The sequence below is a fragment of the Hibiscus syriacus genome, unplaced genomic scaffold (genome assembly GCF_006381635.1).
Source record: "Hibiscus syriacus cultivar Baekdansim isolate YM2019G1 unplaced genomic scaffold, ASM638163v2 tig00006992_pilon, whole genome shotgun sequence".
NCBI lineage: Eukaryota > Viridiplantae > Streptophyta > Magnoliopsida > Malvales > Malvaceae > Hibiscus > Hibiscus syriacus.
In genome coordinates, this window is record NW_024062121.1 from 125,421 (window position 1) to 197,509 (window position 72,089).

The 72,089-nt window shown below is 33.6% G+C and overlaps 2 protein-coding genes, 1 long non-coding RNA gene and 1 pseudogene across 3 annotated transcripts; 3 read left to right on the forward strand and 1 right to left on the reverse strand.

The window, feature by feature from the left end:
* Positions 1–211: 211 nt before the first annotated feature.
* LOC120201136 (probable disease resistance protein At4g27220) lies at positions 212–3,389 on the forward strand. The gene is made up of 2 exons (XM_039201800.1): positions 212–345; positions 502–3,389. The coding sequence occupies exon 2, from the start codon at positions 504–506 to the stop codon at positions 3,345–3,347; it is 2,844 nt and encodes a 947-aa protein (XP_039057731.1). The 5' UTR covers positions 212–345; positions 502–503; the 3' UTR covers positions 3,348–3,389.
* Positions 3,390–5,027: 1,638 nt separating this feature from the next.
* Positions 5,028–7,268, forward strand: LOC120201111 (ras-related protein RABA1f-like). The gene is made up of 2 exons (XM_039201785.1): positions 5,028–5,347; positions 6,672–7,268. The coding sequence occupies exons 1-2, from the start codon at positions 5,127–5,129 to the stop codon at positions 7,102–7,104; spliced, it is 654 nt and encodes a 217-aa protein (XP_039057716.1). The 5' UTR covers positions 5,028–5,126; the 3' UTR covers positions 7,105–7,268.
* Positions 7,269–7,708: 440 nt separating this feature from the next.
* On the forward strand, positions 7,709–29,895 carry LOC120201112. The gene is made up of 4 exons (XR_005523625.1): positions 7,709–7,742; positions 7,805–8,000; positions 22,617–22,624; positions 29,886–29,895. It is a non-coding gene; the product is annotated as an uncharacterized LOC120201112 (long non-coding RNA).
* Positions 29,896–68,654: 38,759 nt separating this feature from the next.
* Positions 68,655–69,663, reverse strand: LOC120201113 (annotated as a pseudogene).
* Between the last annotated feature and the right edge of the window lie 2,426 nt (positions 69,664–72,089).

The following is a 72,089-nucleotide window of genomic DNA, read 5'->3' on the forward strand; positions in this document are numbered from 1 at the left end:
CCCTTTGTTTGAACATCCATGAAGGCACACAATTCCATTTCTGTCCTTCGTTTGCAGGTTCTGTAGCTAGCAAGCAAGCAATCGACATTGGTATATCGATTGAGTTTAGTGTCCGATCGACTCATGATCAAAGTAATCAGCACATAGGTATATCGTTTTTCTCTGATTTTTATTGCTTTACTTATTGTATGATCAGCTATCGACCTTGTTTCCTTTTGTGTTATAGGTGAAACTTGCAGTGTGCCATCACTCGTATTATCAGCAAGCAAGGAACTCCTTTTGGTGGTTTTCTTGTCATTCGCTGATTCTCTCTAGTCATCATCTCCGAACAAGCTTGTCAGAAAGGTATTTATTAAACCTAGGTACATAGCTTTCTGGTTTCTTCTCCATGCTCATTAAAAAAAATTTGTGGAGTAAAATGAAGTTATTTTCTCATGTTTAGGTACACTCACCTAATGATGCTTATTACTTAGTTTCTAACATATTGCTTGTGACTTGCAGCCATGGACTTTGTTCTGAGGAAGATAGATGAACACTTGGACAATCACTTGAGCTTTGATCAGCATATGAAGTACCTTAAAAGGAAATTAAAGGAATTGAATGGTCTGAAGAAAGATACAGAGTCTATAATGAGCATTGAGCTGCAGCCAAGAAAGAAACTCAAGGAGGAAGTCCAGATATGGTTGGAAAATGTTGAAAGAATCAATGGCGAGGTGCAAGACCTTGATGGAAGGATGGGTGGAAGCAGTGCCCTTACACGCGGATTTGGAAGACAAGATGTGTCAAAGAGTATAAAGGAAGTGGAAGAACTTATTACTCAACACCGTAAATTTCATGGAGGTTTGGTGGTTGACAATCCTCAATGGATCGGACAAGTTTTGTCGGCAACAAGTTTATCAGGTGAAGCTGTAAAGGCCTGTATTGAAGAGATTTGGCAGTGCTTGATGGATGATGAGGTTCAAAAGATTGGACTTTGGGGGATGGGTGGCGAGGGGAAAACAAGCATTATGAAAGTTATAAATAACCAACTCCTAAAAGAGACGGGGAAATTCGATATTGTGATTTGGATCACTGTATCCAAGCAGATGAGTATTGCAAAACTGCAGAAAGACATTGCAGGTAAAATTGGAGTAGAATTTTCTGGTGATGAAGATGAAACAACAAGAGCGGGAATGCTCTTTGAAACATTGTCTCAGAAGAGTAGGTTTGTGATGATCTTGGATGACCTATGGGAGAAGGTTTCCCTTGAGAGAATAGGAATTCCCGAGCCTTCAAATGGGAGTAAATTAGTGCTGACAACGCGATCATTTGATGTGAGTCGACAAGTGGGTTGTAGAGTAATCAAAGTAAAGCCTCTGATGGAAGAGGAGGCATGGAAGTTGTTCTTGGAGAAGGTGGGATTTGTTATTATCAATATTCGAGGCGTGGAACCAATTGCAAGATCAATGGCCAAGCATTGTGCAGGTTTGCCCTTGGGAGTAATTACTATAGCTTCATGTATGAAGGGAATTGATGACATTTCTGAATGGAGGAATGCACTGAAAGAATTAAGCCTACGCAAAAAAAGTGTTAACGGATTCGAAGACGAAGTGTTCCAACAATTACAATTTAGTTATGATCTGTTAAAGGATCCAAAACTTCAACACTGTTTTCTCAGTTGTGCATTATATCCAGAAGATCAGGAAATCGATGAGGGCCGTCTTATTCGACTTTGGATCGGAGAAGGGCTTGTGGAAGAAATGGATAGCATGCAGGCAGAGTTTGACAGGGGTCGTGCGATAATGAATAGACTCATCAACAATTCTTTGTTAGAAGTTTTTACTGAAAGGGAAAATAGAAGACGTGTGAAGATGCATGATCTTTTAAGGGACATGGCCTTACATATCGCAAAATCTCGATTCTTGGTAAAATCTGGGACGATGTTAACGGAGCCACCACATGTGCAAGAGTGGAGCAAGGGTCTAGAGAAAGTTTCATTGATGAGTAATCCCATGTTGGTTATACCCCCGAAAATGCCACCCCCAAAGTGCCCCAGGCTCACAACATTGTTGTTGTCTTATTGTCATATAACGAGTATTCCAGAAAACTTTTTCAAGCATATGCATGTGCTTAGGATTCTTGATCTCTCTGAAAATCCTATCAAGAATCTTCCACATTCCTTATCAAAGTGTCCCAAGTTCACAACATTGTTGTTGTCTGATTGCGGTATACAAAGTATTCCGGATGGCTTCTTCGACCAGATGAATGGGCTCAAGATTCTTGATCTTTCCGAAAATCCTATCAAGAGTCTTCCACGTTCCTTATCAAATTTGAAGAATCTCACTTCATTATTGCTGGCTGATTGTGATGATTTAGAGAATGTTCCGTCGTTGTCAAATTTTAAAGCTTTAAAGAAGTTGGATCTCCAAAGAACAGGTATCAAGGAAGTTCCTCATGGAATGGAAAACCTGGTGAGTCTCGAATACCTAAACTTAGGATATTTCAACAACCTAAACGAAATACCAAATGGAATACTTCCAAGTCTTTGTTGTCTTCAAGACTTGATCGTCGGTGTAACACCGATGAGTGGAAAGGAGGTTGGTGGATTGAAGAAATTGGAAATACTTAAAGGGAGGTTTAACGACTGTCACAACTTAAATATGTACCTCCAAGCTCTTCGTGGCCGAGAAGAGCCTCTCCAATACATAATATACGTGGGAGATGTAAAATGGCATGCGGTGTTTGTCGATACAAGAAAACTCATCGTTGTAAGTGGTTGTAACATCTATACATACCAGATTGTGCTTCCACGTGACATCGAGGGATTGCATGTTGGGGATTGCGACGTTGAATGTGGTGAAGAATACCCTCTTTTCTCCAGGTTTATCCTCTTCTCGGTTGGCTCCTTTTCATCCCTTAAATTTCTTTACATGTATGATTGTAGAAATATGAAGAAGTTGTTCTCTCCAAACTGTGTGCCGCCCAATTTACAAGAGCTTAGAGTTTTTGGGTGCAAGCAAGTGGGGGAAATAATAGCATCAGAAGTTGAAAGGGAGAAAGGAGGAGGGATTGTTACCATGGAATTTCGTCTTCCCCAATTAAGGGATTTGGATTTGTGGGATCTACCTGAATTGAAGAGCATTTGCAGTGTGGATGCAGCACTGGTCTGTGATTCCCTTGTAGAAATTGAGATACTTAAATGTCCCAAATTAAAAAGGATGGCTCTTACTCTTCCCCAACTTGATAATGTGTCATCATCTGCATCTGCAAATCTCCATCTCTCCATTTGGATAAGTCCAAAGGAGTGGTGGGAATCAGTGGAGTGGGATGCCAAGCCTCTTTTGGAGCCCTTCGTGAGGGAAAGGTAATGGCAAGATCAAACGGAGCAGTCGACAAGTAAAATTGGCAGTTGTTAGTGAGGATTTAATTGATGAATTTGCTTCGAAAATATTTGCAGGATGAGATTTTTTCATATGACAATCTTGTAAATTAACGTGTTGTTTATTGTTTTAGTTGTATTTAAGTTGTCTGTACAAGTAACTTATGCATAAATACAATAGTTTGACAATCTCTTAACCGATTATATTACTTGTGTCATATATATTAAAGTATAGATATTATAAGTTATATTTATAATTTAACGACGAACGGAATTACAAATGCTTAAAAGATTGACTTAATATTCAATATATATAAAGAGGAAATTGTCTCAATAAACAAATTAACGTGTACTACTCTTATTCCATAGAGTTTACGATTTCATATTTATTATATAGTTTTTTATTTGTTATGATTAGGTTAATATAAAATGAAATAAGCGTTTCGTCACGTTGAATCATTAAAATCGATTGATTTTAGGGCTTATAATTTATAAGATTAAAATTTTTACATAAAATTTGGGTATACTTCTTATAAATTATGATTGTATAACATTTAGAGTTTACTCATTATGATTTAGGGTTTTAATATTTTTTAAATAATTTAAGTAATTATAATGTAGTATATATTTAATATTTTTCTTAACCAATAACAATTTACTCTGTATACGTAGCTGCTCAAATTCTAATTTCTTAAAGTGATTAATAATCCATTTTATAACTTGGTAAATATACATTTTGATATTTAATTCAATTCCAAGGTTGAATTTGATATCTATTTTTTTTCCAAGTAGGTGCTTAAACTTACCTTTGAGATTTATATTGGTATCTAAAGTTTTTTTTATCCAATTAGGCGCTTCAAGTTAATTTTTTTTCAAATTAGTATATGGACTTAACTCTATAGTCCAAATTGATATTGGCAGTAAATTACTTATTTAAACCAATTTAAACTATGAAATTAAGCCCAGGTACTAATTTAAACAAAAAAAAATCTAAACTCATGAATCTAATTTGACCACAAAAGGTTTAAATACTAAATTGAATTTTGATGTCAAATTAAGATAACTAATTAGACCAAACAAACTTAGGTATCAAATTGAATATTGAATTTTGATGTCAAATTAAGATAACTAATCATGCCCACTTTCGTTGAATAGGCCCACAACTCATTAAAAATGACGACCCGACCGACCCGACCATATGCTTAATCTAGGGTGGGAATGAGATCCGAATAGGGGTGGGAATGAGATCCGAACCCGACGGGTTTCGACCTGACTCGACCCGATCGAGTCGGGTTCTTTTTAAAAATTTTGGGTTTGAGTCGGGTCGGGTCGAATTTTTTAAATATTATATTTAAGTCGGATCGATTTCGGGTTTAGGGTGAAAAATATTCGACCCGAGAAAAAATATATAGTTTTACCTTATATATTTAAGGATAATTAAAATAATACCCTCTATATATTATTTTTTTAAATTAAGTCATTGTTTTATTGAATAAAAATAATATTTTTATTATTATTTCGAGTGAGGTCGGATCTCGGATAGAAGATTCTTTATTCTCAGATCAAATCGAGTAGACCAAAAATCCGACCCCACTCTTCCCATGCCCATCCCTAATCTAACCCCTATTTCTCCCATTTTTATTTTTCTATTTTTCCAATTCAGAATCTCTCTTTCTAGTTTACAATGCCACTGATTTTTGCCATTTGATACAATTTCCTCAAAATATACATTTTAAGTTCGGTAAAAGAACCCGACCCGGTGGCAAATATGGCGGCTTATAGAGCGGATGACGACTATGATTACTTATTCAAGGTGGTGTTGATCGGAGATTCGGGTGTTGGCAAATCGAATTTGTTGTCGAGGTTTACGAAGAACGAGTTTAGCCTTGAATCAAAGTCCACAATCGGAGTTGAATTCGCCACCCGGAGCATTCGAGTCGATGATAAGGTCGTTAAGGCCCAGATTTGGGACACCGCTGGACAAGAAAGGTGAGTCTTTTTCCTTATTTTTCTGTTGATTTTTATTATTTCTAATGGCTTTAAATTTCGAGAGATTCGAGTTAAATGAGATGTTTTTCATGTTGTTTCATTGAATTAGTAGAATGGGTATTTAGAATTTTGGATATCTGGGCTTCTATTTGGTTGCTGAGAAAATGTAGGAAAATTACTCACACATATTTATCACATTCGCATTTGTTTTGTTTGTTCGATTCTTGTTTTTGGATTTTTGGGTATTTTTAGAATATCTTAGTGATTTTAGGAAAAGAGGGTGATTTTTAGATTAGTGTATTGGTTTGTTGAAAATGTATTGAGCAATTTGTGTTGTTCTTTGGATTGTTTGGTTGGCAAGAAAAATGTGAGAATAAGCTGCATTCCTTCATGTAATTTTTTTCTTGTTAATTTTAATGCATGTGGACTTGGATTTTAGTTGTTTGATACAGAGTAGGTTGTGCTTTTAGATTGGTGCTTGTTTAAGCCTATGTGAAAGGCAACTTTACTGATTAACAGTTTGCAGATTTAATATGGCATAGAAATTTGCATTCATTAGATTATATACAGAATTTCACACTTGGTTCACAAACCAATGAGACAGAGAAAATTCATACATGTTACAACTCGATTCACGAAGGAAAAAATTGGGGAAAATTCTCTTAGAAGCTCTAGTCGAACTGTCCAACTATATTTGTAGCCGTCTTTTGGATATAGATTTGTCAAAGAGGATACCCTTTGTGTATCCGATTACTGGATCATGTCTTTTTTAAAAAAGAATTTTATTGTTGTATTAGTTCTATAAATTGACCTTGTTTTAGTGTTAAAGTTCATGTGATCCATTAATTTAGGATAGTGTTAAAGTGTCTATTTCAGATCCTTTCTATCCGTAAACTTCGATTCTCGGATTTGAGGAAAATGCATTTTTACATTTCTCTAGAACTCATTAATTGATATTTTTAATTGTAAAAGCTATATACATACTTCATTTTCTACATTGACGAACCTATTGCCTTTTAAGTTAAATAAAAACCAAGTCGATAAGCTTTATGGAATGAAACAAAAATTCTTTGCCGGCTCTTCTTGAACTCAAATGTTTAGGATGCTGGAATTTCCAATAGGTTGCAACATCTATGACTATGCTATATATAAAGTTCCCAACTGAGTTTGGTGCCATTGAATGAAGTGTGTGTATGCTATGGAGGTGTTATTGGTGTAAAATGGAAATAGAAATGATTTTATATTTGAATCACACTTTCTCCAAATAATAGATTGTTTTCATAAGCTTTCTGAGAGTTGATTTATTGTTATGGTATTTTCGAAGATACCGGGCAATTACAAGTGCATACTATCGAGGAGCTGTTGGTGCATTGCTTGTCTATGATGTCACACGACGAGTCACATTTGAGAATGTTGAGAGATGGCTGAAGGAACTACGGGGTCACACGGATTCCAACATTGTGATCATGCTTGCTGGTAACAAGGCAGATCTACTGCACTTGCGTGCCGTTTCCTCTGAGGACGCCACGGTATTTGCCGAGAGAGAGAATACCTTCTTTATGGAGACGTCTGCTCTCGAGTCGACGAACGTCGATAATGCATTCACCGAGGTGCTGACTCAAATATACCGGGTAGTCAGCCGGAAAGCTCTTGAAGTAGGTGATGATCCTGCAACATTGCCCAAGGGACGAACCATCAGTGTCGGAGGCAAGGATGACGTTTCGGCTGTCAAGAGCTCTGGCTGCTGTTCTTCTTAGCGTCGGATGGTTTCGATGTCCTAGTTTCCACCATTCTTCATCGCTTCAAGCACAAAACTTTCCTCACTGCTCTACGATCCTCGAGTTTCCCTGAGATTTGAGGTTCAAGACAATGAAAACGTGGCCCGAATTTTCCTCCATTCCGTAGTTTTGATAGTTTTCTTGTAGTTGATTGGTTTAGAATACATAGTCCTTTTATTTATTTATTTATTTATTTATTCTGAGACGGATCTAATTTTATATTTTTTAAATGATCATGATTAGTGATGTAAGATAACATTTGCATGAGCTATTATATTAATTATTTCTTAGATGCCCTAGGATTTAGAGTGACAGTTGAGTCGAGCCTTTAACTCTGCATGAAAAAGTATATTACGTATGAAAAGTACGAAGAAATATATATGTATATTGTCATAGAAAACCGTTTAAATTTAAATCAACTAGTACATAACATTATAAATTTTTATAAATATTTTATGTAATTTATTCATTTTGCCGGGTTTCAGTCAACCTTAATGTTTTGGGCATCCTTGGACTTGGTGGCTAGTGCCTCGGATATGGGGCATACGTTCTTCATGGACAACCACTTAAGCAACCTGCGTGAGTCCGCAATGAGTGTTCCGATTTTCTCTTGGTTCGTCTGCAAATTCCAAGAGAAAATGCGTGCTTCAAACTTGAAGATTGACTGATAAAAAGCAAGTTAAAGGTCTAAGCGCACTGAATTACCTGGCAAATGATGCAAGAATCGGGTCCTTGATCGATGGGCACCGCCTCTTCCAGGTTAATATTAGTTACAAATGTTGAATAAGTTCTAGTTTTCAATTTACTCGTAATGGTTTCCTCTGATAATACAGTGTCCACGTTGCCAATCCGTTCTCCCTGAGCAAGTAGCTCCTGTGATAATAGTGTCATGTAGTCAGGGGACCTTTTATGTCCTTTACCCTAAGGGTGCGTTTGGTTCACGGAATGTAAGATTACCAGTGGGAATAAAAGATTACCAGGGAATAGGATTACTGTGAATGTTGTATTTTGTGTTTGGTTGGTTTAGCAGGAATGTAAGATTACCGTATTTGATTAACGGAATAAAAGATTATTGGAATGTATATTTGACCAAATTGTCCTTATTATATATTTGTATAATATTACAAATTGTAAAATATTTATATATTTTCTTTAAAAAATTAAATTCATAATATTTATATAATTTTTTTACAAAATTAAAAATATAAAAAAAAGTTTAATGAAAGGGTAAATTTTTTTAACCCCTGAACTTCATATAAAATTTTAATTATAGATTTTTTTTGTAAATCTAAAATAATTTGAGGATAAATTTGTAATTTAACCTTCGTAGAATTTTTATTATTCAATGACAGAAGAAGAATATTTTTGAAAAAAAATAATAATTTAAGGGCATTTTAGTCCAAAACGACGATAATGTTACAATACCTAAGGGAAGGGATGTACTGAAATTCTCGGTAATATACCCAAAAAATCTACTATTGGTAATAAAACATTACCGGGAATGAGATTCCCGGCCAACCAAACATGGGAATGTGGGATTCCCATGGGATGGGAATCCCACAATCCTTGAACCAAACACACCCTAAAGAATTATACTTTAGTTTCGTATAAATTGGCTTAAATATATTAAAGGCCCTTGAACTTTCAAAAAAAAAACTAATGTGGCCCTTATCGTGTTTTTAGATCAATGTGGCTCTCCAACTCAACAAAAGAATTCAATGTGACATTTTGACCAACGTTTTCCGTCATTGACTAACATTTCCGTTAATTCCTTTTGGGTAAATTACAGCATTCATTACTCAACTATTTTCTTCTCTTCTATTTTGGTCACTGAACTCTAGAAGTTTTCAATTTCGAAAATCCTAGTGACTTCAGGGACTAAGGATGTAGTTAACCCATTTTACTCCATTTCTCTAACTTCTTCCCTCTCCTTCTCGCCGCCGCCGCATTATTGCTCCTGGGTTTTTATCATAATAAAACCCAGATCAAATAACTCCTGGGTTTTCATCATAAGAAGGTAAAAGCAAAATGTGTAGTTGGCAGATATTCAAGATTCCACTTTTTAAACAAATAATGGAGCTTAGCAGGAGGTTAGGCCTAGAGGGCAACCAAATAAAAGTTTGGTTTCAAAACTGGAGAACTCAGATGAAGGTAAGTGGATGATCTTATTTTGTTTTACTGTACAATATTGATGGTTGAATTGGTCTACACTTGTGTTTGAAAATACATACCCAATGGGAACGCCATGAAAAATGTAATTCTTAGGCAAGAAAACGATAAACTCCGTGCCGAGAATGACTTGTTGAAGCAGGCTATCACAACTCCTGTATGCAACGGTTGTGGTGGTCCTGCAGTGCCCGATGAAATATCTTATGAAGAACACCGGCTTAGGATCGAGTATGCTCGATTAAAAGACAAACTTAGTCGGACATGTGCCCTATCAAGCGAGTTCTTAGGTAGTCTGAAAACAAATGGAAACAGGGGAAGCGCTTTGGGGAAGAAAACATATGAAAAAAAGATGGGGGAAATTGATATTTTATCCCTAAATTATTTTGGGTTTAGAAAATGACCCGTGATTAATAATTTATCCATGAAACAAAAGTGACCATTTGTATAGTTTACCCTTAAAATAAAACGATTAACTACATCCTTAGTCCCCAAAGCCTAAAGTTTCTGAAATTGAATTTTCTTAAAGTTTAATGACCAAAATAGAAGAAAAGAAAATAATTGAGTGATGAATAATGTAATTTACCCAACAGGAATTTAGTTCAATCATCATGCAGCAGTCGCTAATGCTCAAACTCGAGACTTATAAGAATAACAACTGTTCTTTTAACCACTGATGTAATTTAGTTCAATTACTCTAAAATATATACAAATAATGATAATTCAAATACAACATAGAATGTTATATGAGTTACTTGATGTTAACTTTTTAAGTTGTAACCAGAAAAGTTTGTAATTTATATGATTTGTTATGAAGAACATAACATTTTTAGTTTCAACTTAAAATGTTACTTGGCTTATAAGTTTTTCAGTTACTATCGATTGTAACTTTTTTTAACTTTATATTAATTTGTTGTATTTTATATTACACCGAAAATGAAAGACTGAGTTTAGAACAACAATTGCATGACTTTATGTGATAAAATATAAAGAATGTAATAAAAGATTTGATATAGTTTTTTTAAATAAATGATTGACATGATGTTAGAAAAATATCTCTAACGTCTAATTGAATACTATTTTGATTTCTATTATTTTTTTAAAAATATTCTAACCTTTAATATTTCATTTTGAGTCAAAATAACTCTTTCGAAAAATTATTAATCAACTAATAATCAATCTTACATGATATAAACTAATGTAGCAGTTGTGGATAGATATTAAAAGATGTCAATGGAGAATTAGAGATGTTATATGAGAATGTAAATTCTAGAGTTATTTAACTTATATATGTATATTAGAAATATTCTAGAATAATATAAAAAATATAGATGTGTAGAAGTATTCATATACAAATTTAGAGATTTGTAATATTTAATATTATATCTAGAATTATTTATTAGAAGAACCTAGATATTTGTAATGTTAAATGGATAAGATGTTGACATTTGTTAACCATATAATGGCCACCAGTATATATAAATAGGGGTGAGTTTTACCATTGTAGTAAGAGTGAAAAGTGAGAAAATGGTACCAAAAGTGTGATCTAGAGAAAGAGAGCTTAGAGATAGAGAAGAAAAAAGTAGTGGGTATTAGTTTAGTGTGAGTGTTATATCTTAGGTCCTCAATAGTAAATGTGTTAAGCTCGTCGAAATTTCCAACAAGAGGTATGTTCCTTGGCTTCTTTGAATTTTACATTCGTATATTGTTGAGCTTAAAGCCATTTTCAATGAGAACCCATGTTTTTCAAAAGAAAAAATAGAATGGATGTTGTTGGATTTTATTCGAGAATTACAGTCGCATTTATTTCTAAAAAGAACTCTCAGCCATAAATATTAATTGTTATTTTCAATGAGATTGTCCATTTTGTTGTTAGCATTAAATATGTCTTTAGTTAATGTGTTTTATGTGACAATAATATTTAGTTTGATTTTAGATGTTCTATTGTTTGTATTGTATGCTATTTTGTTAGATGTATTGTTTTCAATGTCTGTCGGCAGTGTGATTGAAACACTTTATTTTATTTCCATGTTCTTAGTTGTATTGTTTTAATTATTAGTAAAGTAATTATTATTGAGCAAACAGAAAAAAGAAAATTGATGTGTTATCTTAATTTTCTAATGCAATTTTTGTTTTGCAGGACATTGGGCTTAATGTTTTAGAGAAAAAAAATACTATGGTGTTTATCTATTGCGAGGTAAAATTCGTAATGCATAAACAATCACTATTGATGAGCTGATGAAAAAACTTTAATTGAAGAATATGAAGCATACTCTAGGACTCGAATTGGGGAAAGAGTACGAGAATGTTGATACTCTGATATTTGGACATGTTATGATTATGACTGATCAAGATCTTGACGGGTCTCACATCAAAGGACTTTTAATAATTTTTTTCATTAATGTTTGCCATCATTATTGAAAATTGAGTTATTCTTGTAATTTTTATTACTTTTATTATCAAGGTATGTAATTTTGACAAATAATTTTATATGTTGAATAATGAAATGTTTATTTATAACCTCTTTATAATTGATTTTTTTATTAGGCTACAAACAACGAGGATAATAAAGTGAAATATCTAGATTTTTTACATGATTATGAGGAGAGGAGAAAAAAGCATGGGGTTAAGTTGAAAGAATGGTCAATCAACTATTTAAAGGTTTGTCTTTAAGTAGTATTGATTTACTCAGCTATCTATTGTTTATGATTTTGTAGTCATACTTCCTTTTTTTATTCATTGTAGGGGTTAGGCTCAAGCACAAAAGAGGAAGAAGAACAATACTTTAGAGAAATAGGAAATTGTTTGAAATTGTTTATATGGAAAGGTGTCAAAGACCAGAAGGCATTGGAGCTAGCATTTTGTAAGAAAATAGAGAACAGGGGGAAAGAATACCTATTAGGTTTTAACATAGTTGTATAGTTCATGCTAACAAAAAATTTAATTCTAGATTCTAGATTGTGAAATTCATGGAAATATGTCAAAGACCGGAAGGCATTAGAGCTAGCATTTAGTAAGAAAATAGAAAACATTAGGAAAGAATACATATGAGGTTTTAACATAGTTGTATAGTTCATGCTAATAAAAAATTTGGTTCTAGATTCTAGATTGTGAAATTCATGATTTTTTAGTCTAGAGACCAACTTGATCTCAGTTTGAAGAAAATCAGTTATGCTCAATTCATCAATAAAGATGTCACACCCTAAATTTTATTTTTCAAGTTAACAATAATTTAGCCTAAATTGGTAATTTTAAAATATGGGATCACTTTTTGTGAGTTTTCAATTAGTTCAAATACTTGAATCATAATTTTATTTTTCAAATTAACAAAGATTTAGTATCAGCTCACCATTACCCCGTCGTTCCCTTTGCTTTGGTCAGTGTTGACTTACACCGCTACCTCCAATAGATTCAACATCGTCTCCCGATCGACCCTAACCTCCAACTAACTCGAGTAACCCTTCGTTTGTCCTAAATCACGTGATAATCGTTCAAAACCCATTTTTTAATATCAACCACTATCCGTGTAATACCCCGAATCTCGGGTCAGTAGTTTGAGTCACCCAAGACCCATAATTCAAGCCCATTAGATCTCCTAGATTAGTTTGGACCAATTCAAAAGGGTGTTGGGCTTAAGTTTGGCCCAAGAGTATAAGTGAAGTGATGATTTTAAATAGGAGTTATAGATGAGGGACCAAAAGTTTAGTTTTTCCATTGTTGGTTTTAAAGGATATAAACCTCTTATATTTAGAGGATTTCACGTGAACCCAAGCTTCCTAAATATCTTTCATTTCCTCTTCTTTTCTCTCTTCCTTTTCTTCTCAAGAGCAAGAAAAATGTGAGAGCTTTAGGATTCCAAGCCTAGTTTGAATCAACCAAGGTAAAAATCTTAATCTTCATCCCTCAAGCTTTAATTCAAGCCCCAAATCTTGAGTTTTAAGCATGGTTTCAAAATGGGTTTTTAAGGGAGGTTAAGTAATCAAAGTATTCAAGATTATTCTAGTAAATTTGAGTTGTTTGGAGTATCCTTAACCTTATTTTAAGTCTTAGATAAGTTAGTAAACCCTTTTTCTTGCTTTTTTTAGCTAAGGAGGTGGGAGAAAGTTCAAAGGCAAGGGGTAAAGAAAAAGTGCCCCTAGTTGATTTGGAGATGTTTTAGCACCTAAGGAAATCAAGTAACACACTCACAAATTCCTCCTACCAGTTGTGGATTATTAAAAATGATATATAGCTAGAAAGTTGAGTTGAAGCATGTTAAGTAAGTTTTCATGGTAGATTCTTATTAAAGTTATTTTAGTATGTTTAAAGCCTTATTTATGTTCCCCTATGATTAACATAAGATTAATAACAAGTGGTAAACCTCAAGGTAGTAAAATTAGAGAGTTTAAGGGGTTAATTAGTGCCTAAATAGGGCATGTTTAAGGGTTAGTATCGATACTGTAAGAAACAATATCGATATTATTCATGTTTAAGAGTTTTTAAGGGGTTAATTAGTGCCTAAATTATTATTTCATTAAAATTTGGAGACTGTTATTCAACTCAAGGAGGTTTAGAGATTTGGGCCTTGTTTTGCCCTTCATTCCTTGTTAGTTGAAATAAAATAGGGGAGAAAAAAAATATGATTTCAAAATCTCAAACGACTATCATATCCCAGTCAACATGTCAATGTCCAACTCATATCGATTTTTTAACGGAAAGAAACAAGTTTAAAACATATAAACAATCGGGTGGCCGTTTTATAACTTTTAATATTCGAGGAACTCAATAAATTACAACACCCTATAGTTAGATGATCATTTTGTAACTTTTAATAATTAAATACAACAACAATAAAACCCTATTCCCATATGCGATGGAGTAAGGGGAAGGTAGTATAGTAGGCTACCCCCAACGCCAGGTTGATAGCAGCTTACGTGGAAGACCTCCGACAGTCAGAAAGTTTAAAATAAAGATACAGTACAATGCATGTAACTTTTAATAATTAAATGACTTGATAAAATAGTGTCATGTAGTCGGGGGACCATTTATGTCCTTTACCCTAAAGTTTACCCTAAAGAATTATACATTAGTTTCGTAAAATTTGGCTTAAATATATCAAAGGCTCTTGAACTTTCAAAAAAATAAACTAATGTTGCCCCTATCGATTTTTTAGATCAATGTGGCCCTCCAACTCGATAAAAGAATTTAATGTGGTCATTTGACTAATATTTTTCGTCATTGGCCAACATTTCCATTAATTTCTGTTTGATAAATTACATCATTCATACTCAACTATTTTCTTCTCTTCTATTTTTATCACTAAACTCTAAAAGTTTCAATTTCGAAAATCCTAGTGTATTTGGCTAATATTCAAGATTCCACTTTTTAAAACAAATAATAGGGGGAAAAACAGAATCCATGAACTCCAAAGAGATGACATTAGAGACGGATTACCGGATATGATGATGAAGAAAGGGAAAAGAAAAACAGAAAATCCATGAAGAAATGGAGCTTAGCAGGAGGTTAGGCCTAGAGGGCAATCAAATAAAATTTTGGTTTCAAAACAGGAGAACTCGGATGAAGGTAAGTGGATGATCTTATTTTGTTTTACTGTACAATATTGATGGTTGAATTGGTCTACACTTGTGTTTGAAATTCCAGACCCAATGGGACGCCATGAAAAATGTAATTCTTACTCAAGAAAACGATAAACTCCGTGCCGAGAATGACTTGTTGAAGCAGGCTATGAAAACTCCTGTATGCAAAGGTTGTGGTGGTCCTGCAGTGCCCGATGAAATATCTTATGAAGAACACCGGCTTAGGATCGAGTATGCTCGATTAAAAGGTAAACTTAGTCGGACATGTGCTCTATCAAACAAGTTCTTAGGTAGTCTGAAAACATATGGAAACAGGGGAAGCGCTGTGGGGAAGAAAACATATGGGAAAACAAGGGATGGGGAAATTGATATTTTATCCCTAAACTATTTTGGGTTTACAAAAAGACCATGATTAATTATTTATCCCTGAAACAAAAGTGACCACTTGTATAGTTTACCCTTAAAATAAAACGGTTAACTATATTCTTAGTCTCCGAAGCCTCTAAAGTTTCTGAAATTGAAAACTTTTAGAGTTTAGTGACCAAAATTAAAGAGAGAAAATAGTTGAGTGATGAATAGTATAATTTACCCAACAGGAATTAACGGAACTATGGGTTAATGATGAAAAACATTGGTCAAGGATTAAATTGAATTATTTTTTCGAGTTAAAGGGTCACATTAGTTTGTATTTTTAAAAGTTTAGGGGCCTTTGATACATTTAAGTCTATAAATTTAAGTTTAGAACTCGAGGATACTGTAAGCGAGATGTCTCAGGTACGATAATTTTAATATACCGCTAAGTAAAAATGCTACGGGAAACATTATTAAACATTAAAAATAGATATTATTCTTAGAACACTTTGCTGCTCAACATACCAATACTTCAACTAAACTCAATCATATTGGAAGAAAACAAAGTTTCAATTTTTTTTCTTATTACTATATTATTTATTAATTATTTTATATCATAGTTATTGTTACTTTGCACATGTAAATTGGATTAAACGACGATTACAGCTCTGGTAAGAGAGGATAAAAGAAGAAGAAATCAAAGGAACTCCCATGAAACAACAGGGTTCATGCTAAAGCTCTTACTTATTTAGACAACTCCAATTTAACATTATTAAACTATTCTTCATTTGCCATGGCCTCCTCGGCACCTGAAGATTCTTGAGCAGCCACGAGTCCAGGGATTAACAGGATCCTGGAGTAGACGACTGGGGACTCCTCCTCCATCAAGAGGCGCCGCAGCCTCATCCCCTTGGACCACCGCCTCCACCGCAACCAGGCTGATTATTACCAAGAAAATTAGCAAAGTCTTCATGCTAGATGCTCCCATGATATATATCTTCGGTTTTGATAATTAGGGTTAGTTTGCTGTCACCTTTTTATAGGGTTTTTGAGGGAAACCCTATTTTGAAAATCGACTTAAATTACGTGAAACTGCTTTGCGTTTTCCCTTTGTTTCCAAAACGTTTCCGAAAATATTAATTACGATGTTACTATCATTTAATCACTATATGGTTGCAATTAATCTTTCCTTGGGTTCTTTACTTGAAAGCTTTGGATTAGAGGTGTGAACGATGGATCGGCATCGAAGTCGATCGTCGATCAAGGCTCATTGAGTATTGAAAGTGTCCTAGTCACCTTGGCGGATTCGAAAATATTTTCAAGATAAACACAATTAAAATTTTAGGATGGACACATTAAATAAAATGAAGAATTAACTTAAAAAAATTCGAGTATGAGGGTGGACACTGGTTTGTACATGCACCTGCCACTGCCTAGCCATGAAACGACTATAAATTAAATACAAAGACATGTAAGAAGCTTCGAGGCGGAGGAGAGGAAAGTGCAAAAATTTTGGAGGGAAACAAAATCTAAAGGTATTAAATTTGATAAACCACTGTTTAAAAATTAAAGACGCTGCTAACCTTAATGATTTAATTCGGATTACGAGGATCGCGGTAGCTTCTCAAGAACCAGATGGAGGTGTTTACTCTGTTCATTGAGAATATACCAAAAGCAATGCATTGGAAAGGATTATAGTTTACGTTTGCAAGACATGGAGAGGTGGTAAAAGTGTTTATGGCTAGAAAACCTAGTAAAGGAGGTAAAAGATTTGTTTTGAGAAGAAGTCTGATGCGTTGAGAGCGACTGAAAGACTATATGGACTCTCGCTATATGGTTGTAGACTCACTGTGAAGATGGCGAAATACTCAGGATTACCAGTGAGAAGGAGCTGGCCACTGTGTGCAGTGTTAGAAACATAGAATCAAGGCTTCATGAGTGGAGATTGGGAGAGATTAAAGTAAAAAGGCTGGGAGAAAAGTTTTTCTTGTTGATAATCGAAGATAAAGTCCTGTTTTTGTTGCCAGAAGACCTGGGTTGGTGGTCCTACTTGAAGGAGATTTTTAACAGTATAGATCTTTGGACTGAAAAATTAGGAGCTCTGGATCGTGCAACATGGTTAGAAGTTTCAACTTTCAAGGGTTCTATTACATTGTTGGAACCATACTACCCTAAAGAGAATTGCAAAAATATGGGGGTCGTTTGAAGCCCTTAGCGAAAACGCGGATCATTCGCTTGATTGTGAAAAAGTCTCTGTTTTGATAACGACAAAAATGAAAAATATGATTTCAGGGCCAGTAGAAATAGCAGTCGAGCACATGGTTTACATTGGAGTAAAAATAGTCTGCTTTCAACCTTTTATACTAAGATAGATGAACTTCTAGTTCGGTCCATGTTGGAAGGGTGTAGCTTTGGCTGCAATGTTGCTCTTTGGGAGCGTTTGAGTAGAAATGAGGTCGATTAGGGGGTTGTTTCGCTCCAATCTCTCTGGATGGAAGTGTAGAACCATTTAGTTTGCCGGGAGAGTTGTTCCATTTTTTGCAGTGTTGTCAATGCTTCCCTGCTTTTATATCTCCTTTTTCGAAATCCCAAGAACCGTGGTTCAGAAGATTGCAAAGTTAAGGTGGGCCTTCCTGTGGGGGAGTTTCAGTGGCAAAGAAGAAAACGGCTCTTTGGAGACAGGTAATCAAAGTTAAGGTCCAATGGGTGCACATTAGAGCTTGAATGTTCTCAGCTAAGAATTTTCACAAGTTTAGTGTGATTGGTGTAGTTAAAGAGGTCAAAGCTGGTTGTGGTGGAGTTTCTTCGTTTATCATGTGGTACGATTCGGGCTATATTTTATGTTCCTGTTTGAAGATTTGATGTTAAGCTTGCTAAGGTCACTGCTTTCAAAACTTAGAGGCTAGGTGGGTGGGAAGGGCTTTTGTCTTACACTGGATTGCAAACCCTTTGCATCGCCCGTGGATCTTTTGGCCAGCTTGCCTGGAATTTAGTTCAATCATCCTGCAACAATCGTTGATGCTCAAACTCGAGATTTATAAGAATAACAATTGTTCCTTTAACCACTGATGTAATTTAGTTCAATTACTCTAAAAGATATACAATTAATGATAATTCAAATACAACATAGACTGTTATATGAGTTACTTGATGTTAACTTTTTGTGTTGTAACCAGAAAAGTTTGTAATTTATATGATTTGTTATGAAGAACATAACATTTTTAGTTTCAACTTAAAATGTTACTTGGCTTATAAGTTTTTCAATTACAATCGATTTTAACTTTTTTTTAACTTTATATTGACTTGTTGTATTTTAGATTACACCGAAAATGAAAAACTGAGTTTAGAACAACAATAGCATGACTTTATGTGATAAAATATAAAGAATGTAATAAAAGATTTGATATAGTTTTTTTAAAAAAATAAATGATTGACATAATGTTAGAAAAATATCTCTAACGTCTAATTGAATACTATTTTGATTTTTATTTTTTTAAACATTCTAACCTTTAATATTTCATTTTGAGTCAAAATAACTCTTTCAAAAAATTATTAATCAACTAATAATCAATCTTACATGATATAAACTAATGTAACAGTTGTGGATAGAAATTAATAGATGTCAATGGAGAATTAGAGAAGTTATATGACAATGTAAATTCTAGAGTTATTTAATTTATATATGTATATTAGAAATATTCTAGAATAATATAAAAATTATAGATGTGTAGAAGTATCCATATACAAATCTAGAGATTTGTAATATTTAATATTATATCTAGAATTATTTATTAGAAAAACCTAGATATTTGTAATGTTAAATGGATAAGATGTTGACATTTGTTAACCATATAATGGCCACCAATATATATAAATAAGGGTGAGTTTTACTATTGCAGTAAGAGTAAAAGTGAGAAATTGGTACCAAAAATGCGAGCTAGAGAAAGAGAGCTTAGAGATAGAGAAGAGAAAAGTAGTGGTTGTTAGTGTAGTGTGAGTGTTATATCTTAGGTCTTCTATAGTAAATGTGTTAAGCTCGTCGAAATTTCCAACAAGAGCTATGTTCCTTGGCTTCTTTGAATTTTACATTCCAATATTGTTGAGCTTAAAGTCATTTTCAATGAGAACCCATGTTTTTTAGAAGAAAAAATAGAATGGAGGTTGTTGGATTTTATTCGAAAATAACAATCGTATTTATTTCTAAAAAGAACTCTCAGCTATAAAGATTAACTGTTATTTTCAATGAGATTGTCCAATTTGTTGTTAGCATTAAATATGTCTTTAGTTAATGTGTTTTATGTGACAATAATATTTTTTTGTTTGATTTTAGATGTTCTTTTGTTTGTATTGTATGCTATTTTGTTAGATGTATTGTTTTTAATGTCTGTCGGCAGAGTGATTGCAACACTTTATTTTATTTCCATGTTTTTAGTTGTATTGTTTTAATTATTAGTAAAGTAATTATTATTGAGCAAACAGAAAAAAGAAAATCGATGTGTTATCTTAATTTTCTAATGCAATTTTTGTTTTGCAGGACATTGGGCTTAATGTTGTAGAGAAAAAAAATATTATGATGTTTATCTATTGCGAGGTAAAATTCGTAATGCAGAAACAATCACTATTGATGAGCTGATGAAAAAACTTTAATTGAATAATATGAAGCATACTCTAGGACTCGAATTGGGGAAAGAGTACGAGAATGTTGATACTCTGATATTTGGACATGTTATGATTATGACTGATCAATATATTGACGGGTCTCGCATCAAAGGACTTTTAATAATTTTTTTCATTAATGTTTTCCATCATTATTGAAAATTGAGTTATTCTTGCAATTTTTATTACTTTTATTATCAAGGTATGTAATTTTGACAAATAATTTTATATGTTGAATAATGAAATGTTTATTTATAACCTCTTTATAATTGATTTTTTATTAGGCTACAAACAATGAGGATAATAAGGTGAAATATTTAGATTTTTTTACATGATTATGAGGAGTGGAGAAAAAAGCATGGGGTTAAGGTGAAAGAATGATCAATAAACTATTTAAAGGTTTGTCTTTAAGTAGTATTGATTTTGTAACATCCTAAAAGTCGGGTCAATGACCAAAATAGAATTTTTGGTAATTTAGTGACCAATCTCAGAAGAGATTGAAAGTTAGGGATTTAAATGAAAAGTATTGATGTTGGATTTAAATAACAAAGTTTGAAGTAACAAGGGTATTATGGTCATTTTTCAGAAAAGATTTTTATTTTCCTTTATAAAGGGTAATAAGCACGTGGGAAGGAGATAATTTCTCCAGAGCATTCTTCAGTCTTCTTCTTCTTCCTCCCGTATCTCCAAGCTCAAAGGTGAGTTTCTTTGCTTGTGGATTAATTATTGATTTTAAGGTTGGATTATGATCATTAGAGGATAATTAAGCTTAAGGAAAGCTTAATTTGTTCTAAAACAACAAGATGAAAGATATAGAAGAGATTAAAGAAAATGAGTTTTTACGTGAATTTTTGAAATAGAAGGAGTTAATAGATTTTGAAATTGAATTTGACTTGTCAATGGTTAAATTAAGAGATGTGAAGTGTTAGAATGAGTTTTAAAACATGTTGAAAATCTGGTATGATTCTTGAAGTTAATGAAAATGAGAGGATATTAAGGTTAAAGACGAGCTAAATGAATATAAATGAGTTTAAACATGTATATGTAAGTTAAAAATAAGAAAGGGGATGATATATGAAGTAATTAAGCTGAAAAGAGTGGATTTTCAGGTGTAAATTGGAATTCTGGGCTATGTGCATCGATGCACACTGATGCATCAAGGGTAAATCCCAAAAATTATTCAAGGTGTATCGATGCACCTGAAGTGCATTGATGCACTCTTCTAAAATACGAACATTGAATGCCATCAGTGCATCGATGCACCCCCTTAAATGTAAACATCGAATAGGATTTATGCATCGATGCAGGGTGTGGTGTATCGATGCATACCTTCATTAAAAGATGAAAATGACTCTTCTTTTAGCCTAAGAAATGATAGTTTAGAATATATTAATTAATATACTGATTAGTATCAATGAATTACTATGTAGATTCAGAGCCTAAACAAGTTCCGGAACTTGGCAAATAAGATCGATCAAGGAAAAGATAACAGATCGATATTGACTAGTGAGACCAGGTGAGTACATGATATTAAGTGTACATGATGTTTATGGAATTAAGACTTGCGATGAGTCTAATTCCGATAATAGATGACATGAGTACAATAATATAAGTATAGTATGATATGATGTTTAAGAGTACCTGAGCATGATCCTATAATAATATGGTGCTAGAAGTATATGAGTAAATGCATAGGTTTAATTGTCGAATGTAGGTTATATGATCATAAGAGATAAGATATATGATAAAATATATGTGAAAGTGATATGACTCATATGTGTTTCTATGAGAACGTTACACGATATGCTATGTATGTTATATGAGTGATGTGAATATATGTTATGAGATAAGAATCATAATTATGAGCTATGTGAAAAAAAAGAATACAAGTACAAGTGGAAAGTTATGTGATACGTGAATGTGAATTCATGGAAAAATGCTACGTGAAAGTAAACTACGTGACTATGTGATATGAATATGTGAATGTGTAATGAGGTAAAAGATAATGCCCATGTCATGTGTTATGAGAGCTATAGGTATAGTTGTCATGCCAAGAGTCGAGGGTCTACGCGGTCCTTTGGGACATAGTGGTCCTTCGAGACATGTGTATTATAAGTGGTCCTTCGGGACATTTACGTGGTCCTTCGGGACAAATTCTACACGCCCCTAGTGGGAATTATACAAGCTGTGGTGACAGCATAGTGCACAACCTCTATGTACTCACATACCTTAAGTTCTCAGTAGTGTGCATGGGCTAACCAAAAAGATAACGATAAAATGTGAGTTGCAATGAGAAATGTGTTGCATGTTTTATATGATGATATATGTGAATGTGTGTATATGTTACAGGAAAGAATGTGTGTTATGGGTTATGGCATTTTTTATGGGATGTACATGAATATATGTTAAGGTATATATATGAATGAATATCAAGGACTCATATGATGATGTAAGAACATGTTATAAGATATAGAATATGAAAATAAGAGATCATATGAACAAGAGATAAGAGATAGAAAGGATAATCATATAAGAGTATGAAAAAATATAAATGGTGACATGCATGTGTGTATGTAATTGTTACATGAAAAAGTATGTATACCAGTATGACGTTGTATTACATGATATGTACATGCATTTGATAATTTACATATGTATTTATATGTCTCACTAAGTCTATGACTTAGCGTGTGTGTGTTTCACACTTAGGTTCAGGAAAGCAGGAAGAGAAGCTAAGAGGAGCAAGACATGTTAGTTTCTCCTTACCGAAGGTCAGATCAGAACCTAAATGAATAACATGTATTTTTTTATATATAGAATTTAGTTGCCATGTAATTAAAAGATTTGTATTAGATACACTCTGATCAGTTTTGTAAAAGCATATGTTTTATATCATAGAAAATAAACGGTTTTATTAGAAATATCAAATTGAATCTTGGGTATTTTGTAAATGTTTTGAGTTGTCAATGTAACACCTCAGACTCGTATCTGGGTCGGGTACTGGTTGGGGGTGTTACAGATTTACTTAGCTATCTATTGTTTATGTTTTTGTAGTCATACTTCCTTTTTTTATTCATTATAGGGGTTAGGCGCAAGCACAAAAGAGGAAGAAGAACAATACTTTAGAGAAATAGGAAATCGTTTGAAATTGTTTATATGGAAAGGTGTAAAAGACCAGAAGGCATTGGAGCTAGAATTTTGTAAGAAAATAGAGAACAAGGGGAAAGAATACCTATTAGGTTTTAACATAGTTGTATAGTTCATGCTAAAAAAAATTTAATTTTATATTCTAGATTGTGAAATTCATGGAAATATGTCAAAGACCGGAAGGCATTAGAGCTAACATTTAGTAAGAAAATAGAAAACAGTAGGAAATAATACATATGAGGTTTTAACATAGTTGTATAGTTAATGCTAATAAAAAATTTGATTCTAGATTCTAGATTGTGAAATTCATGATTTTTTAGTCTAGAGACCAACTTGGTCTCAGTTTTAAGAAAATCAGTTATGCTCAATTCATCAATAAAGATGTCACACCCTAAATTTTATTTTTCAAGTTAACAATAATTTAGCCTAAATTGGTAATTTTAAAAAATGTGATCACTTTTTGTGAGTTTTCAATTAGTTCAAATACTTGAATCATAATTTTATTTTTCAAATTAACAAAGATTTAGTATCAACTCACCATTACCCCGTCGTTCCCTTTGCTTTGGTCAGTGTTGACTTACACCGCTACCTCCAATAGATTCAACATCGCCTCCCGATCGAACCCCAACCTCGAACTAACTCGAGTAACCCTTCGTTTGTCCTAAATCATGTGATAATAGTTCAAAACCCATTTTTTAATATCAACCACTATCCGTGTAATACCCTGAATCTCGGGTCAGTAGTTTGGGTCACCTAAGACCCATAATTCAAGCCCATTAGATCTCCTAGATTAGTTTGGACCGATTCAAAAGGGTATTGGGCTTAAGTTTGACCCAAGAGTATAAGTGAAGTGATGATTTTAATTAGGAGTTATAGATGAGGGACCAAAAGTTTAGTTTTTCCATTGTTGGTTTTAAAGGATATAAACCTCTTATATTTAGAGGATTTCACGTGAACCCAAGCTTCCTAAATACTCTTTCATTTCCTCTTCTTTTCTCTCTTCCTTTTCTTCTCAAGAGCAAGAAAAATGTGAGAGCATTTAGGATTCCAAGCCTAGTTTGAATCAACCAAGGTAACAACATTAATCTCCATCCCTCAAGCTTTAATTCAAGCCTCAAATCTTGAGTTTTAAGCATGGTTTCAAAATGGGTTTTTAAGGGAGGTTAAGTAATTAAAGTATTCAAGCTTATTCTAGTAAATTTGAGTTGTTTGGAGTATCCTTAACCTTATTTTAAGTCTTAGATAAGTTAGTAAACCCTTTTTCTTACTTTTGTTTAACTAAGGAGGTGGGAGAAAGTTCAAAGGCAAGGGGTAAAGAAAAAGTGTCCCTAGTTGATTTGGAGATGTTTTAGCACCCAAGGAAATCAAGTAACACACTCATAGATTCCTCCTATCAGTTGTGGATTATTAAAAGTGATATATATCTAGAAAGTTGATTTGAAGCATGTTAAGTAAGTTTTCATGGTAGATTCTTATTAGAGTTATTTTAGCATGTTTAAAACCTTATTTATGACCCCTATGATTCACATAAGATTAATAACAAGTGGGAAACCTCAAGGTAGTAAAATTAGAGAGTTTAAGAGGTTAATTAGTGCCTAAATAGGGCATGTTTAAGGGTTAGTATCGATACTGTATGAAACAATATCGATGTTATTCACGTTTAAGAGTTTTTTTGGGGTTAATTAGTGCCTAAATTATTATTTTATTAAAATTTGGAGACTGTTATGCAACTCAAGGAAGTTTAGAGATTTGGGCCTTGTTTTGCCCTTCATTCATTGTTAGTTGAAATAAAATAGGGGAGAAATAAAATATGATTTCAAAATCTCAAATGACTATCATATCTCAATCAATATGTCAATGTCCAACTCATATCAAATTTTTAACGGAAAGAAACAAGTGTGAAACATATGAACAATCGGGTGGCCGTTTTATAACTTTCAATATTCGAGGAACTCAATAAATTGCAACACCCTATAGTTAGATGATCATTTTGTAACTTTTAATAATTAAGTGATTCGATAAAATAGTGTCATGTAGTCGGGGACCATTTATGTCCTTTACCTTAAAGAATTATACATTAATTTTGTATAAATTGGCTTAAATATATCAAAGGCTCTTGAACTTTCAAAAAAAAAAAAAACTAATGTGACCCCTATCATTTTTTTAGATCAATGTGGTCTTCCAACTCGACAAAAGAACCCAATGTGACCCTTTGACCAACGTTTTCCGTCATTAACCAACATTTCTGTTAATTCATGTTGGGTAAATTACACCATTCATCTCTCAACCATTTTCTTCTCTTCTATTTTGGTCGTTGAACTGTAAAAGTTTTAATTTCAAAAATCCTAGTAACTTCAGGGACTAAGGATGTAGTTAACCCATTTCTCTAACTTCTTCCCTCTCTTTCACGCCGCCGCCGCCTTATTGCTCCTGGGTTTTAATTAGGGCTGTAAATGAGACGAGATAGATCGCGAGCTACTCGAGATTGACTCGATCAAAGCTCGATAAATACTCGGATCGAATGGACTCGACTCGAGCTCGAGCTCGACTCGAGTTCTTAACGAGCCGAAACGAGCTACTCGATAATCGACTCGAAAAGCTCGTGAGCAGCTCGAAAATATAATATATTAAGATTTTATTTTTTTAGAAATAAATTATTAATAATATTAATATTTATGTATTGATTTTTTTATAAAAAAAATACAGTAAGATTTCTTGTATTTAAGGTTCATGTTCGAGTTTGAGTTTGAGGCTTCAATCGAGTTAAGTTGAATAATTTTTTTTTCATTTCGAGCCTTTTCGAGCTGCTCACGAGCTTCAGTTTAGGATTTCGAGTTCGAGTCGAGCTTGAAAATTTTAAGCTCGCGAGTTTTCGAGTCGAGTCGAGCTTCATTTCAAAGTTTTCGAGTCGAGTCGAGCTCAGCAATACTCGAGCTCGACTCGGCTCGTTTACACCCCTAGTTTTAATCATAAGAAAACCCAGATCAAATAACTACTGGGTTTTCATCATAAGAAGGTAAAAGCACAATATGTAGTTGTCCAATATTCAAGATTCCACATTTTTAAACAAATAATTGGGGGGGGGGGACAGAATCCATGAACTCCAAAGAGATGAAATTAGAGACGGAGTACCGGGTATGATGATGAAGAAAGGGAAAGGAAAAACAGAAAATCCATGAAGAAATGGAGCTTAGCAGGAGGTTAGGCCTAGAGGTCAACCAAATAAAATTTTGGTTTCAAAACAGGAGAACTCAGATGAAGGTAAGTGGATGATCTTATTTTGTTTTACTGTTCAATATTGATGGTTGAATTGGCCTACACTTGTGTTTGAAATTCCAGACCCAATGGGAACGCCATGAAAAATGTAATTCTTAGGCAAGAAAACGATAAACTCCGTGCCGAGAATGACTTGTTGAAGCAGGCTATGCAACTCCTGTGTGCAACGGTTGTGGTGGTCCTGCAGTGCCCGATGAAATATCTTAAGAAGAACACCGGCTTAGGATCGAGTATGCTCGATTAAAAGACAAACTTAGTCGGACATGTGCTCTATCAAACAAGTTCTTAGGTAGCCTGAAAACATATGGAAACAGGGGAAGCGCTGGGTTAATGGCCAAGATAAAAGAGAAGAAAATAGTTGAGTGATAAATAGTGTAATTTACCAGACAGGAATTAACGGAACGTGGGTTAATGATGAAAAACATTGATCAAAGGGTTAAATTAATTTTTTTTTGAGTTTAAGGGTCATATTAGTTTTTTAAAAAAAGTTTAGGGGCCTTTGATACATTCAAGCCTATAAATTTAGGTTTAAAATTTGAGGATACTGTAATCAGGATGTCTCAAGTATGACAACTTTAATATACCGTTAAGGAAATGAGCTACCAGAAACATTATTAGACATTAAAAATAGATATTATTCTTAGAACACTTTGCTGCTCAACATACCAATACTTCAACTAAACTGAATCATATTGGAAGAAAACAAAGTTTCAATTTTTTTTCTTATTACTATATTATTTATTAATTATTTTATATCATAGTTATTGTTACTTTGCACATGTTAATTGGATTAAACGACGATTACAGCTCTGGTAAGAGAGGATAAAAGAAGAAGAAATCAAAGGAACTCCCATGAAACAACAGGGTTCATGCTAAAGCTCTTATTTAGACAAGTCCAATTTAACATTATTAAACTATTCTTCATTTGCCATGGCCACCTCGGCACCTGAAGATTCTTGAGCAGCCACGAGTCCAGGGATTAACAGGATCCTGGAGTAGACGAGTGGGGACTCCTCCTCCATCAAGAGGCGCCGCAGCCTCATCCCCTTGGACCACCGCCTCCACCGCAACCAGGCTGATTATTGCCAAGAAAATTAGAAAAGTCTTCATGCTAGATACTCCCATGATATATAGCTTCGGTTTTGATAATTAGGGTTAGTTTGCTGTCACCTTTTTATAGGGTTTTTGAAGGAAACCCTATTTTGGAAATCGACTTAAATTACGTGAAACTGCTTTGCGTTTTCCCTTTGTTTCCAAAACGTTTCCGAAAATATTAATTACGATGTTACTATCATTTAATCACTATATGGTTGCAATTAATCTTTCCTTGGGTTCTTTACTTGAAAGCTTTGAATTAGAGGTGTGAACGATAGTTCGGCATCGAAGTCGATCGTCGATCAAAGCTCATTGAGTATTGAAAGTGTCTTAGTCACCGTGACGGATTCGAAAATATTTTTCAGGATAAATACAAGTAAAATTTTAGGATGGACACATTAAATAAAATAAAGAATTAACTTAAATTCGAGTATGAGGGTGGACAGTGGTTTGTACATGCACCTGCCACTGCCTAGCCATGAAACAACTATAAATTAAATACAAAGACATGGAAGAAGCTTCGAGGCGGAGGAGAGGAAAGTGCAAAAATTTTGGAGGGAAACAAAATCTAAAGGTATTAAATTTGATAAACCACTGTTTAAAAATTAAAGACGCTGCTAACCTTAATGATTAAATTCGGATTACGAGGATCGCGGTAGCTTCTCAAGAACCAGATGGAGGTGTTTACTCTGTTCGTTGAGAATATACCAAGAGCAATGCATTGGAAAGGATTATAGTTTACGTTTGCTAGACATGGAGAGGTGGTAAAAGTGTTAATGGCTAGAAAACTAAGTAAAGGAGGTAAGAGATTTGGGTTTGTGAGTTTTGAGAAGAAGTCTGATGCGTTGAGAGCGACTGAAAGACTAGATGGACTCTCGCTATATGGTTGTAGACTCACTGTGAAGATGGCGAAATACTCAGGATTACCAGTGAGAAGGAGCTGGCCATTGTGTGCAGTGTTAGAAGCATAGAATCAAGGCTTCATGAGTGGGGATTGGGAGAGATTAAAGTAAAAAGGCTGGGAGGAAAATTCTTCTTGTTGATAATCGAAGATGAAGACCTGGGTTGGTCCTACTTGAAGGAGATTTTTAGCAGTATAGATCTTTGGACTGAAAAATTAGGAGCTCTGGATCGTGCAACATGGTTAGAAGTTTCAAGGGTTCTATTACATTGTTGGAACCATACCACCCTAAAGAGAATTGCAGAAACATGGGGGTCGTTTGAAGCCCTTGGCGAAAACGCGGATCATTCGCTTGATTGTGAAAAAGTCTCTGTTTTGATAACGACAAAAATGAAGAAGATTTCAGGGCCAGTAGAAATAGCAGTCGAGCACATGGTTTACATAGCAGTAAAAATAATCTGCTTTCACCCTCTTATACTAAGATAGATGAACTTCTAGTTCGGTCCATCTTGGAAGAGTGTAGCTTTGGCTGCAGTGTTGCTCTTTGGGAGCGTTTGAGTAGAAATGAGATGCACATTAGAGCTTGAATGTTCTCAGATAAGAATTTTCATAAGTTTAGTGTGATTGGTGTAGTTAAAGAGGGCAAAGCTGGTTGTGGTGGAGTTTCTTCGTTTAACACGTGGTACGATTCGGGCTATATTTTATGTTCCTGTTTGAAGATTTGATGTTAAGCTTGCTAAGATCACTGCTTTCAAAACCAGCTTTGGGACTTTTCTTGGAGGCTAGGTGGGTGGGAAGGGCTTTTGTCTTACACTGGATTGCAAACCCTTTGCATCGCCCGTGGATCTTTTGGCCTTCTTGCCTGGAATTTAGTTCAATCCTGCAACAGTAGCTGATGCTCAAACCCGAGACTTATAAGAATAACAATTGTTGTTTTAACTACCGAGGTAATTTAGTTCAATTACTCTAAAAGATATAAAGATTTGATATAGTTTTTTTAAATAAATGATTGACATAATGTTAGAAAAATATCTCTAACGTCTAATTGAATACTGTTTTGATTTTTATTTTTTTTAAACATTCTAACCTTTAATATTTCATTTTGAGTCAAAATAATTCTTTCGAAAAATTATTAATCAATTAATAATCAATCTTACATGATATAAACTAATGTAGCAGTTGTGGATAGATATTAATAGATGTCAATGGAGAATTAGAGATGTTATATGACAATGTAAATTCTAGAGTTATTTAATTTATATATGTATATTAGAAATATTCTAGAATAATATAAAAATTATAGATATGTAGAAGTATCCATATACAAATTTAGATATTTGTAATATTTAATATTATTTCTAGAATTATTTATTAGAAGAACCTAGATATTTGAAATGTTAAATGGATAAGATGTTGACATTTGTTAACCATATAATGGCCACCAGTATATATAAATAGGGGTGAGTTTTACCATTGTAGTAAGAGTGAAAAGTGAGAAAATGGTACCAAAAGTGTGAGCTAGAGAAAGAGAGCTTAGAGATAAAGAATAGAAAAGTAGTGGGTATTAGTGTAGTGTGAGTGTTATATCTTAGGTCCTCTATAGTAAATGTGTTAAGCTCGTCGAAATTTCCATTAAGAGGTATGCTCCTTGGCTTCTTTGAATTTTACATTTGTATAATGTTGAGCTTAAAGCCATTTTCAATGAGAACCCATGTTTTTCAGAAGAAAAAATAGAATGGAGGTCGTTGGATTTTATTCAAGAATAACAGTCACATTTATTTCTAAAAAGAACTCTCAGCCATAAATATTAACTGTTATTTTCAATGAGAATGTCCATTTTGTTGTTAGCATTAAATATATCTTTAGTTAATGTGACAATAATATTTTTAGTTTGATTTTAGATGTTCTTTTGTTTGTATTGTATGCTATTTTGTTAGATGATGTATTGTTTTCAATGTCTGTCGGTAGCGTGATTGCAACACTTTATTTTATTTCCATGTTCTTAGTTGTATTGTTTTAATTATTCGTAAAGTAATTATTATTGAGAAAACAGAAAAAAGAAAATTGATGTGTTATCTTAATTTTCTAATGCAATTTTTGTTTTGCAGGAGATTGGGCTTAATGTTGTAGAGAAAAAAATACTACGGTGTTTATCTATTGCAAGGTAAAATTTGTAATGCAAAAACAATCACCATTGATGAGCTGATGAAAAAACTTTATATGAAGCATACTCTAGGATTCGAATTGGGGAAAGAGTACAAGAATGTAGATACTCTGATATTTGGACATGTTATGATTATGACTGATCAAGATCTTGACGGGTCTCGCATCAAAGGACTTTTAATAATTTTTTTCATTTATGTTGGCCATCATTATTGAAAATTGAGTTATTCTAGCAAATTTTATTACTCTTATTATCAAGGTATATAATTGTTGACAAATAATTTTATACGTTGAATAATGAAATAATGAAATGTTTATTTATAACCTCTTTATAATTGATCTTTTTTTATTAGGCTACAAACAACGAGGATAATAAGGTGAAATATTTTGGTTCTTTACATGATTATGAGGAGTGGAGAAAAAAGCATGAGGTTAAGGTGAAAGAATGGTCAATCAACTATTTAAAGGTTTGTATTTAAGTAGTATTGATTTACTCAACTATCTATTGTTTATGTTTTTGTAGTCACACTTCCTTTTTTTATTCATTGTAGGGGTTAGACGCAAGCACAAAAGAGGAAGAAGAAAAATACTTTAGAGAAATAGGAATCGTTTGAAATTGTTTATATGGAAAGGTGTCAAAGACCATAAGGCATTGGAGCTAGCATTTTGTAAGAAAATAGAGAACAAGGGGAAAGAATACCTATTAGGTTTTAACATAGTTGTATAGTTCATGCTAACAAAAAATTTAATTCTAGATTCTAGATTGTGAAATTCATGGAAATATGTCAAAGACCAGAAGGCATTAGAGCTAGCATTTAGTAAGAAAATAGAGAACAATAGAAAAGAATACATATGAGGTTTTAACATAGTTGTATAGTTATGCTAACAAAAAATTTGATTCTAGATTCTAGATTGTGAAATTCATGATTTTTTAGTCTAGAGACCAACTTGATCTCATTTTGAAGAAAATCAGTTATGCTCAATTCATCAATAAAGATGTCACACCCTAAATTTTATTTTTCAAGTTAACAATAATTTGGCCTAAATTGGTAATTTTAAAAGATGGGATCATTTTTTGTGAGTTTTCGATTAGTTCAGATACTTGAATCATAATTTTATTTTGCAAATTAACAAAGATTTAGTATCAGCTCACCATTACCCCATCGTTCCCTTTGCTCTGGTCAGCGTTAACTTACACCGCTACCTCCAGTAGATTCAACATCGCCTCCCGATCGAACCCCAACCTCGAACTAACTTGAGTAACCCTTCGTTTGTCTTAAATCACGTGATAATCGTTCAAAGCCCATTTTTTAATATCAACCACTGTTCGTGTAATACCCCGCATCTCGAGTCAATCATTTGGGTCACCCAAGACCCATAATTCAAGCCCATTAGATCTCCTAGATTAGTTTGGAGCAATTCAAAAGGGTATTGGGCTTAAGTTTGGCCCAAGAGTATTAGTGAAGTGATGATTTTAAATAGGAGTTATGGATGAGGGACCAAAAGTTTAGTTTTTCCATTGTTGGTTTTAAAGGATATAAACCTCTTATATTTAGAGGATTTCATGTGAACCCAAGCTTCCTAAATACTCTTTCATTTCCTCTTCTTTTCTCTCTTCCTTTTCTTCTCAAGAGCAAGAAAATGTGAGAGCCTTTAGGATCCAAGCCTAATTTGAGTCAACCAAGGTAAAAACCTTAATTTCCATCCCCCAAGCTTTAATTCAAGCCCCAAATCTTGAGTTTTAAGCATGGTTTCAAAATGGGGTTTCAAGGGAGGTTAAGTAATCAAAGTATTCAAGATTATTCTAGTAAATTTGAGTTGATTGGAGTATCCTTAACCTTATTTTAAGTCTTAGATAAGTTAGTAAACCCTTTTTCTTGCTTTTGTTTAGCTAAGGAGGTAGGAGAAAGTTCAAAGGCAGGGGGTAAAGAAAAAGTGCCCCTAGTTGATTTGGAGATGTTTTAGCACCCAAGGAAATCAAGTAACACACTCACAGATTCCTCCTATCAATTGTGGATTATTAAAAATGATATATAGCTAGAAAGTTGAGTTGAAGCATGTTAAGTAAGTTTTCATGGTAGATTTTTATTAAAGTTATTTTAGCATGTTTAAAGCCTTATTTATGACCCCCGTGATTCACATAAGATTAATAACAAGTGGGAAACCTCAAGGTAGTAAAATTAGAGAGTTTAAGGGGAAATAGGGCATGTTTAAGGGTTAGTATCGATACTGTAAGAAACAATATCGATATTATTCATGTTTAAGAGTTTTTTGGGGTTAATTAGTGCCTAAATTATTATTTTATTAAAATTTTGAGACTATTATGCAACTCAAGAAAGTTTAGAGATTTGGGCCTTGTTTTGTCCTTCATTCCTTGTTATTTGAAATAAAATAGGGGAGAAATAAAATAGGATTTCAAAATCTCAAATGACTATCATATCCCAGTCAACATGTCAATATACAACTCATATCGATTTCTTAACGGAAAGAAACAAGTTTGAAACATATGAACAATCGGGTGGCCGTTTTATAACTTTCAATATTCGAGGAACTCAATAAATTGCAACACCCTATTGTTAGATGATCATTTTGTAACTTTTAATAATTAAGAGACTCGATAAAATAGTGTCATGTAGTCGGGGGACCATTTATGTCCTTTACCCTAAAGAATTATACATTAGTTTCGTATAAATTGGCTTAAATATATCAAAGGCTCTTGAACTTAAAAAAAAACTAATGTGGTCCCTATCAGTTTTTTAGATCAATGTGACCCTCCAACTCGACAAAAGAATTCAATGTGGTCCTTTGACCAACATTTCCATTAATTCCTGCTTGATAAATTAAATCATTCATCACTCAACTATTTTCTTCTCTTCTATTTTGGTCACTGAACTCTAAAAGTTTTCAATTTTAAAAATCCTAGTGACTTTAGGAACTAAGGATGTAGTTAACCCATTTTACCCCCATTTCTCTAACTTCTTCCCTCTCCTTAACGCCGCCGCCGCAGTATTGCTCCTGGGTTTTAATCATAAGAAAACCCAGATCAAATAACTAATGGGTTTCATCATAAGAAGGTAACAGCACAATGTTTAGTTGGCCAATATTCAAGATTCCACATTTTTAAACAAATAATTGGGGGGGGGGAACAGAATCCATGAACTCCAAAGAGATGAAATCAGAGACGGATTACCGGATATGATGATGAAGAAAGGGAAAAGAAAAACAGAAAATCCATGAAGAAATGGAGCTTAGCAGGAGGTTAGGCCTAGAGGGCAACCAAATAAAAGTTTGGTTTCAAAAACAGGAGAACTCGGATGAAGGTAAGTGGATGATTTTATTTTGTTTTACTGTACAATATTGATGGTTGAATTGGTCTACACTTGTGTTTGAAATTCCAGATCCAATGGGAACGCCATGAAAAATGCAATTCTTAGGCAAGAAAACGATAAACTTCGTGCCGAGAATGACTTGTTGAAGCAGGCTATGCAACTCCTGTGTGCAACGGTTGTGGTGGTCCTGCAGTGCCCGATGAAATATCTTAAGAAGAACACCGGCTTAGGATCGAGTATGCTCGATTAAAAGACAAACTTAGTCGGACATGTGCTCTATCAAACAAGTTCTTAGGTAGCCTGAAAACATATGGAAACAGGGGAAGCGCTGGGTTAATGGCCAAAATAAAAGAGAAGAAAATAGTTGAGTGATAAATAGTGTAATTTACCCGACAGAAATTAACGGAACGTGGGTTAATGATGAAAAACTTTGATCAAAGAATTAAATTAATTTTTTTTTTGAGTTTAAGGGTCATATTAGTTTTTTAAAAAAAGTTTAGGAGCCTTTGATACATTCAAACCTATAAATTTAGGTTTAAAACTTGAGGATACTGTAATCAGGATGTCTCAAGTACGACAACTTTAATATACCGTTAAGGAAATGAGCTACCAGAAACATTATTAGACATTAAAAATAGATATTATTCTTAGAACACTTTGCTGCTCAACATACCAATGCTTCAACTAAACTGAATCATATTGGAAGAAAACAAAGTTTCAATTTTTTTCTTATTACTATATTATTTATTAATTATTTTATATCATAGTTATTGTTACTTTGCACATGTTAATTGGATTAAACGACGATTACAGCTCTGGTAAGAGAGGATAATAGAAGAAGAAAACCAAAGGAACTCCCATAAAACAGGGTTCATTCTAAAGCTCTTACTTATTTAGACAACTCCAATTTAACATTATTAAACTATTCTTCATTTGCCATGGCCACCTCGGCACCTGAAGATTCTTGAGCAGCCATGAGTCCAGGGATTAACAGGATCCTGGAGTACACGACTGGGGACTCCTCCTCCATCAAGAGACGCCGCAGCCGCAGCCGCATCCCCTTGGACCACCGCCTCCACCGCAACCAGGCTGATTATTGCCAAGAAAATTAGCAAAGCCTTCATGCTATAGACTCCCATGATATAGATCTTCGGGTTTGATAATTAGGGTTAGTTTACTGTCACCTTTTTATAGGGGTTTTTTTTAAGGAAACCCTATTTTGAAAATCGACTTAAATTACGTGAAACTGCTTCGCGTTTTTCCTTTTCTGTCAAAACGTTTCCGATTTTTTTTTTTGAAAGAGGGTATTTGTATTAAGAATAATTATAAAGTACACCACTTCAAAGACATCGTTAAAAAATTTTCCTAATACTAAAAAGAAAGAAAAAGAGTGTACGTTGAGATGATAATAATCCAAATAAAAAGAAAATACAAAACTGAAACATCATACAAACCAAAACCCAACCCAACACATCAAACAAACATCTCCCACAACTAGAGCTTGAACGAACACTAGCCCTAAGACATGGAGAGCCACACTTGATGAAACGAAAAAAGAAGCAGGAACCGAGATCACCAAACTTTCTGAGCACTGCATAACACCATGATAACATCGATCTTCAACCCAACACGCAATATAACATATACAATCCTTTAGGAGCCGAAGGTCCTAAATTCAGCGGACATTCTTAAAGAGCACAACCTTAGACATCACGCAATCCACCAAAACTCAAAGCAATTCTCATAGGAGTAGAACAGAAACTACCTTAGACATCACACAAACCCCTCATCCAAAGGCTTAGGCTGCCGGAAATTAACTTGGGCTGCCGTAATTCTGCATTTGAATCCAAATGCCCGAAGTTCTCTTCCATGGCCTTGAAACGAAACCCAACAAAAGGCACAATCTGCACTTCAGACGCGATACCTTCTGAAACAGCACTCAAATTCCACTTTGAACCCACGTGCGCCATAATACCTTTCTCAAAAACATTAAAATAACCATCCCGTTTCCATAGAAAGACATTCTCCACTACCCCATCACGCATTGTCTTGGAATCAAAATCCAAGCGCCCCTTGCTATCATCAGCGCCCTTTTTCAAAAGCCCATCCTTAGGCACACTCGGCACAACATGCACTAACTCTTCTCGAGCAACGCACAAATCCACCTCAAAACCCACATACGCCCTACTAGTTGCCTCCAGAGCAATAAACGAGCTACTCCTCTGACAACGTAAAACATGCTCCGCTGCCCCAAAACGCACTGTCTGGGGAACTAAATCAGATATGGTTGCAATTAATCTTTCCTTGGGTTCTTTACTTGAAAGCTTTGGATTAGAGGTGTGAACGATGGATCGGCATCGAAGCGGATCGCCGATCAATGCTCATTGAGTATTGAAAGTGTCCTAGTCACCGCGACGGATTTGAAAATGTTTTTGAGGATAACCAAAATTAAAATTTTATGATGGACGCATTAAATAAAATGAAGAATTAATTTAAAAAAATTCAAGTTCGAGGGTGGACATGGTTTGTACATACACATGCCACTGTCTAGCCATGAAACAACTATAAATTAAATACAAAGACAAGGAAGAAGCTTTGAGGCGGAGCAGAGGAAAGTGCAAAATTTTTGGAGGGAATCAAAATCTAAAGGTCTAACATTAAAATTTTTTAGGGTGGACATGGTTTGTACATACACATGGTTTGCAACAGAACATGTGAACCAAAAGTCTGCAGTCTGAAAGAAGAAGACTGTTTATTTTTTAACGTCTGCAGACTACTAAAATGAACTGAAATATAAATAAACTGATTTTTTAAACTTAAAAGAGTTTTGCAATACTGAGATTTAAATAATTTTAGTTTTACAATACTGAAATTTAAATAATCCATACAACTACAATAATAAATTATTTAAAATAAATCAATCCATATTTTAAAATAAATCAATCCATACTAATAAATTATTTAAAATAAATCAATTCATACAACTACAATAATAAATCAATCCATATTTTAAAATAAATCAATCCATACAAATGAATTATTTAAAATAAATCAATCCATACTAATAAATTATTTAAAATAAATCAATCCATACTAATAAATTATTTAAAATAAATCAATCCATATTTTAAAATAAATCAATCAATACTAATAAATTATTTAAAATAAATCAATCTATATTTTAAAATAAATCAATCCATATTTTAAAATAAATCAATCCATACAAATAAATTATTTAAAATAAATCAATCCATACTTTTAAAATAAATCAATCTATACTAATAAATTATTTAAAATAAATCAATCCATATTTTAAAATAAATCAATCCATACTAATAAATTATTTAAAATAAATCAATTCATACAACTACAATAATAAATCAATCTATATTTTAAAATAAATCAATCCATACTAATAAATTATTTAAAATAAATCAATCCATACAACTACAATAATAAATCAATCCATATTTTAAAATAAATCAATCCATACAAATAAATTATTTAATATAAATCAATCCATACTAATAAATTATTTAAAATAAATAAATTCATATTTTAAAATAAATCAATCCATACTAATAAATTATTTAAAATAAATCAATCCATATTTTAAAATAAATCAATCCATATTTTAAAATAAATCAATCCATATTAATAAATTATTTTAAATAAATCAATCCATATTTTAAAATAAATCAATCCATACTAATAAATTATTTAAAATAAATTATTTTAAAATAAATCAATCCATATTTTATAATAATTTATTTTAAAATAAATTATTTTATAATAAATAATAAATTATTTTAAAATAAATTATTTTATAGATTTTAAAATAAATTATTTTAAAATAAATAACCTTATTAAATTATTTAAAATTATTTTAATAAATAACTATATTTTATAATTGTTCTTGAAGAGGTTTGAAGACATTTGAAGACATAAAATCAAGTATGCACCAAGAAGAGCTCGCGCAGACGTTTGAAAACTTTTGTCTTCTAAAAAACAAACAGTCTGCGAAGTTTAATGTCTGCGCGATGCAGACATAAGTGGTTTGAAGAGCTTGTACAGTAAAAACAAACATCGGTAAGAGATTTGGGTTTGTGAGTTTTGAGAAGAAGTCTGATGCGTTGAGAGCGATTGAAAGACTAGATGGGCTCTCGCTATATGGTTGTAGACTCACGGTGAAGATGGCTAAATACTCAGGATTACCAGTGAGAAGGAGCTTCGATTTGCAGAGAGGAAATCCATGTTTAGAACAAGCTGCTGGTTTCAAGGGTCCGATGTATAGAAATGATTCAAAAGACGGTCAGGAGAATAGAACAACTGAAGCGAATAGCCCACTAGTAGGAGCTAAGGAAAATTCCAGGAAACTTTTATTGGGTGGAACACAAGATTTCATCACTAAAGAGACTCGGAGAGTGAATCAAATAGTGGGTCACGTTGAAAAGGAGAAGCTCGAGAAAATGAGAAGATGCTCTGTTGGTGAGATGGCCACTGTGTGCAGTGTTAGAAGCATAGAATCAACGCTTCATGAGTGGGGATTGGGAGAGATTAAAGTAAAAAGGCTGGGAGGAAAATTCTTCTTGTTGATAATCGAAGATGAAGACCTGGGTTGGTCCTACTTGAAGGAGATTTTTAGCAGTATAGATCTTTGGACTGAAAAATTAGGAGCTCTGGATCGTGCAACATGGTTAGAAGTTTCAAGGGTTCTATTACATTGTTGGAACCATACCACCCTAAAGAGAATTGCAGAAACATGGGGGTCGTTTGAAGCCCTTGGCGAAAACGCGGATCATTCGCTTGATTGTGAAAAAGTCTCTGTTTTGATAAAGACAAAAATGAAGAAGATTTCAGGGCCAGTAGAAATAGCAGTCGAGCACATGGTTTACATAGCAGTAAAAATAATCTGCTTTCACCCTCTTATACTAAGATAGATGAACTTCTAGTTCGGTCCATCTTGGAAGAGTGTAGCTTTGGCTGCAGTGTTGCTCTTTGGGAGCGTTTGAGTAGAAAAGAGATGCACATTAGAGCTTGAATGTTCTCAGATAAGAATTTTCATAAGTTTAGTGTGATTGGTGTAGTTAAAGAGGGCAAAGCTGGTTGTGGTGGAGTTTCTTCGTTTAACACGTGGTACGATTCGGGCTATATTTTATGTTCCTGTTTGAAGATTTGATGTTAAGCTTGCTAAGATCACTGCTTTCAAAACCAGCTTTGGGACTTTTCTTGGAGGCTAGGTGGGTGGGAAGGGCTTTTGTCTTACACTGGATTGCAAACCCTTTGCATCGCCCGTGGATCTTTTGGCCTTCTTGCCTGGAATTTAGTTCAATCCTGCAACAATAGCTGATGCTCAAACCCGATATTTATAAGAATAATAATTGTTCCTTTAACCACTGATGTAATTTAATTCAATTACTCTAAAAAGATATACAATTAATGATAATTCAAATACAACATAGAATGTTATATGAGTAACTTGATGTTAACTTTTTATGTTATGACCAGAAAAGTTATGTAATTTATATGATTTGTTATGAAGAACATAACATTTTTAATTTCAACTTAAAATGTTACTTGGCTTATAAGTTTTTCAGTTACAATCGATTGTAACTTTATATTAACTTGTTGTATTTTAGATTACACCGAAAATGAAAGACTGATTTTAGAACAACAATAGCATATGTGATAAAATATAAAGAATGTAATAAAATATTTGATATATTTTTTTAAATAAATGATTGACATAATGTTAGAAAAATATCTCTAACAAAATGTTAGAAAAATATCTCTAACGTGTAATTGAATACTATTTTGATTTCTATTATTGTTTTAAAACATTCTAACCTTTAATATTTCATTTTGAGTCAAAATAACTCTTTCAAAAAATTATTAATCAACTAATAATCAATCTTAAATGATATAAACTAATGTAGCAGTTGTGGATAGATATTAATAGATGTCAATGGAGAATTAGAGATGTTATATGACAATGTAAATTCTAGAGTTATTTAATTTATATATGTATATTAGAAATATTCTAGAATAATATAAAAATTATAGATGTGTAGAAGTATCCATATACAAATCTAGAGATTTGTAATAGTTAATACTATATCTAGAATTATTTATTAAAAGAACCTAGATATTTGTAATGTTAAATGGATAAGATGTTGACATTTGTTAACCATATAATGGCCACCAGTATATATAAATAGGGGAGAGTTTTACCATTATAGTAAGAGTGAAAAGTGAGAAAATGGTACCAAAAGTGTGAGCTAGAGAAAGAGAGCTTAGAGATAGAGAAGAGAAAAGTAGTGGGTGTTAGTGTAATGTGAGTGTTATATCTTAGGTCCTCTATAGTAAATGTGTTAAGCTCGTGGAAATTTCCAACAAGAGGTATGTTCCTTAGTTTCTTTGAATTTTACATTCCAATATTGTTGAGCTTAAAGCCATTTTCAATGAGAACCCATGTTTTTTTAGAACAAAAAAATAAAATGAAGGTTGTTGGATTTTATTCGAGAATAATAGTCGCATTTATTTCTAAAAAGAACTCTCAGCCATACAGATTAACTGTTATTTTCAATTATATTGTCCATTTTGTTGTTAGCATTAAATATGTCTTTAGTTAATGTGTTTTATGTGACAATAATATTTTTAGTTTGATTTTAGATGTTCTTTTGTTTGTATTGTATGCTATTTTGTTAGATGTATTGTTTTCAATGTCTGTCGGCAGTGTGATTGCAACACTTTATTTTATTTCCATGTTCTTAGTTGTATTATTTTAATTATTAGTAAAGTAATTATTATTGAGCAAACACAAAAAAGAAAATCGATGTGTTATCTTAATTTTCTAATGCATTTTTTGTTTTGCAGGAGATTGGGCTTAATGTTGTAGAGAAAAAAATACTATGGTGTTTATCTATTGCGAGATAAAATTCGTAATGCAAAAACAATCATTATTGATGAGCTGATGAAAAAACTTTAATTGAAGAATATGAAGCGTACTCTAGGACTCGAATTGGGGAAAGAGTACGAGAATGTAGATACTCTGATATTTGTACATGTTATGATTACGACTGATCAAGATCTTGACGGGTCTCGCATCACAGGACTTTTAATAATTTTTTTCATTTATGTTGGCCATCATTATTGAAAATTAAGTTATTATTGCAATTTTTATTACTCTTATTATCAAGAGGTATGTAATTTTTGACAAATAATTTTATACGTTGAATAATGAAATGTTTATTTATAACCTTTTTATAATTGATCTTTTTTATTAGGCTACAAACAATGAGGATAATAAGGTGAAATATTTTGATTCTTTACATGATTATGAGGAGTGGAGAAAAAACATGGGGTTAAGGTAAAAGAATGGTCAATCAACTATTTAAAGGTTTGTCTTTAAGTAGTATTGATTTACTCAGCTATCTATTATGTTTTTGTAGTCATACTTCCTTTTTTATTCATTGTAGGGGTTAGGCGCAAGCACAAAAGAGGAAGAAGAAAAATACTTTAGAGAAATAGGAAATTGTTTGAAATTTTTTATATGGAAAGGTGTCAAAGACCAGAAGGTATTGGAGCTAGCATTTTGTAAGAAAATAGAGAACAAGAGGAAAGAATACCTATGAGGTTTTAACATAGTTGTATAGTTCATGCTAACAAAAAAAATTAATTCTAGATTCTAGATTGTGAAATTCATGGAAATATGTCATAGACCGGAAGGCATTAAAGCTAACATTTAGTAAGAAAATAGAGAACAATAGGAAAGAATACATATGAGGTTTTAACATAGTTGTATAGTTCATGCTAACAAAAAAATTTGATTCTAGATTCTAGAATGTTAAATTCATGATTTTTTAGTCTAGAGACCAACTTGATCTCAGTTTGAAGAAAATCAGTTATGTTCAATTCATCAATAAAGATGTCAAACCCTAAATTTTATTTTTCAAGTTAACAATAATTTAGCCTAAATTGATAATTTTAAAAGATGGGATCACTTTTTGTGAGTTTTCGATTAGTTTAGAGACTTGAATTATAATTTAATTTTTCAAATTAACAAAGATTTAGTATCATCTCACCATTACCCCGTCGTTCCCTTTGCTTTGGTCAACGTTAACTTACACCGCTACCTCTAGTAGATTCAACATCACCTCCTGATATAACCCCAACCTCCAACTAACTAAAGTAACACTTCGTTTATCCTAAATCACGTGCAAATCGTTCAAAACCCATTTTTTATTATCAATTGTCCGTGTAATACCCTAAATCCTGATTCAGTAGTTTGGGTAACCCAATACCCATAATTCAAGCCCATTAGATCTCCTAGATTAGTTTGGACGAATTCAAAAGGGTATTGGGCTTAAGTTTTGCCCAAGAGTATAAGTGAAGTGATGATTTTAAATAGGAGTTATAGATGAGGGACCAAAAGTTTAGTTTTTCCATTGTTGGTTTTAAAGGATATAAATCTCTTATATTTAGAGGATTTCACGTGAACCAAAGCATCCTAAATACTCTTTCATTTCCTCTTCTTTTCTCTCTTCCTTTTTATCTCAAGAGCAAGAAAAATGTGAGAGCCTTTAGGACTCCAAACCTAATTTGAGTCAACCAAGGTAAAAACCTTAATTTCCATCCCTCAAGCTTTAATTCAAGCCCCAAATCTTGAGTTTTAAGCATGGTTTCAAAATAGGGTTTTAAGGGAGGTTAAGTAATCAAAGTATTCAAGATTATTCTGGTAAATTTGAGTTGTTTGGAGTATCCTTAATGTAACCCCTAAACCCAGTCTGTAAGTTAGACTCAAACCTAAGTGGTCACATGTCCCATTCAGAGTTTTTTTTAAACAACTTATAAAACATTACAGGTAATACTAAACAAAATATCAATAATACAAATATATCCAAAACGATAGAGTAATACATGCCACCAAACACAACTGAAAAGCATATAGAGATATATGTTCGTACAAAATAAGTAGTTGATTTCCCCTGATGCCAAATCTGCTAGCTTACGATCTGCTGTTATCTGAAAAAGGTAAAAACTATAAAATGAGCTAAAAAGCTCATTGTGCCCCATACAGTGTATAACACATACATAACAAAATAATTCAGATAAGATAAAACAATTTATCAAATATATTTTAATAATATGCACACTACCCCCATCCAATCACCAAACTATAAGGCTTACCTTCGCACACAGCAAAGGGACCTGGTAATACTTCCTTCAATTGTACCCCCAATGAAAAAAAATAAACATGTATGCATTGGAGTAAAAACATTAATTAATCCATTAAATATGGAAATGTTCCATATTTAGAAATCATGTACAAAAATACTATAACTATAAACCATATAAAAATTATACGGTAAATTAGACATTAAATAAACCTTATTCAAAATACCGGATATTTCCTCATAAAATATATTATATTCTCATAATATAAACCAGTTCAGATATATAGTTTAAAAATGTAAGATAACACTGTCAGGAAACACACCTGTAACAGTCTGAGAAATCAGATAAGGAAGCCTACTAATGGGTCTGTCGATCACGCTCTGCTGCAACACTAGATCCTACGAATTGGAAAAATCCATATTGGAATCCTAATATAAATAATCTTAATCTTTATCACTGTTAGGAAACACACCTGTAACAGTCTGAGAAATCAGATAAGAAAGCCTACTAATGGGTCTGTCGATCACGCTTTGCTGCAGCGCTAGATCTTACGAATTGAAAAAATCCATATTGGAATCCTAATATAAATAATCTTAATCTTTATTAAAATAATATACGGAAACCTACGGGTAATTCTTGTAGTATGCGGTTCGGGCTGATCTGACGAACGGACAATTCCGGGCCTAAGTGATCCTCGCTCAGGTGAAACACGAATACCTTTATAAAATATTTTATTGAATCAATTCCTTAACCAAATCTCAAATAAATAATTAAAATATTAAAATACTAAGCCTTTTGGGTTCACATGCTCGATTCAGGGATTTCAGGTCAAAATTTGGCAAAACGGACTTCGGAATCAGATTTAGAACGTCGAAAAACATAAAGTATGACCTTCCGAAAATCTGAATTCTTGGAGACTTTTGGATTCGAATTTGGTGAAACGGACCCCAAAAACAGATTTAGGACGTCGAAAAATGTCAGGATAGGTATTCTCGAAAAAGATTAACGGTCGTTTAATAGCCGGTCAAAGCCGGTCAAAGTTCTGGTCAAAGAAGGTCAACAAACTGTCAACCATTTTACAGAAATAACACCCTTTTTAAATTAATTTCTAAAATAGCACCTATTTCGAATTAATTACTAAAATAACACCGATCAACGGTCAACGGTCGGGTCGGGTCGGAACTGGTCAAAACCTTTAAAAACCGTTCAAACCGGTTATTTTTGCCTTCCCCATGCGTAGTGGCGGTGCGTGCGATGTCTATAAGTGTCGGAAAATTTACAGAAAAATTTCTAAAAATTATTTTGAGCGATTTCGAGATACTTACAAAGCTCGGTTCAAATTTTTGAATGGCGGAGAGCTCGATTTCAACAAATCGGAACTTTGACCACTTCACCTCCCCACGCGCCACCATCGACGGAGACCAAGGATGATACTGACGGACTCGGAACGGCACAAGGAACACGATGGTGCGGGAGGTGTCGTAAACGGAGCAACGATCGGCGATGAATTTAAGATTTGCTCGGCGATTGAGCTAAAAAAAAGTCGAGACTTTGACTTGAAATTCACGACGTTTGGCAGCGTTTCACTTCAATTAATTTAAGGGGTTTGTTCCTCGCTCGATGATGAACACGATGGTGGTTTCAAAACGACGATCAGAATTCGGACGACACCGGAATTGGGTTTGAAAGGAGAGGTTGGTAGGGAGGAATATTAGCAAATTATGCTTATGAATTCCCCCCGCAAATCTGATTCAAAACATTTAATAGAGTGCCTGCCGATACTTTTTTGGTTAAATTCAGGACTTAGTCCCTGAATTTCCTTAAACTCTACAACAACCTACAAAAATTGAAAACTTTCAATTTAGTCCCCAATTTTTCATCAATTATAATTAAATCCTCAAATTTCAATTAAATATATATTTTTTTAAAATTTCCAGGTTGTTATAATTATCCCCCTCTACAAGAAATTTCGTCCTCAAAATTTATCTTATGAAAATAGAAAAGGAAATTGAGCCTCCATTGACTCCAATGTCTCCCAAGTAGCTTCTGATGGGCTACGATTACTCCACTGAACTTTGACCATTGGAATACGCCTATTCCGAAGAACTCGCTCATCGCTCTCTAAAACCTAAATAGGCTCTTCCTCATATGACAAATCAGGTCTCAGCTCTACCTCATCAACCTGAATGATGTGATCTGGATCTAGACGATATCGCCTCAACATAGACACATGAAAAACATCATGAATACGACTGAGCTGGGGAGGCAGCTCAAGCTGATAAGCAACATGTCCAACTTTCTTCAAAATACGATACGACCCAATAAATCGCGAACTCAGTTTACCCTTACGTCCAAATCTCAATACCTTCTTCCATGGAGATACCTTGAGAAAAACTTGATCCCCAACCTCGAACTCGATATCCTTATGTCGCTTATCTGCATATAATTTCTGCCTATCAAATGCCTCTTTTAAGCGATCACAGATCAATCTGACAGTATCTTCAGTCTCTCAAACCAAGTCTGGACCCAAAGTTTTTTTATCATGCAACTCTGTCCAACATATAGGAGTACGACATCTACATCCATACAGAGCCTCGTACGGTGCCATGCGAATACTCGCCTGATAACTATTATTGTAAGCGAACTCAGCTAGTGGCAAGAAATCTTCCCAACTACCACGGAATTCAATCACACAACCCCGTAACATATCCTCCAACACCTGAATAACTCGCTCAGACTGTCCATCAATCTGAGGATGAAAAGCTGTACTGAAATTCAAACGAGTACCCAGAGCCTCGTGCAAAGCCTTCCAAAACCTGGAAGTAAACCTTGGATCTCGATCAGATATGATAGACAACGGTACACCATGAAGTTTAACAATCTTGAAATGTACAACTTAGCCAGTTTGTCCAGAGAATAGTTACCTTGGATATGAATAAAGTGCGCTGATTTAGTGAGTCTATCAACAATCACCCAAATAGAATCCTTTTTGGAAGTAGTCAGAGGAAGACCAGTAACGAAGTCCATTGTAATGCGCTCCCATTTCCACTCAGGAATCTTAATTGACTGTAACAATCCAGATAGATGTTGGTGTTCTGCCTTAACCTGCTGACAAGTCAAACACCTCGCCACAAAATCTGAAATATTCTTTTTCATATCAGTCCAGAAGTAGCGCTTTTTAAGATTATTGTACATTTTATCCCCGCCAGGATGCATAGCATAAGGACTACTATGAGCCTCCTGAAGAATAACCCGTCTCAACTCATAATCTTTAGGTATTCAGTAACGACCGTGAAAACACAAAATACCATCGTGATTCACAGTATACTCTGAACTCGTTCGTTGCTTAATTTGTTCAATAATGGGAAGCAATGAGCTATTAGAAGTTGTTTGGCCTTAATCTCCTCGGCCAAAGTGGGTTTAACCTGCAACTCTGCTAACATATTTTTATCATCAAATAAACTCAAGTTATCGAATAAGGCTCTAAGATCTGATATCGTCTTACGGCTCAAGGCGTCTGCCACTACATTAGATTTTCCTGGATGATATTCTATCTCTAAATCATAGTCCTTTAACGCTGTCTCAAATTTAATTCTTTCTGAGTAAGTAGATACTTCAGACTCTTATGATCAGTATACATATAACATTTTTCTCCATATAGATAGTGTCTCCATATCTTTAAAGCAAACACCACGGCCGCTAACTCCATATCGTGAATAGGATAGTTACGCTCATGCGGCTTTAACTGACGCGAAGCATAAGCGACAACTTTCCCATCTTGCATCAAAACACATCCTAATCCAGAGTGAGAAGCATCACTGTAGACAGAAAAATCTTTCCCAGATTCAGGCTGAATCAGCACTGAGGCTTGAGTTAGAACAGTCTTCAATTTCTCAAAGCTAGCTTGTTGGTTCTCAGACCAGACAAATGGAACATCTTTCCTCAATAGTTTCGTCAGAGGAGCTGTAATAAGGGAGAACCCCTCAACAAAACGACGGTAGTAACCAGCTAAGCCCAAGAAACTACAGATCTCAGAAACGTTCCTGGGTTGCTTCCAGTTCAGAATAGCCTCCACTTTGCTTGGATCCACCCGAATACCATCAGCAGAAACGATATGTCCAAGAAAAGTCACTTCGCTGAGCCAAAACTCACACTTGCTCAACAAAGCGTATAACTTATTCTCCCTTAGAGTCTGTAGAACAATCCTTAAATGCTCCTCATGTTCTGCTTCACTTCTAGAATACACTAGTATGTCATCAATGAACACAACTACAAACTGGTCTAAATAAGGTCGAAACACCCTATGCATCAGATCCATAAAAGCAGCAGGGGCATTTGTTAACACGAATGACATCACTAAAAACTCATAATGCCCATACTGGGTATGGAAAGCAGTCTTCGGAATATCCGAGTCTTTCACTTTGAGTTGATAATAACCAGACCTCAAGTCTATTTTTGAAAAGATAGAAACCCCTCGAAATTGGTCAAATAGATCATCGATCTTGGGTAGAGGATATTTGTTTTAACCGTGAGCTTGTTCAGTTTCCTATAATCAATACAGAGTCTCAATGTCCCATCTTTCATCTTGACAAAGAGAACTAGGGCTCCCCACGATGATACACTGGGTCGGATAAATCCCCTATCCAATAACTCCTGGAGTTGGACTTTCAATTCTTTAAGCTCCTTTGGGGCCATACGATAAGGAGCCATTGAAACCAGAGTAAAATCATAATAGACTTCAATCTTAAACTCGACTTCTCTATCTGGAGGTAATCTAGGTAACTCCCCAGGAAAAACATCGGGAAATTCTTTGACAATCCGGATGCCTTCAATATCAGATAGAGAACTCCTAGTATCCAATATATAAGCAAGAAATGCCTCGGAACCTTTCCTGATCATCTTCTCAGCTACCAAAGCAGACAAAACATTCGTCAGAAATCCACGGCATTCTCCGATCATTACAATATTTCGATTATCTGGGGTTTTCAGAACAACTCTCTTGGTCTCAAAATCAATATCTACTCGATGTTTGTCCAACCAATCTATGCCGAGAATCAAATCAAACTCTTCCAAAGGTAACTCCATCAGGTCAGCCAGAAAAATCTCCCTATTGATCTCTATAGGGCACTCTCTAAAAATAAGATCCAACACGATGGACTTGCCTAAGGGACTTTGAACTATCACCGAATGCTCAGTATTCTCAACACGAATATTTAGACCCTCGGAAACGGAATGCGATACATAGGAATTGGTAGAGCCACTATCAAATAATGCAAAGTAGGGAACTGAATGAATAGTAACAGTGCCTGCAGTCACATTGGGCCCATCACGATCTTGTCGAAGTCTGGCATTGTAAACCAATACAGGTTGTCTGGTCTCAGATCTGACTGGACCCCTACTCTGAGATGCTCGGCCTCTATTAGCCGATCCAAACACTCTCTCCTGAGTACGACCCCCTGCTGGAGTCTGAACTGCACTATGAGAACTAGCGGGAGCACGAGCTGGCGTCTGAACTAAACGATCTCGCTCTGGACACTCCTTCATGAAATAGTCATCGGAACCACATCTAAAACATGTCCCCAATTTCAGCCTGCACTTACCATAATGACATCTTCCACAGTGCACACATGTCAGTATAGGTTGCAACCCAGAAGATCCACCATGTCTAGAAAGATGTACGGCTGAAGAACCAGATGCCACAGGCCTGACACTTGCACCACCTCTCTGAAAGGATTCACCCCTGCTTCTCTTATTGGGGTGTGTAGAAGAATCTACAGAACCAGAAGGCCTCTTGAATCAGGTTTGAGTTCGATCACTATCTCTCTTGTGCTCCATACCCAAACGCTCTATTTCCTCAGCAGTCTTGACTATCTCAACCAATGCATCAAAATTCCTCTCTCGGTGGGTAGCGACTCGACTCCTGATCTCATACCTGAGTCCATTCTCGAACCTCAAGCATCGATCTATCTCAGTGTCCACAAGTCCAGGAGCATAACGACTCAATCGGATGAACTCAACCTCGTAGTCCATAACAGACATGCTACCCTCCTCCAGATTCTGAAATTCCTGACATCGCTCCTGCAGGTATCTCTCTCCGATGTAGCGACTCCGGAAGCGCGTCTTGAAAAGATCCCATGTTAACTGGTTTCTGGGAATACTACCAGAAATTGATTGCCACCATCTGAAGCTCTCTTTCTTCAACATAGTTAGGGCCCCCTTCAACTTCTACTCAGGTCTGAGGTCCATCTTATCCATAATCCTCTCTGTATCGTCAAGCCAATACTCAGTGTCTGTCGGGGTCCAGCCGTAATACCCTCGAATGGAACTACACCAGCAGCGACCAAAGAATTTGAAATCTCAACCGCAGTCATATTACTAAGGGCTCTGGCAGCTCTCTGAAACATGCGGAATATAGCTCTATTAAGGGCATCTTCATTTATGTCAGTATCATCATCTCCAGTGACAGGAGAATCTCTCACAGGAGTAAACCAATCATTATGATAAATGGTAGGATCTACTTGCGGAACAGGAGGATCACGTGGAGACATCGGATCATCTATCATAACAGAAGATCGAGTGACTCGTCCTCGACCATGACCACGTCCTGTTCTACGACCTCTAGCAGCACTCATTGTTGGATCTATAAGGCTCTACAGAAAGAATTCAAAATATATGTCAGATTAGCATCAGGGATCTCGAGAAAACTTTAAATCATATAATATGGTGACATTTTTTTCTTCAAAATTTCTTAAAAATCCAAATCTTAGGACCCATATACAGTCCGAGTGTTTAAAATCGAAAGCTCTAATACCACCAAATATAACCCCCTAAACCCGGTCTGTAAGTTAGACTTAAACCTAAGTGGTTACATGTCCCATTCAGAGATTTTTTTTAAACAACTTATAAAACATTACAGGTAATACTAAACAAAATATCAATAATACAAATATATCCAAAACGATAGAGTAATACATATCACTAAACACAACTGAAAAACATATAGAGATATACGTTCGTACAAAATAAGTAGTTGATTTCTCCTGATACCAAATCTGCTAGCTTACGGTCTGATGTTATCTGAAAAAGGTAAAAACTATAAAATGAGCTAAAAAGCCCAGTGTGCCCCATACAGTGTATAACACATACATAACAAAATAATTCAGATAAGATAAAAAAATTTATCAAATATATTTTAATAATATGCACACTACACCCTTCCAATCACCAAAATGTGTAGGTTCACCTGAACCGTACACCACCTATACATGTAACATCCGTAATACCGGGTTAGTGACCAAATTATAAAGTTTCAGAATTTGGTGACTAAAGTAGAAGAATGAAAGAATTCAATGATTATTTGAATATATATTGAAGGTTATTTGGTAATTATTAAAGGAAATTAAGGGTATTATGGTCATTTAACCAGAAAGATTTTTATAATTTTTTTAAGGTAATATAAACGTGGGACATTTGAGAAGCATCCAGAGTTCTCTGCTCCTTTCTTCTTCTTCATACGTGGGAGAGCAAGGCAAAGGTAAGTTTAATTTCAGTTGGTTAATTCTTAAGTTTTAAGCTTAGTTTTGATTCTTTGGGTATTAAATAAGCTTAAGGAAAGCTTATATGGGATTTAAACAATAAGATAAAGGAATTATGAAGGAATTTGCAATATGAGTTTTAAGATGAAATTTTGATATGGTATGGTTGTTGAAGTTTTAGGGATGAATTTGACTTGTCATCAATCTAATTAAGAAGTATGAAGTGTTAGAATTGGAATTAGAACACATTGAAAATTTGGTATGATTTTTGAATCTCATATGGAAGATAGGATTTTGAGGTTTAAGATGAAATAAATGAATATAGATTGGTTTAAGTATGTGTACTAGAGTTAAGAATGAAAAGGGGATGATATATGAAGTGTTTGAGTGGAAATGAAGTAATTTTCGGGTTGAAAATATGATTTCTGGGCAAGGGGAATCGGTACCCATTCAAGGGGAACCGATACCCCTTCAAACGAACAACATTTCCAGAATGTCATTAGGGAATCGATACCCCCATAGTAGGGAACCGATTCCCCCTAAAGGAAATTGTGAATATGGATTTAATAAGTTCGTTTAAGTTGCTAGTATCCAATTACAAGGTGTAGGTATCTAATGATTGCCTCGAAATGTACATTTATGTAGATTCTACGCATAAAGCAATTCCGGAACGTTTGGCAAGTAAGATCGATCAAGGGAAAGATAAGAGATTGGAATTGACTAGTGAGGCCAGGTGAGTGCATATTCAATAGTATATGATGTGCGATGGGAATAAGACTTGCGATGAGTCTATTTCCTGAAGTGTTACATATGAATTCATGATTAAAGGCATGAGTTGAATATGCATGTATGTATGCTTGATTATATGGATTGATCTATTCTTTTATGTGTTAAGTGATAAAGTATAAGTGATTACATAAGAAAGGTTATGAATTATATGAGTTATAAACTATGTGATCATAGTAAAATAGAATTATATTATTAAATGAGAAGTGAAATAAGCTAGATAATATTGATCTATAGGATGATGTGAGAATAGTACACTAACTGGGAGATTTGAATATAAATAATATGAACATATAAGATAAGCTAGATGGGAAAGATTCATATGTTTAAATAAAACTATAACACATGGGTTGTATGATAAAATTTATGAAGCTATATGAGAAGATTATAAGAGTTATATGAAATTGAATTAAGTAAACAGATTAGATTATATATATATAAAGAAATAATAGAAGTGAGATGTGTTTATAAGTCTGACATAGATGAATATGAATATGAATTATAAGAGTGCTATATGATTTATATTAGGATAAATCTTGAGAATATATATATATATATATATATATATATATATATATATATAGATGGATATGAAATGAAATGAGTTATATGAATACCTAATTATGTGATGAAATGGTGGATTACCTGAACATGTGAATATATATATATATGTCTAAGAGAAGGCATAAGATTAAGATATAAGCAATGTGACTATAAGTATATATGTGCTCTAAGTGATATGACTTATAGGTATTTCTATTATAATGTTACATAATATGTTATGTATGTTAAATGAATTATGTGATGGTATAAGAAATGATATGAAATATATATATGAAAACAAGTATATGTTATGAGATAAGACCTATGACTATAAGCTACGTGAAAGTGTTCTAGGTGTTTTTATATAGTATATGAAGTATATGATCTTATGTGAACAAGATATGATAAGTATGTTTACATGAATAAAGGTGATTGGGTGAGAAATGATAGAAATTATATGAAAACATGACATATATGACATGTGAATTATATGGAAATGATCTACGTGTAAGTGAACTACGTGACTATGTGATAATATGAAAAGAAGCTATGTGATACGTGATATGTGAAAGTGAATTACAAGTTTATGTGAATATTTGAAATGAAATAAATGATAACGCCCATGTTATGTGTCATGAGAGCTAGGGGTATAGTTGGCATGCCAAGAGTCGAGGGTCTACGCGGTCCTTCGGGACATATGTATATTCTTTGGAACATGTGAGAAGTCTTGAAAGACACATATATGATCCCTAGCATATGTATATGATTCTTAAGGAATTCTATGTGGTCCTTATGGACATTATTATATGGCACTACAGTGCAATTCTACGCGGTCCTTCGGGATATATATATTTTGTGGAACATGTGTGAAGTCTTGAGAGACACATACTTGATCCCTAGCATATGTATATGATTCTTAAGGAATTCTATGTGGTCCTTATGGACATTATTATATGGCACTACGGTGCAATTCTACGCGGTCCTTCGGGATATATATATATTTTGTGGAACATGTGTGAAGTCTTGAGAGACACATACTTGATCCCTAGCATATGTATATGATTCTTAAGGAATTCTATGTGGTCCTTATGGACATCATTATATGGCACTACGGTGCAATTCTACGCGGTACTTCGGTGCAATTATACGAGCTGTGGTGACAGCATTAGTGCACAACCTTTATAGACTCACATATCGATAGTTCTCACATATGTACATGAGCTAATCCAGAGATATGAACAAATATATGTTAGTGGTATGATAAATGCTATAGAAATGATATGATGTTGTGTGTGTATAGTGTTTGATTGAAAAAGTATGTGATTACATGATAAACTGTTAATGATGAATTATGTGTATGTATGTATTTACTGTAATTAATCTGATATGATTTTATACGATATGAAAAATGCATGGAATTGGTATAACAGGATAGAACAGAACATGCATGTATCGATATATGTTATTAAGTGCATTATAAGTTGTTATGCCTCACTAAGTCTTCGACTTAGCGTGTGATTGTTTCACACATAGGTTTCGAGAAGAGTAAAGAGTAATGCGGAGCAAGACAGGTCAGTTTTCCTTACCAAATGTCAGATCAGAAAACATATGTACTGTTTATAGAGTGTAGTTGGCATGTAATCTAAAGATATAAATGGTATTAACTCTGATATATTTTGTAAATGTTTTGAATAATTTAAATGTTATCAAAGTTTTTAAATTACTCACTATTCTATACGAATAAATGTTTGAAAAGTCAATGTGACACTTCGGACTCGTATCCGGGTCGGATACGGGTTGGGGTGTTACATTTAATGGTATCAGAGCTATGGTTTAGCCGATTCTCGGCATAAACCGAAGTCCAAAGTGTCATAAAAGATGTACATGCCAACATAGATTGAAAAATTTCTGATCTGATAGTGTAAGGAATATGTTGTCTTGCTAATAGAATAAGAATAGTTTAATACAGTAGAAATCCGATCGTGATAATTTCGAAGTAAGTGAAAGGTGATATTCCTGATTGTGATAGCTATTCACCTGCCCTGGCCAGGCAGGATGAAGAGCGGACACCTCAGGAAATGCCTAGTAAGATCAAAAGTTGATTTCAGAAAGCTGAAATCATATCTGAATAATGATAGAAAATTTTCATCGTTTGGAATCGGAAAAACGATGTAGAGTAGTTTTGCTATCATGTGAATAAGATAGAAGATGATGAACGGGTGTCACCATAAGAATGTTAAAAAGATCTAATGACGTGATGATTACGTATAGAAGAACTCAAGGATAAGTGCATCAGTGACAATTGTATAAGATGTATAAAGTCAGAGCTTATGAGTTCGAAATGAAGGGATAACATTGTGTATAAGCCAGAGCGTTTATATGATAAGGGTTTGCAGTTAAGACGGAAAAGTTAGTGTTGGCTAACTAGAGTATGTGATAAAAATGTACTGGAATTATAAGATTATAAGATATTGTCAGGATATGATAACCAGATCTGCAATGGATCTGGATATAGTTGCATATTTGGATCATAGTAATGTGGTATAGTAAAGGAAAAGGAAGTAAGAATTTGTATATTTAAGTAAAGCTGAGGATTGATAAGAAGAGTTTGAGAATGTGTATATCGATGATCAGATTATAGGACACAGGAAGTCAGAATGTTGAGTTTGAGCAAAAGAAATTTCTGGATGAATGAGAATAGATGTGTAATTGATAAGTTGAGTAAGCGAATGTTGAGATAATTTAGACTGAAAAGGATGTATATGATTGGTATAATAGGGCTTGTGCCCTAGATTGAACGAATGTTATTATCTAGCTGTCAGAGTAAAGGTGCTAGAGTTATAAGATTGGAGAAAAGATAAAGTGGAGTTAATTGATTATGATGTGAATTTGAATATAGTTGTATATTCTGAGCAGATAGCTATGATGTAGAAACAGAGATAAGTATTTGCATGGAACCTTCAGGAAGGAAAATACAAGTATAAGAAATGATAAAGAATGAAGTTATGTATAAGGAAGAAGGAATAAAGAAATGAAAGGAATTGATTTAAAAGAATCAGATACGATAAATATGGAAGTACAGAGGACAATTTTGATATAGAAATAAGACAAGTGTGCAAGGTGATGTGAAAATATTGTTTGACTCCTTAAAGTATATGTTTAATCACATTGAAGAAGATTTAAAGTTGTGTTTTGGTCAAATGATGACGAAATACAAGTTTGGTATAGTTATAAGGTAATTAGAAAGTTATGAAGAAATAGATGGATTTATGATATAGAAATGGATGTTACTGTCAACATGATGAGTGACATTATATTGAATTTTAGAAAGGTCAAAGGAAAGATGCATAATCGAATGAGAGAAAATACAACAATGGATTGATATTACTGGTTATTGTTGATATGATAAGCAACAGAGGATGAATGTATAAACGAAAAAGATAGTCGGAAGACTAAAGGATTGAAAAGTAAGTTTCTAATGATGACAAGAAAGAATAAGTCAGGGAAGCAACATAAGAACATTAGAAGATATGTTCTTATTAAGATGTGCAGTGAAAATTCGAGGACGAATTTTCTTAAAAGGAGGGGAGATTTGTAACATCTGCAATACCAGGTTAGTGACCAAATTGTAAAGTTTCAGAATTTGGTGACTAAAGTAGAAGAATGAAAGAATTCAATGATTATTTGAATATATATTGAAGGTTATTTGGTAATTATTAAAGGAAATTAAGGGTATTATGGTCATTTGACCAGAAAGATTTTTATAATTTTTTTAAGGTAATATAAACGTGGGACATTTGAGAAGCATCCAGAGTTCTCTGCTCATTTCTTCTTCTTCATACGTGGGAGAGCAAGGCAAAGGTAAGTTTAATTTCAGTTGGTTAATTCTTAAGTTTTAAGCTTAGTTTTGATTCTTTGGGTATTAAATAAGCTTAAGGAAAGCTTATATGGGATTTAAACAATAAGATAAAGGAATTATGAAGGAATTTGCAATATGAGTTTTAAGATGAAATTTTGATATGGTATGGTTGTTGAAGTTTTAGGGATGAATTTGACTTGTCATCAATCTAATTAAGAAGTATGAAGTGTTAGAATTGGAATTAGAACACATTGAAAATTTGGTATGATTTTTGAATCTCATATGGAAGATAGGATTTTGAGGTTTAAGATGAAATAAATGAATATAGATTGGTTTAAGTATGTGTAGTAGAGTTAAGAATGAAAAGGGGATGATATATGAAGTGTTTGAGTGGAAATGAAGTAATTTTCGGGTTGAAAATATGATTTCTGGGCAAGGGGAATCGATACCCATTCAAGGGGAACCGATACCCCTTCAAACGAACAACATTTCCAGAATGTCATTAGGGAATCGATACCCCCATAGTAGGGAACCGATTCCCCCTAAAGGAAATTGTGAATATGGATTTAATAAGTTCGTTTAAGTTGCTAGTATCCAATTACAAGGTGTAGGTATCTAATGATTGCCTCGAAATGTACATTTATGTAGATTCTACGCATAAAGCAATTCCGGAACGTTTGGCAAGTAAGATCGATCAAGGGAAAGATAAGAGATTGGAAATGACTAGTGAGGCCAGGTGAGTGCATATTCAATAGTATATGATGTGCGATGGGAATAAGACTTGCGATGAGTCTATTTCCTGAAGTGTTACATATGAATTCATGATTAAAGGCATGAGTTGAATATGCATGTATGTATGCTTGATTATATGGATTGATATGTTCTTTTATGTGTTAAGTGATAAAGTATAAGTGATTACATAAGAAAGGTTATGAATTATATGAGTTATAAACTATGTGATCATAGTAAAATAGAATTATATTATTAAATGAGAAGTGAAATAAGCTAGATAATATTGATCTATAGGATGATGTGAGAATAGTACACTAACTGGGAGATTTGAACATAAATAATAATATGAACATATAAGATAAGCTAGATGGGAAAGATTCATATGTTTAAATAAAACTATAACACATGGGTTGTATGATAAAAATTTATGAAGCTATATGAGAAGATTATAAGAGTTATATGAAATTGAATTAAGTAAACAAATTAGATTATATATATATAAAGAAATAATAGAAGTGAGATGTGTTTATAAGTCTGACATAGATGAATATGAATATGAATTATAAGAGTGCTATATGATTTATATTAGGATAAATCTTGAGAATATATATATATATATATATATATATATATATATATATGGATATGAAATGAAATGAGTTATATGAATACCTAATTATGTGATGAAATGGTGGATTACCTGAACATGTGAATATATATATATATGTCTAAGAGAAGGCATAAGATTAAGATATAAGCAATGTGACTATAAGTATATATGTGCTCTAAGTGATATGACTTATAGGTATTTCTATTATAATGTTACATAATATGTTATGTATGTTAAATGAATTATGTGATGGTATAAGAAATGATATGAAATATATATGTGAAAACAAGTATATGTTATGAGATAAGACCTATGACTATAAGCTACGTGAAAGTGTTCTAGGTGTTTTTATATAGTACATGAAGTATATGATCTTATATGAACAAGATATGATAAGTATGTTTACATGAATAAAGGTGATTGGGTGAGAAATGATAGAAATTATATGAAAACATGACATATGTGACATGTGAATTATATGGAAATGATCTACGTGTAAGTGAACTATGTGACTATGTGATAATATGAAAAGAAGCTATGTGATACGTGATATGTGAAAATGAATTACAAGTTTATGTGAATATTTGAAATGAAATAAATGATAACGCACATGTTATGTGTCATGAGAGCTAGGGGTATAGTTGGCATGCCAAGAGTCGAGGGTCTACGCAGTCCTTCGGGACATATGTATATTCTTTGGAACATGTGTGAAGTCTTGAAAGACACATATATGATCCCTAGCATATGTATATGATTCTTAAGGAATTCTATGTGGTCCTTATGGACATTATTATATGGCACTACGGTGCAATTCTACGCGGTCCTTCGGGATATATATATATTATGTGGAACATGTGTGAAGTCTTGAGAGACACATACTTGATCCCTAGCATATGTATATGATTCTTAAGGAATTCTATGTGGTCCTTATGGACATTATTATATGGCACTACGGTGCAATTCTACGCGGTCCTTCGGGATATATATATATATTCTGTGGAACATGTGTGAAGTCTTGAGAGACACATACTTGATCCCTAGCATATGTATATGATTCTTAAGGAATTCTATGTGGTCCTTATGGACATCATTATATGGCACTACGGTGCAATTCTACGCGGCACTTCGGTGCAATTATACGAGCTGTGGTGACAGCATTAGTGCACAACCTCTATAGACTCACATATCGATAGTTCTCACATATGTACATGGGCTAATCCAGAGATATGAACAAATATATGTTAGTGGTATGATAAATGCTATAGAAATGATATGATGTTGTGTGTGTATAGTGTTTGATTGAAAAAGTATGTGATTACATGATAAACTGTTAATGATGATTTATGTGTATGTATGTATTTACTGTAATTAATCTGATATGATTTTATACGATATGAAAAATGCATGGAATTGGTATAACAGGATAGAACAGAACATGCATGTATCGATATATGTTATTAAGTGCATTATAAGTTGTTATGCCTCACTAAGTCTTCGACTTAGCGTGTGATTGTTTCACACGTAGGTTTCGAGAAGAGTTAAGAGTAATGCGGAGCAAGACATGTCAGTTTTCCTTACCAAATGTCAGATCAGAAAACATATGTACTGTTTATAGAGTGTAGTTGGCATGTAATCTAAAGATATAAATGGTATGAACTCTGATATATTTTGTAAATGTTTTGAATAATTTAAATGTTATCAAAGTTTTTAAATTACTCACTATTCTATACGAATAAATGTTTGAAAAGTCAATGTGACACTTCGGACTCGTATCCGGGTCGGATACGGGTTGGGGGTGTTACAATACACCAGTAAGGCTTAACCTGTGCAAAAAGCAAAGGAGCCTAGGAAAACTATAAGGTTTATCCTTGCACACAGCAAAGGGACCTGGAAAACTGTAAGGCTTACTCTTGCACACATCAAAGGGACCTGGTAAACTGTAAGGCTTACCTTCGCACACAGCAAAGGGACCTGGGAAACTATAAGGCTTACCTTCGCACAAAGCAAAGGGAGCTGGTAATACTTCCTTCAATTGTACCCCCAATGAAAAAAAATAAACATGTATGCATTGGAGTAAAAACGGTAATTAATCCATTAAATATGGAAATGTTCCATATTTAGAAATCATGTACAGAAATACTATAACTATAAACCATATAAAAATTATACGATAAATCAGACATTAAATAAACCTTATTCAAAATACTGGATATTTCCTCATAAAATATATTATATTCTCATAATATAAACCAGTTCAAATATATAGTTTAAAAATGTAAGATAACACTGTCAGGAAACACACCTATAACAGTCTGAGAAATCAGATAAGGAAGCCTACTAATGGGTCTGTCGATCACGCTCTGCTGCAGCTCTAGATCCTACGAATTGGAAAAATCCATATTGGAATCCTAATATAAATAATCTTAATCTTTATTAAAATAATATATGGAAACCTACGGTTAATTCTTGTAGTACGCTGTTCGGGTTGATCTGACGAACGGACAATTCCGGGCCTAAGTGATCCTCGCTCAGGTGAAACACGAGTACCTTTATAAAATATTTTATTGAATCAATTCCTTAACCAAATCTCAAATAAATAATTAAAATATTAAAATACTAAGCCTTTTGGGTTCACATGCTCGATTCAGGGATTTCGGGTCAAAATTTGGCAAAACGGACTTCGGAATCAGATTCAGAACGTCGAAAAACATAAAGTATGACCTTCCGAAATTCTGAATTCTTGGTCAAAATCAAAATCAACGGGTTTGACTGACTATTTGGAGACTTTTGAATTCGAATTTGGTGAAACGAACCCCAAAAACGGATTCAAGACGTCAAAAAATGTCAGGATAAGCATTCTCGGAAAAGATTAACGGTCGTTTAATAGCCGGTCAAAGCCGGTCAAAGTTCTGGTCAAAGGAGGTCAACAAACTATCAACCATTTTACATAAATAGCACCCTTTTTAAATTAATTTCTAAAATAACAGCTATTTCGAATTAATTACTAAAATAGTATCGGTCAACGGTCAACGATCGGGTCGGGTCAACGGTCGGGTCGGGTCGGGTCAACGGTCGGGTCGGATTGGAACCGGTCAAAACCTTTAAAAACCGGTTATTTTTGCCTTCCCCATGCGCAGTGGTGGCGCATGGGGGCACGTGCGGCGTCTATAAGTGTCGGAAAATTTACAGAAAAATTTCTAAAAATTTACAGAAAAATTTCTAAAAATTATTCTGATTCAAAACATTTAATAGAGTGCCTGCCGACACTTTTTTGGTTAAATTTAGGGCTTAGTCATTAAATTTCCTTAAACTCTACAATAACCTACAAAAATTGAAAACTTTCAATTTAGTCCCCAATTTTTCATCAATTACAATTAAATCCTCAAATTTCAATTAAATATTTTTTTTAAAATTTCCTGGTTGTCCCCAACGTTTTCTGTTAATTCATGTTGGGTAAATTACACCATTCATCACTCAACTATTTTCATCTCTTCTATTTTGGTCGCTGAACCCTAAAAGTTTTAATTTCAAAAATCCTAGTGACTTCAGGGACTAAGGATGTAGTTAACCCATTTTACCCCATTTCTCTAACTTCTTCCCTCCCCCTTCACGCCGCCGCCGCCGCATTATTGCTCCTGGGTTTTAATCATAAGAAAACCCAGATCAAATAACTACTGGGTTTTCATCATAAGAAGGTAAAAGCACAATATGTAGTTGGCCAATATTCAAGATTCCACATTTTTAAACAAATAATTGGGGGGGGGGAACAGAATCCATTAACTCCAAAGAGATGAAATTAGAGACGGAGTACCGGATATGATGATGAAGAAATGGAAAGGAAAAACAGAAAATCCATGAAGAAATGGAGCTTAGCAGGAGGTTAGGCCTAGAGGTCAACCAAATAAAATTTTGGTTTCAAAACAGGAGAACTCAGATGAAGGTAAGTGTATGATCTTATTTTGTTTTACTGTACAATATTGATGGTTGAATTGGTCTACGCCTGTGTTTGAAATTCCAGACCCAATGGGAACGCCATGAAAAATGCAATTCTTAGGCAAGAAAACGATAAACTCCGCGCCGAGAATGACTTGTTGAAGCAGGCTATGACAACTCCTGTATGCAACGGTTGTGGTGGTCCTGCAGTGCCCGATGAAATATCTTAAGAAGAACACCGGTTTAGGATCGAGTATGCTCGATTAAAAGACAAACTTAGTCGGACATGTGCTCTATCAAACAAGTTCTTAGGTAGTCTGAAAACATATGGAAACAGGGGAAGCGCTTTGGGGGAGAAAACATTTGAAAAAAAGATGGGGGAAATTGATATTTTATCCTTAAATTATTTTGGGTTTACAAAAGGACCCATGATTAGTAATTTATCCCTGAAATAAAAGTGATTATTTGTATAGTTTATCCTTAAAATAAAACGGGTAACTACATCCTTAGTTTCCGAAGCCTCTAAAATTTCTGAAATTGAAAACTTTTAGATTATATTAACCAAAATAGAAGATAAGAAAAATAGTTGAGTGATGAATAATGTAATTTACTCGTTATGAATTAACAGAATTGTGGGTTAATGATGAAAAACATTAGTCAAAGGTTAAATTGAATTCTTTTTTTGAGTTAGAGGGTCACATTAGTTTGTATTTTTAAAAGTTTAGGGGCCTTTGATACATTTAAGTCTATAAATTTAAGTTTAGAACTCGAGGATACTGTAAGCGAGATGTCTCAGGTACGATAATTTTAATATACCGCTAAGTAAAAATGCTACGGGAAACATTATTAAACATTAAAAATAGATATTATTCTTAGAACACTTTGCTGCTCAACATACCAATACTTCAACTAAACTCAATCATATTGGAAGAAAACAAAGTTTCAATTTTTTTTCTTATTACTATATTATTTATTAATTATTTTATATCATAGTTATTGTTACTTTGCACATGTTAATTGGATTAAACGACGATTACAGCTCTGGTAAGAGAGGATAAAAGAAGAAGAAATCAAAGGAACTCCCATGAAACAACAGGGTTCATGCTAAAGCTCTTACTTATTTAGACAACTCCAATTTAACATTATTAAACTATTCTTCATTTGCCATGGCCACCTCGGCACCTGAAGATTCTTGAGCAGCCACGAGTCCAGGGATTAACAGGATCCTGGAGTAGACGACTGGGGACTCCTCCTCCATCAAGAGGCGCCGCAGCCTCATCCCCTTGGACCACCGCCTCCACCGCAACCATGCTGATTATTACCAAGAAAATTAGCAAAGTCTTGGTGCTAGATACTCCCATGATATATAGCTTCGGTTTTGATAATTAGGGTTAGTTTGCTGTCACCTTTTTATAGGGTTTTTGAAGGAAACCCTATTTTGAAAATCGACTTAAATTACGTGAAACTGCTTTGCGTTTTCCCTTCGTTTCCAAAACGTTTCCGAAAATATTAATTACGATGTTAATATCATTTAATCACTATATGGTTGCAATTAATCTTTCCTTGGGTTCTTTACTTGAAAGCTTTGGATTAGAGGTGTGAACGATGGATCGGCATCGAAACGGATCGCCGATCAAGGCTCATTGAGTATTGAAAGCGTCCTAGTAGTGACGGATTCGAAAATATTTTTCAGAATAAGCACAATTAAAATTTTAGGGTGGACACATTAAATAAAATAAAGAATTAACTTAAAGAAATTCGAGTTCGAGAGTGGACACTGGTTTGTACATACACCTGCCACTGCCTAGCCATGAAACAACTATAGATTAAATACAAAGACAAGAAGAAGCTTTGAGGCAGAGGAGAGGGAAGTGCAAAAATTTTGGAGGGAAACAAAATCTGAAGGTATAAATTTGATAAACTACTGTTTAAAAATTAAAGACGCTGCTAACCTTAATGATTTTATTCGGATTACCAGGATCGCGGTAGCTTCTCAAGAACCAGATGGAGGTGTTTACTCTGTTCGTTGAGAATATACCAAAAGCAATGCATTGGAAAGGATTATGGTTTACGTTTGCTAGACATGGAGAGGTGGTAAAAGTGTTTATGGCTAGAAAACTAAGTAAAGGAGGTAAGAGATATGGGTTTGTGAGTTTTGAGAAGAAGTCTGATGCGTTGAGAGTGACTGAAAGACTAGATGGACTCTCGCTATATGGTTGTAGACTGACTGTGAAGATGGCGAAATACTCAGGATTACCAGTGAGAAGGAGCTGGCCACTGTGTGCAGTGTTAGAAACATAGAATCAAGGCTTCATGAGTGGGGATTGGGAGAGATTAAAGTAAAAAGGCTGGGAGGAAAATTCTTCTTGTTGATAATCGAAGATGAAGACCTGGGTTGGTCCTACTTGAAGGAGATTTTTAGCAGTATAGATCTTTGGACTGAAAAATTAGGAGCTCTGGATCGTGCAACATGGTTAGAAGTTTCAAGGGTTCTATTACATTGTTGGAACCATACCACCCTAAAGAGAATTGCAGAAACATGGGGGTCGTTTGAAGCCCTTGGCGAAAACGCGGATCATTCGCTTGATTGTAAAAAAGTCTCTGTTTTGATAACGACAAAAATGAAGAAGATTTCAGGGCCAGTAGAAATAGCAGTCGAGCACATGGTTTACATAGCTCGGGTGGAGGAAATATGGGTGTGTTTTAAATTGGTTTGATAATCCCTTCATCGTCCTTGGGTATGTTTGGTATTTGTCCCTCTGTTGAATCAGATTAGGTAGCTTAATTTTAGTTTTTTTGGAGAATTTTGCAGTGGTTTGGTTGCTTGGTTGAAAAACGATGGTTTTTGTGAGAGTTATAAGTTTTTCAGCTGGGTGTCAGCGGTTCCGATATATTGGTTTTAGGAGTTGGCAGATTGGTCTATGTGCTTTCGCCGCAATGTTGTTCCGATATATATTAGGGTAAATTATGCGTTTAGTATTTAAACTATCAGTTTTCATCTGTTTTGGTATATAAACTTTCAATTTTTTCAAAATATGCCTAAACTTTTATTTTAGTATCACCGTTCAAAATTTAACGTTAAATTTTTAAAAACAATTTGAAAGTTTAAGTACTAAAACATGCCAAAATTGATAGTTTAGGTACTAGACGCAATAAGATTTTAATGGCGGGTACTAAAATGAAATAAAAACTAAACGCTAGATATGATTTTAAACAAATTGAAAGTTTAGGTACTAAAACATACCAAAACCGATAGTTTAAGTACTAAATGCATAGTTTACTCAAAAATTGTTATCAAAGCTAAAATACAGTTTACACAATTCTCTTTTAAAGATGTGTTATTACCTACTCATGAGAAGGATTGAAGGGTGATTTTACTATGTTGGAGAATGATAAGATCATTGTTATGGAAAAGGATGTTATATTTTTAATAATACTAAGTGATTATAAAGTAGTATATGTTTTGAAAAAAAATTAGACTATTGATAATATATATGCACCCTGCAAATATAATTGTTCGAACTCGAATTCTACAAGGAGAATAACATTCCAGCTCGGAATCGATCGACGCTATGGGTTTCCAGGTTAGAAATCATCGGTTGTTTAAGGCCTCGTATAAAAAAAAAATCTTGGATGATATATTTTTTCTAGAAAACCACATGTTTAGTACCTAAATTATCAATTTTGATTCGTTTTAGTATTTAAACTTTTATTTTTGTCAAAATTATATCTAACATTTAGTTTTTATTTCATTTTAGTACTTTATTGTTAAGAACTTAACGGACGGACTGACGTGGTATAACTCCAGTAGACGGATGACCAATCGAAACGATGGACTACGAGAGAATAACGAGTCGAGCAACATAGTCCAGTTTCATGCCCATCGGGCAGTGGACCATAGAGATAGGAGGATGAAGAAATCAAAAAGTCCATCGTCGATTTGGAGATATTGAGGCTTTTCCAGCTGAAACGGAGGTCGAAATCGCGTTTAGAATGTCAAAAAAGTGTCGTCTGGAAAGTTTGAACTTCATTGGCCGACGGATGCGATAAACGACGACTATAGACGCCGCAGTCGACGAGTCTATCCGTTAAGTTTTTAACGACGGGATATTAAAATAAAACAAAAACTAAATGTTAGTTATGGTTCTAAAATAATAAAAATTTAAGTACTAAAGCAGACCAAAATTAATAGTTTAAGTACTAAACACGTAGTTCATCCTATTTTCTTTTATTACTTTAGGGCGATTACAAAGTAATATTTGTTTGAAAGTCTCTTAATCATTTGAGGATAAAAACTCAAATATCTTTACATGTAAGGTATCTAAACTTAAAATCTCTAAGAATAATAACAAGATTAACAACTATGAAACAAACACAATACTATGAAACAAACACAATACTAAACAAACACAATACTATGAAACAATAACTCGAATTCTAACCCTTCCTATATACAAATAGGAATTATGCCTCCGAATGGAAGTCAATTCCAAGAATAAAAAGGATTAATGTAATTTTTTAAAGCATATGAACCAAAAAGAAATTCTATGTCACCCTTTCAAAGGGATATAGATGCCTTTGCATTTGGATGGTCCATATTTAAGTTCTTTATACCTAACATTTACGTGCGTAAATAGGGATACCGGTAATAATTTTATTTATTTATTTATTTGATAATAGGATAAAAAAGAGATTAGAGGTGAAGAAATAATTAATTTAATTTGATCCATCGAGTTTTTTTTTCATTTTTTTTGTTGTCCTTCAGATCTAAGACTTCGCTTTGATTAGTCTGGACCGACTTGAGTCGCGCACTTAATTTTGGTGGGTATCTTCCAGCGGAGATTTTCTGCATATAAAAGGATTCTAACCTGAAACATTACTTAAATAATGTCAAGCTGCTTACCACTTGAACAAATCTCGTTCGTATTTTTATTTTTCAATTTGATGAATCATCGTATATAATAACTAAACCGACGAATGTTAATTTATGGAAATAATCGACCTATCAAGTATACCTAACATTTGTTATTTAAGTCAGTTATTAGTTTATTTCTAAAAAAATTGATCAATTTTATTACTAATTTTAATTATCTATAATCAACTGAAAAAATTTGATTTAACTTACACCTTAACTAGGGATGGACACGGGTCGGGTTTCGGCCAACCCAATGCGACCTAAAATTTTTACATCATTCACCTGACCCGATAAATATATACCCTTCACCTAATCCGAACCCGACCTGACCTTAAATAATAATAAAAATATTATTTTTATTCAATAAAAAAGTGATTTAATTGGAAAAAATAATATATAGAGTGGTATTATTGTAATTATTCCTAAATATATAGGGTAAAATTATTTTTTAGGATCAAGTCGGGTATTTTTCACCCTAAATCTAAATCCGACCCGAACCGAACCGAACATCACCTTTAAAAAACCTGACCCGACCCGAACCCATTTAAAAAAACGACCCAATCGGGTCGGATCATGTCGAAACCCATCAAGTTCGGGTCCCATACCCATCCCTAACCTTAACTCATTTAATAACCTTAACTCATTTAATAAAATAGAAACTGAGTTAATTGAGATAATTCATGGTCTGCCTTGTAAAGGAATTATCTAAAATCAATAAAAAAAAATTAATGTGGATCTGAACTTAATTTTAACGAAAGCCTTTTCTCATTATAAAACAAAATTAATTGAGAATAATACAATAATATGAAAATTTTACCAACAATTAGTTGGTCTAGTGGAATGACACAATAGATTTCTTTAACCAATGTTAGGGGCTTGAATTCTAATGTTTGTGAATGGATCAAACTGAGTTAAAAAAGTCGTCATTGTCTTTGTAGTACCCGATTCGAATTAATCGATCGATAGATTGAAAACATATGGTAATACCAAAAAAAAGATATGATTTTTTTTTATCAAACTCTTAATATAATAATGTGATCCTAATTTTTTTTAATTTTAATAAATGTATAAATAATATTCACTCAAACAGAGATTTTTTTAAGAGAAACAAACCACTACTTATATTAGAACCACTTGTTGAATTCGTTTTAGTAATATTTTTAATTATAATTCGGTTACTCCAAAACTATATATATATATATATATATATATATATATATATATATATATATATATATATATATATATATATATATATTATTTTTACATTACCATCTAAACTTTGAAAATATATAAATATTTTATTAATTTTATATCAAAATTTTTTATTAAAAATATCATAATTATATGTACTTTATTTTCTTAATAAAACATATATATATAATAAATATTTTGTTTTTGCACGAACCAAGATACCTCAATGGTTAAAAGACTTGCTATTTCTTGAGGTCCCATATTTAAACTCCGCATATGCAAAGGGTACTATCGTTTGTTATTAAATGATTGAGAATCTTTAAACATATATTATCTTGTATCCACCTCTATTTATAAAAAAACATTTATTCTTTAAAATACAATATTATTATCATGATTTATAAGATTCTTAAATCCAAAAATAATTTGTGAAATTTGATTTAACTGCCACTTTCAAAAGAACATTTTTTTTATAAAAAAAATAAAAAATAATCTGCCACTTTAATTCTCTCTCTCTCTCTCTCTCTATATTGGAAAAAGAGAAATGACATGGACATGAGAGGAGGATAGGAGGCCATGCCCTCCATTATAAAGATTCCTTTGGGATTTTTCTCCAATTCTTTCATGCATATGTGGACCTTACATTACCAGTAAGCACTATTTCAGTACACTTCCCCATCTATAAATACATCTCCATGGGAACATAGCAAATCCATTGCAAGCTAACCTCAACAACAACTAAAAACACACCCTTAAGCTTTCCCCATTCAAAAACTTCCCACATTCACCATGTCCGACAAGTGCGGCAACTGCGACTGCTCCGACAGCACCCAGTGCACGTAAGTAGTCCATTTCATCCATGATGCTAGTTAGGGTTGTGTTGTTTGTGATCATGTCTTAAAGAGTATCCAACATGTTGTGTCCTGTATGTTTCTTCGTGTTTATTTTATGTCGAAAATTGCTTGACACCAAAACTAAGGGCCTTTCGTGCTTTTTCTGTGCCTGCAGGAAGAAGGGAAACACCTTCGTCGTCGAGACTGAGAAGAGGTAAACTTTTGGTACCCGATCTTAATTATAATCTGAGAGTTAAGGAACTTAAATTTTTGATATAATACGGTGATTATAATATGTTGTGTTGTTTATTTGCAGCTACATCAACACTGTTGTGATGGATGCTCCAGCTGAGAACGATGGCAACTGCAAGTGCGGTGCTAGCTGCAGCTGCACCAACTGCACATGTGGCCATTAAGCAAACATAGAACAATGGTCATGGTTTAGATCATGGCAAGATCTTAAAAGAAAAATAATGAATTTAGGTTGAATAACTTGTGTCTTCTATTGGCCATGGCCTTATCTGCTTAATGAAGTATTATTATTATAAATCTCTCTCCATATATATATATATATATATAAAAGAATCAGACCAGACATAAAGATTTAAACAAGACAAGAATCTGTTCTCCATTGTTGTTAATCAATATATTAACCAGTATACCTATCAAAAAATATATATTAACCAGTATAAGTGGCAAACAAAAGTATAGTCAGTTTCAAATGATTCCACAAGGCCAAACAGGCTCACAAGATAGAACTGAATCCAACACCAATGGCCAAGAAAATGTGTTTTTTTTCTTTCATTATTTCCTAGATTTTTCAGATCATATCATTCTAAATGGTTTTGTAAATGTTTTCGTTCTACAAACTGCGTCGATCTCAAACATTGAAGCCCTCTGCACGGAGGCATAAACGGTGAGCCTCTATCCATTTCGCACAAGCTTCTTCACCGTGCTCGACGATGCATTCATCTCCCAGCTTCTTCGTCTCGGGGAAAGCGCATCAAATTTTCTTCTTTGGCTTTGATTCTGCAGCTGGTGTTGCTTTTGCTGATTCCTGGTTTTGCTGCAAGCCAGCCGAACCAAAGGCAGAACTGTTTTGCGTAGGCAGTCCACCCATTTTTCCTGGCAAAGCTAAGCCAGTGAACATATCAGCAAAAACAGAATCAAATCGCAAGAAAAGACAAACGAAATTCATCATAGAGCCGAAGGAAATCAACATCGGACTTAAAAACAGGAATGACGAATCATATGTTCAAAGTTACACTGTATGCCGTCCGATTAATCAATATTGTCAAAGCAAATGTACATCTAACAAAACAACATCCTATCTGGTATAACCTCCTGGGTCACTTGGACTCGGAATTTATGCACTCATAGTTATGACTACAGCTATTTCATAACGAAAGCTGATCGTAGTTATTTTTCTAACATACAGGTCCACTCAACAAATTATGCCTCTCTAACATTCTTGAGTCTAATAAAAGAAACTGGGAAGAACCTCTCTTACATGTCAAATGAACTCCATGAAACAAATAATAACATCACAAAGGCTTAAAACATATGTTTCGATTCGTTATATGGCGAAAGCAAAACATAAGAGCCCGAAACCAATACTCTGGACCAGTGTATCTAATGACCACGAGGTTGTATAAGAGGCAATCATATAATCTGACCAATCACTAATACTAACAAGTAACAGCATAAAAGTCCAGCAATGTAACAGTTCCGAAGCAAATCGAATTCGATTTGGTAATTAAAACTTGCGAGTTTAGTAATCGAGACTAAATGCAAGTTTTCCTCTTTGCAACTAAGAATTTCAAACAGTTCCATCAAGCAATAGCAACAGCAACAGCAACAGCAACAGCAATAGTAGATGATTTCATCTTCTCTTAAAGCTAAATCTTCTTTCCATGATCTAAACCCCATAACTAAGGCCAGAGAACTTCAGATGCAGTACCATACGTTCATCTCCATTTATTCTAGAATAATAAACAAATCATCAACAAATACCCAGAACAGAAAACTCAAGAATTCTCCCTAGAATGTAGTCCAAAAACAGAGAATTTTCATCAGGAAAAGGAAAAAAACAGTCACAATTCAACAGAACAATGAAAACCCAGATAGATATAAGCAAGAATCAATGAAGTTAATAATTGGAATGATAAAAATTGAATCTTTATTGCTACAATAGAAGTTCTGGGAAAATAACGCTGAACTTTAAGCAGGGAAGATGTAGATCAGGCCACTGGCGGTCGCTGCTGGGTTTTCTACAGGTTTATCGGAGGCAACTAAAAAGAACTACGCGAAAATTGGGCTAGCCTTTTATGGTTCAAATAGTTTATAGAAAATGAAGCCCAAGAAGCAATAATATAGGCTCCTCCATATCTAAATTACATTTTCTAGGACGTAATTGATTTTTTTAAGAAAAAGGTAGACCCAACAGAAAAAGATTTAGTACGGTGTAAGTGAGTTATGTAGGGTCGTTTGTTTCAAATAAAATATTTTTAAAAACATTTTTTCATTTTAAAGTGTTTGGTTAGAAGAAAATTAGTTGATCAATTTAAAATATTTTCCTAATCAATATAATTTTATTTGTTTTTTTTGAAAAATGACTTACGATTTGTTTTTCATGAGTCATTTTTCGAACTTTTCATTTCAAAAAAATAAACACTCAAAATAATTTTATTTTTTGTATTTAATATTAATATAATATTTTAATAATCAATATTTTAATTAAAATATTGATTATTAAAATATATTTATTAATATTTTAAATAATATAATATTGTATATTTAATATTATAAATTTATAAATTATGATCAATTATATTATAATAATGTAAGATATTATATTATATTTTAATAATATATAATTAATTATTAATAATGGATAATATTATTTATATATTTAATAGTAATATAATAATTTATTAATATTTTAATAAAGATGTTTAAAATATATTAATTAATAATTTTCAAAATATAGTATAACACTCTTACTTTAATAAATAATTAATATAATTTAGAAATATTTTTATTTCAATCAAATGTACTAATCTTAATATTTTATTTATAAAATTATAAAAATAATATTTTAATAATAAATTATTATAATATTTCAAAAATAATAATATAAGTTTTTATAATAAATAATATTATTTATTGTATTTAATATTTGTAATAAATAATTTTTAAAAAAATATCAACTAGTGGAAAATTGTTTACACAACCTCTTTCAAACACGATAAAATATTTTATTTTCTCTTGTAAATATTTGTATTTTAGAGCTCATTTCAAATCTTTTAATTGTTTTCTTGTAAGCTTAAATCTTTGTAAATACTTTCCTTTTGAGTAGGGCTGACAATTATCCATGGTTAAGTGGATTATCCACCCACCCGCCCCGAATAAATGGATGAAAACCCGCTGTGAAACGGATGATTGGCGGGTGATGGATGGATCGGGTCGGATATGGATGAAATTTTTTTGACCCATCACCCGCAACATCCATCTACCCATTAATATATCCATCCATCCATCCATTCATCCATCCATCCATATATATATATATTAAAAAATAAACGAATGATTGTAAATATTCTTATTCTCTTAATTCTGACTTTTATCCCATTGAAAATATGTCTAATTTTTTAATATTGGTTTATCCATATTGATACTAGGATGGATAGGACTTTTGAGAAGTGATAGTTTATTGATGAAGATTTAAAGATTATATTTGGTGTATAAGACTATACATGATGCATCTATTCACTTGAAAAATGTATCACAAACATAGTGCATAAGACTACATAAACTGTGTTTCATTTTGTTTTTGTTTGAATTTGATGAAAATTTATTGTTCATGTTTTGGTTTCTATGAATGTTTGAGTATCAATGTTTGGTTTCTATGAATGTTAGAAGAATTTGAGCTTAGGATGTAAAAATAGGTTTTGTTCATAGTATCATCAATTTCTCATCCGCTCCACCCGCTCCACCCGCGGATGATGGATGGAGCGGATATGGATGAGATTTTTGGTGGGTGATGGATAGTGTGGATGGAGATTTGGACCGCGATGATGGGGCGGATGAAGCTCCACCCGACCCATCTCCGATCCATTGTCAGCCCTACTTTTGAGAGGTTTTTCTTGTTTACATTTCTTATCATTTGTAAAAGGGGATTGGTTCTA

What these genes read in the sequence shown, in the direction of transcription:
- LOC120201111 (XM_039201785.1), top strand. Translation starts at nt 5,127, where the DNA reads ATGGCGGCTTATAGAGCGGATGACGACTATGATTACTTATTCAAGGTG. An exon ending in GACACCGCTGGACAAGAAAG is followed by an intron (nt 5,348 to 6,671) that starts GTGAGTCTTTTT and finishes GTATTTTCGAAG; the next exon opens with ATACCGGGCAATTACAAGTG.
- LOC120201136 (XM_039201800.1), top strand. Translation starts at nt 504, where the DNA reads ATGGACTTTGTTCTGAGGAAGATAGATGAACACTTGGACAATCACTTG.